The 72,089-nt window shown below is 42.3% G+C and overlaps 1 protein-coding gene across 1 annotated transcript; it reads left to right on the forward strand.

Annotated features, from left to right (window-relative positions):
- Positions 1–15,480: 15,480 nt before the first annotated feature.
- LOC119941757 (transcription factor p65-like) lies at positions 15,481–40,511 on the forward strand. Its single transcript, XM_038762234.1, has 5 exons — positions 15,481–16,168; positions 17,447–17,533; positions 38,424–38,499; positions 40,166–40,297; positions 40,487–40,511. The coding sequence occupies exons 1-5, from the start codon at positions 15,481–15,483 to the stop codon at positions 40,509–40,511; spliced, it is 1,008 nt and encodes a 335-aa protein (XP_038618162.1).
- Positions 40,512–72,089: the final 31,578 nt, after the last annotated feature.

Here is a 72,089-nt window from a genome sequence, read left to right on the forward strand (position 1 = left end):
CCTGAAGGCAGGAGGAGATGCAAGCCTGGAGAGAGGGGGAGAGAGCAGGGGCAGAGATGTAGATCTGGGTGTCATCAGCGTAGAGATGATAGTTGAAGCCATGGGAGCGAATGAGGTCACCAAGGGAGTGCGTGTAGATCGAGAACAGAAGGGGACCAAGCACTGAACCTTGGGGAACCCCCACAGTAAGAGGATGGGAGGGGGAGGAGGAGCCTGCAAAAGAGACTGAGAATGAACGACCAGAGAGGTAAGAGGAGAACCAGGAGAGGACGGAGTCTGTGAAGCCAAGGTCAGATAGCGTGTTGAGGAGAAGGGGGTGGTCCACAGTGTTGAAGGCAGCTGAGAGGTCGAGGTCTGAATAATAATTATGGTATTTGTTAAGTGCTTACTATGTGCCCAGCCCTGTACTAAACCCTGGGGTGGATACCCTCTAGATTGTAAACTCACTGTGGGCAGGGAATCTATTATAATGTTTTGTTAAACTCTTCCAAGTGCTTAGTACAGTGCTCTGCATAAAATAAGCACTCAGTAAATATGATTGATTGATTGATTTCCTTGCTTTCCTTTCCTGCTACTCTTATGAACACACAAAGAGCAGTGTGAAAACAAAACAATTTTTCCCCAAGACTTCTTCCTGCTGGGGCTGGCCTCAAATTTTGAACTGCAACTTCACCTGCCTCATTCTAGGGGATCTTTGGTTACAGATTTTTTTTTAATGTGAGCATTATTCAGGATTTTATATCCAGGGAAAATATTGGTTAACAGGCTTGGCTGGAGAATTGGGGAAACCTGTCAAGTGTTTGTTCAATTGCCTTTGTCTTTGTTCTTTTATGGATTCTTCCATATTGTTTAAGATCATCAGCTCCTAAAGACCCAGGTTAGTACCATGAAGCTAATCTGACTTTATGGCTAGCAACCCTCATGAATGGTGAATTCCCCAATACTGATTGTTTTGTAGGTGGATTTACTAAGCGGCTATTTCTTTCCTCAGCTCGACTATGGCTCTATTTCAGCATTATTAGTGAGGAGGGGTGGACTGTGTGGAGAAGGCAGGGTGGGAAGAATTCCTGTGCCCCCTCTGCCACAGTGCTGCTCCCCCTTCACCTCCTCAGAAACTACCAATTTGGCCTTCATTTTCATGGGAACAGGATCCTGCCCCCTTCTCAGCAGGACCACCCACACTGAGCACCCATTCACTTTAGACTGTAAGCTCCCCCTAGACTGTAAGCTCCCCCTAGACTGTAAGCTCATTGTGGGCAGGGAATATGTCTGTTTATTATTATATTGTACTCTCCCAAGAGCTTAGTACAGTGCTTTGCACACAACAAGCTCTCAATAAATACAGTATAAAGAATCTATTCCTAGTTCTCCTGGAGCTGGAAGCCTTGAAAGATTGCTAACCTTTCTCTATCCTGACCCTAGCAAGAAAGAAACCTGCAGGAATTATGTGGACGTTTTCAGGGAAGCAGTGAGGGGAGAGGGGGAAGTACCAGGAAGACTCTCCAAAGATCGCACTGGTTGGAAACAGAAATCCAGATCCTGGAAAACTAGGGGTAAATGGGTGGTCTCCATGTGAAATTGAGGAAAATGGGGAAGCAGGTCTGGACCCTAAGTCTTGAGTGAATGTAATTTGGTTCACACTCATCCTGCTGCCATGAGCAGCAGGATACGGATGGAGCTTGGAGCTTGGTGGTTTGAGGGGGACACTGTGAGAATGGTCATAAGAAAAAGGGGTGGAATAAGTGACCCCCATCCCCCCACCCCACCCCCACACCGCCTCCACTGCTCAAATGGAGAGCTTTGCCTCATGGGTGCAGAGAACTGAAAAAGCAAATTTCCCCACCAATTAGGTCCTGCCTGGGGAAACCAATCAGAGAAGAGAGTGGGAAGGGCCCGGAAGTCATTCGTTATTTAGAACATCACAGGTGAGCAAACCGCATCCCTATCATATTCCCAATGATGTTACAGGGATAACGCTGACTTGGACCTAACACTTGGCTAACTTTGAAGACAGGCAGTGGACAGGAAGAGTGTCTGTTTTAGTTAGTTGTCTCCTTCACAAATGAACCCAACTGAATGCTTTCTGTTTTTTTGTTGCAAGAATTGGCAGAAATCTAAACAGGTCAGGCTACATTATATTTGTGAAGTCCTGGCAGCCGGTTGTTAGTGGATTGTCTTATCAAACCAAAGGAAGTGCTGATTAGTGGTACGAGCAGGGTCTGGAAGCAAGGAGCTCTGAGTTCTACTCCAAGCTTCTTCACACTTGTCTGCTTTGTGACCTGGAACATGTCATTTCAGTGCTCTGGACTTCAGTTCCCTCATGTGTAAAATGAAGCCCCAGCTCTTCCTTGTTTCTTGGTCTTTCTGTCAGACAGGAATCTGATAATTTTGAATCCATTTCAGCAGTTAGCACTTAATAAATACCACTGTTACTATCATTACCTGAACAGATAAAGTGTATCGGCACTTTGATTTCTCATAACCAGGCAGCAATGAGCTCTTTGCTTTACTTCAGCCCACTCAGGCAATTGGTCTGAGAACAGAGATCCCCTGTGAAGAAAAGCAGCATGGTGTAGTGGAAATAGCCAGGCTTGGGAGACAGAAGACCTGGGCTCTAATCCCAGCTCTGCCACTTGTCTGCTCTGTGATCTTGGGCAAGTCACTTCACTTGTCTTTGCTGCAGTTCTCCTGTTTTCCCTCCTACTTAGACTGTCACCCCCATGTGGGACAGGGACTGTGTCCAACATAATTCACTTTTATCTACTCCAGCACACAGTAAGCGCTTAAAAAATACCATATAAAAAAGAAAGAATTAAAACACAGGGAATGAGAATGGTAGATGCGGCATTAAAACGCAGAGACAAGGCAGGGTACTGTGGGATTTATCCTGTCTCTATCATTTATTCTCAAGAAATTGCCCATGCCTTAGGGAAATTTAGGTGGAGACAAGGAGGAGAGATGTCTATTACATAAGATTTCAGAAAGATTCTAAGTGTTAAAGCACAATGGATCCCTGAGCCATTGAATTTCCAGGATAAGTTGTAAGTGTGTGACTTTGTAGTTGGGTTTCAGACTTTCCACAAAAACATTTCTTTGAAGGAAAATGTTCACAACTGAAAAAAATGGAGGCAAGCCAGGCACTTAGCTTATCTATGGCAGTTAGCAGTCGGAGAAGAGCAACTGCCGACTGATTTTCTGATTCAGTTAGAAATCAACAAATATTGTCTATGTACAGTGCACACACACAAGATTTTCTTTGAAATAAAGTTTCAGAAAAATAGAATGCACTCTTTACGAGTGGAGTGAAACCTTTTTTTCCCATAGAGGCTTAGCAAGTATTTTTCTAGGATATAGATCTGTTTTTTAAGAAGATGACACTAACGGTAGAGTGTTCACTGTAACCTTGGAATACACCTTCAGCACTCTGGGGAAAAGGTGATATTAATCTAATAAATAGCCATTTGCCCATTCTCACAGAGGGAGTATTAGTTCATCCCAGGTGAATAATAAAATACATGAATTTTGCCTTGAACCATGCACAGAGTCAATACTGCATCAGACTAATCAGTAAGTCAATCAATGGTATTTACTGAGCACATAGTATGCACAGAGCATTGTACTAAGTGCTTGGGTGAATACAATTCAGCAGAATTAGCAGAGATGTTCCCTGCCCATTACAAGGATATAGTCTAGAGCAGTTTTCTGTCTCCTACACAGACAATAAGGTGCTGGGAGGAATCATGTGAGATTGCCCTCTTCATTACTCATATCCCACCTTGACTCCTGCATCAGCTTCATCACTGGCTTCCCTGCCTCTTGCCTCTCCCCTTTCCAGTTCACTTTGCTGCCTGGATCATTTTCCTGAAAAACTGTTGAGTCCACATTATAATTATGGTATTTATTAAGTGCTTACTATGTGGCAGGCACTGTACTAAGTGCTGGGGTGGGTACAAGCAACTCGGGTTGGACACAGTCCCTGTCTCATGTGGGGCTCACAGTCTCAATCCGTATTTTACAGATTAGGTAACTGAGGCACAGAGAAGTGAAGTGACTTGTCCAAGGCCTCAGAGCAGACAAGTGGTGGAGCTGGAATTAGAACCCATGACTTTCGGACTTCATGACCTTCCAACCATGCTCTATTCAGCTGCTTCTCTAACTCCTCATTTCTCACAAACTTCCAGAGGTTGGCTATCCACTTCCACATCAAGCAGGAAGTCCTCACAATTGGCTTTAAGACACTCAATCAGCTTGCCCCTTCCTACCTTACCTTGTTAATCTCCTACTACAACCCAACTTGCACACTTTGCTCCTTTAACAACAATTTATTCACCGTACCTTGACCTTGTCTATCTCATAGCCAACCCCTTGCCCATATCTTCTCTCTGCCTGGAACTCTGTCAATCAGTGGTATTTATTGAGCACTTACTGTGTGCAGATCACTGTGTGTTTAGGAGAGTACAACAGAGTTGCTAGAAATGTTCCCTGCCCACATGAAATTTCAGTCTTGGCAGGAAGATGGACATTAATATAAAGACATGATTAATAGATGTATATGTAATCAATCAGTGGTATTAGTTGGGCACTTCTATATGCAGAGCACTGCACTAAGGTCTTTTAGGCATGTTTCCTGCCAACAATGAGTTTAAAGTCTAGAGGGAAGACAGTCATTAATACAAATAAAAAAAATTATAGATATGAACATAAGAATGGGGTGAATACCAAATTCCCTACTGGCACATAGTCAAGTGCATGGTTGATAGAGATGGAAGAGAGCTAGGGAAAAGAAGGCTTAATCACGAATGGCTTCTTTGAGGAGATGTGACTTTCCCCTTCATATCTGAAAGAACACCACTCCCCCCATCTTCAGAGCCCTCCTAAAGATCACATCTCCTCCAAGAGGCCTTCCCTAAGTCCTCATTTCCCCTATCTGCCCTCCCCTCTGCAACACCTATGCATTTACATCAACACCCTTTAAGTACTTAATATTAACCCCACCCTCAGTACCATCATACTAGTCATTCATTCATTCAATCAGTCATATTTACTGAGCACTTACTGTGTGCAGAGCACTGTACTAAAGCGCTTGGAAAGTACAATTCAGCAACAGATAGGGATAATCCTTACCCAATAATGGGCTCACAGTCTAGAAGGGGGCGACAGACAACAAAACAAAGCAAGTAGACAGACATCAATAGCATCAAAATAGATAAATAGAATTATAGGTATATGCACATAATTAATAAAATAAATAGAATAATAAATATTTACAAATATACATAAGTGCAGTGGGGCGGGGAAAGGAGTAGAGCAGGGGGCGGGGAGGAAGAGCAGAGGAAAAGGGGGGCCTTAGTCTGGGAAGGCCTCCTGGAGGAGGTGAGCTCTCAGTAGGGCTTTGAAGGGGGGAAGAGAGCTATTTTGGTGGATGAGAGGATAGAGGGCATTCCAGGCCAGAGGTAGGACTTGGACCAGGGGTCGACGGCAGGACAGGTGAGAACAAGGCACAGCGAGGAGGTTAGCAACAGAGGAGTGGAGTGTGCAGGCTGGGCTGTAGGAGAGATGGGAGGTGAGGTAGGAGGGGGCAAGGTGATAAATAATATATACATTATGTATGTAGCCTTATACTCTACCATTCCCCCATGTGTAATTTATTTTAATGTCAGTCAATCATATTTATTGAGAGCTTACCGTATACAGAGCACTGTGCAGAGTTTGGTAGAACACAATATAACAGACACATTCCCTGCTCACTGTGAGTTTACAGTCTAGTTCTCCCTTTAGATTGTAAGCTCCTTGTGGACAGAGATCATGCCTACCAACTGTATTGTATTGTACTATCTTGACTGCTTGGTACAGACCCCTGCACACAGTGAGTGCTCAACACACTATACCTTTTCTTTCTAATAAACCCCTAATAATCCAGTACAAATAATTCATTCATTGATTCATCAGTATTTATGAACCTACTGTGTGCAAAGTACTATTCTAACTGCAGGGAAAAAAAGACATGGAGGGACTCACAATATAAGAATAAGAGAGGGAGGATTGGATGGACACATAAAACAATAAAATGACATAAAAAACAAGGGAACAATGAGTATGGATAGGGATGTAGAACACTGTGGCTTGAAGGAGCAGTTTAAATTCTCCTCATTCCTCAAGTAGGGCTGTTTAGAGAAAAAAAAAAGTCACAACTGCCACAGCCACCCCAACTGTCTCAAAGTTCAGAAAGCATGATGCTGCTTTCTCCTCATCCCACTCCTTTGGAATTGTCCGGGAATTCATCCAAACTCTTCTGAAACCTACTGACTATTTGATCTATTCAACTTCTTGGAGTAACAGAACCCATATGCTTTCCATATGCCTTGGGAAGACGTATTCCCTTTGGATTCTCTGAACCTGCCACTTTCAAGGTTCAATGGGTGTCTCTCCCTTGTAGGCTTCATTAATTCATTCAATCGTATTTATTGAGCGCTTACTGTGTGTAAAGCACTGTATTAAGCACTTGGGAGGGTACAGTATGATAATAGACACATTCCCTGCCACTGCTGTGAGCAACCATTCTGTATTTGCCCTGCTGCTACATTGCAAATTTTGTCATCTTTATGTTATCGCCTCAATCTCATCTTTTCAGACTGAATAGTCATTTTTGATTTATTCCCAAATAGAAGTTATCTTTCTCCCTGATCATGTTGTTCACAGTCTGTGAGAGGGTTGGTTAACAAAGAAATGTGGATTGGTTAATTTCTGTACATATTTGCAATTCTGGATTTTCTTTTCCAGACTAAGTTGCTCCAGGATTCATGGAATAATGTACAGGCTACCCAAATTTCATGAATTTTCTTCAGGCAAAGCCCAGCTCTGGGCTGCCTCCAGTCACCTTAACTTGATACAGTTTGCAATGTCTTTGATCATCTTTTTCTTTTCATTTCCTCTTTGCCTAGATTTGCAGATCCTTTGATTAAATTGCTATTTGATACTAGACAAGCATGCTTATTAAGCCCCAGTTTAAGCACCAATGAGTTAAAATTTCCTGGAGATGAGGGAAAACAGACACAGATGTTACATTTGGAGAAAGCAAGGAAACCACCCTGAGTAGTTGTGTGGCCTAGTGGAAAGAACACGGTCCTGGAGGTCAGAGAGACTGGACTCTAATCCCAGCTCCACCACTTGTATGCTGTATGATCTTGGGCAAGTCACTTAACTTTTCTGTCCCTCAGTTACCGCATCTGGAAAATGGGGACTAAGACTATGAGCCCTACGTAGGGTGTGAATTGTGTCCAACCTGATTATCTTGTATCTACCTCAGTGCTTAGTACAGTGTCTGGCATATAATAAGCACTTTACAAATATCATCAAAACAAGTAAACCAAAGACACCCTTACATCTATTCAAGGAAGGTGAGAAAATGTTTGGAATGACTCCTTCTAAAGTCTACTTTCAGAGAGTCAAGTTTTTTATTTTTTTCTGACAAAAAAAAAAGGACTTAGGAAAAATCCCTGCTACCTTTTGTGTGGAGCAATGGTCACATCCAGTGGCCACTTAGGTTAATCACATACAGTGTGTGTATATTCCCCATGGATACCTGCCAGGCTATGCCCAGCATCATATTTCAGGTTTAGGAGGATGTCCAAGCTCCGTTTGGCCACTAGCAAGCAGTACCACAGAGTGAAATCAACACACACCACCTTGAACCTTTTTCTTTGTTCCCTAAATGTAATGCTTGGGTGGGGGAAAGTTCCACACCATTCCTGATGCTAACGATAGCAGCATTAGAAGTCATTGGACTCCCACAGTGTCTGTTATTCTTCAAATTAGGACCCAGGGTTATAATGAGATGGATTTTTACAGGAACATTTAAGGGCAGGCTGAAACAAAGAAGCATGACTTTTTTCTTATTTTAATTCAGTTTCTCTTCTTGGTGAATAACCTTAAACATTGTGAACACTGACTGCTCTTTTTCTCTCCTTTCTTTTTGGTGATGGGGGTGAGGGGTGGGCATTATCACATAATCTGGGGAAAAAAAGACCATTCTTTTAAAATGCAAATAAGTTCAAAAGTACCATTTATAAATTTTTAAAAGTATGTGTATAAACTCCAAACTGCAGCATCCTCCATTAGCATTACAATGACACCGTTGTTTTCTTTCTCTAAACAGAAATTGTTTGTCAGGGTCCCTGCTTTCAATTAGCAGCAGAGAATGACTCACTGGGAGAGAGAGAGAGAGAGAGAGAGAGAGAGAGAGAGAGAGAGAGAGAGAGAGAGAGAGAGAGAGAGAGAGAGAGAGAGAGAGAGAGAGAGAGAGAGAGAGAGAGAGAGAGAGAGAGCGTTTAGCGCCTGAGATTTAGGGTGAGGATGGTGTTGACTTCGGGGTGGAGGAGATAATTCTCTAAGGGGTAATTCACCACATCACTCCTTGGATATCACCTTTTATTTGCGTGTTTCCCTGGGCTGTCTGTGAATTATTTTTTCATGCCTGAAATCGTTTCTCTCAGGTTCTCATGAGGCTCTGTGCTTTTACACTGGCTCATGTATTTATTCATATTTTTCACCCCCAAACCCCTTGTCACTTAAGACTGTACCTCCCATCCACCATGCTTTCCTCTGTCCTTCCTCCTTATCATACCACTCATTTTCCATTCAGTGTAATTCCTTCCCAATTAAAAATAGTCATTTGAATTTTATTTCATCCCTGGGCCAGGACTTTGATTTCCCCTTCATTGCAGTATTTCCTGTGGGTCCTGCTGCTCGTCATGATCAATTGCCAAATACCATATATGTGGGTGGCACTGTGTGGGGTTTTGTAGTAATTGTTGTTTTTAAAGAAGAATCAGTTTCTACTCCAGTGCAGAAGACTATTTCAAAATTTATCTTCAAAAAGGGGATTTTGGGCCTTGAGCAACATTGAGAAAATGGATTATTTTATTACATACATTCATTTTCCTGGCAGAGTTGTTTATTAGTAAATATGTTTATTTTTTTCCCCTTTAATCCTCCAATAAACCCTTAGCTTGTCTCTTACAGAATCTTCCCCTATCTCACATTGTGTGGGAAAGTTAAGCACTTGGAGTTGGCAGTTGTTGCAATTCCATAGTGGGAACCTCATGGGGACCTTCAGACTGTAAACTCATTGTAGACAAGGAATGTGTTTGTTTATTGTTACTTTGTACTCTCCCAAGTGTTTAGGATGGTGCTCTGAACACAGTGAGTGCTCAATAAGTACGATTGAATGAATGAAGATTTAGGGAGCAAGGGACAGTAGGATATGAATGTCTCTAATTTATTTATTCTAATGTCTGTCTCCCACTCTATAATGGAAGCTTGTTGGGGGCAGGGAATGTGTCTACCAATTCTGTTGGATTATACTTTCCCAAAAGCTTAATTCAGTGCTCTGCACATAGTAAGCATTCAGTAAATATCATTCAATTCATTCAGTCGTATATGTTGAGCACTTCCTTTGTGCACAGCACTGTACTAAGCACTTGGGAAAGTACAGTATAACAGACACATTCCTGCCCACAATGAGCTCACAATCTAGAGGGGGAGACAGACATTAATATGAATAGACAAATAAATCAATTACAGATACATACAGATATATAAATATGTGCTGTGGCGATGGGAGTGAGGATGAATGAAGGAGCAAGTAAGAGCGGTGCAGAACAGAGTGGGAGAAGAGGAGAGGAGGGCTTAGTCAGGGAAGGCTTCTTGGAGAAGCTGTGCCTTCAAGCACTTAATGCAGTGTTCTGCTTATAGTAAGCACTCCATAAATACTAATGATTGATTGAGAGAGGGACTAAGGGCAGAAGAAGGGAGCCTAAAAGGCCTCTTCTGTTACAACTCACCCTGGCAATGCATTCCTGGAGAGGGGCATGATTTGAACAGAGTTTGAGCCACAGACAATTGGCAGTTTTGTTCTTCATATAGTAGTGATGGGTAGGAGCTCTGTCCAGATGGTCATGAACTCTAATGTGGATGGCCACTTGAGGATATTCACAGCAGGGGGCTCTTCCCTCTGGAAACCTGGGCTCTGGAGGACACGGGACCCCTGTCTACATCCTCCTCCTGTCCTGGAACTCCCTCCCCCATTATAGCCAACAGACCAACACTCTCCCCACCTTCAAAGCCCTACTGAAATCACATCTCCTCCAAGAGGCCTTCTTTGGGTAAATCTTCATTTCCTCAATGTATTTGCCTTCTCTTCTATGTCACCTATGTGCTTGAGTCTTAAGTACTAAATAGTCACCTCACCCTCAGCCCTGTACATATCCTTATTCTCTCCCATTTCCCTTATCTGTAATTTAATTTTGTCCCCTCCTCTAGGTTGTAAGCTTCTTGTGAGCAGAGATCATATCTACCAACTCTATTGTATTATACTCTCCCAAGCCTCAGTACAGCGCTCTGCACATTAAACACTCAGTAAATACCACTGATCAATTGATTCAAAGGTGGTAGTTAGGGAGAATCTCTGTTCTCCTTAATTATGGGAAGGTCATGTGCAGTTGGGAATCAAGGTTCTCACTTTGTGTCCTAACAAGGGTCAGTGACGAATGGTAAATTCTGAAGGTGCTCAGCCTTACCCAGTGAACATCAACTTGAGGATAGGAGCTCTATTGCCAAATATTTACTCTGAAGCAATTCATCTAGTGGATAGACTGACAGCTCAGTAAATTCTTAATAAACTTTAGCCAATCAATCAATCAATTAACAGTATTTTTGAGCACTTACTATGCACAAAAGCACTGTACTAAATGTTTGGGAGCGTACAATACAACAGACTAAGCAGACACATAATAATAATAATAGCATTTATTAAGCACTTACTATGTGCAAAGCACTGTTCTAAGCGCTAGGGAGGTTACAAGGTGATCAGGTTGTCCCACCGGGGGCTCCCAGTCTTCATCCCCATTTGACAGATGAGGTTACTGAGGCCCAGAGAAGTGAAGTGACTTGCCCAAAGTCACACAGCTGACAAGTGGTGGAGCCGGGATTTGAACCCATGACCTCTGACTCCAAAGCCTGGGCTCTTTCCACTGAGCCAAGCTGCTTCTCCGTTGTATGGACACATTCGCTGCCCATAATGAGTTTACAGTGTAGAGGATTGTGACAGTTCATGTCAGGAATAAGACTGTGGCAAAAGACTATTTAAAATAATCTTGATGTAGTAGAAAATTGTGTTTATTATGAATTTCTTTGAACATAAAATTTTGCTATAGACCTTTTTGGAATACCTCCAGAAATACTTCTCACTCTATTACAAAGTAAGACACAGCAGCGAAAAACATGGTCACGAGGAATGTGTGAAAGAGTCCCGATAAATTCAAGAACCTGCCCTTCCTTGAACCTTCCCAAACAGCTTTTTGAGGAACCCAGCTTTTTGGATGGTTATCATTCTGTACCACACATTTCAGTTACGGCAATTGGCCAGCCATTGGACTGAACTGCAAAAATATTTTGAGGAAGAAAGTCCTGATACTGTTCCAGCTTTTGTAGCAAGTTTAGACACCCTCACAGATTCTGTTTTTACCTCCAATCAGTCATTCAGTGGTATTAATTGAGTGCTTACTGGGTGAAGAGCACTGTACTAAGAGCTTGGGAGAGTACAATACAATGGAATTGGTAGACAACTTCCCTGCCCAAAACCAGCTTACAATCTAGAGAGGAAGATAGACATTTATATAAATCAATAATTTTTAATTTTTAATTTGTAGATGTGTACGTAAGTGTTGTGGAGCTGAGGGCAGAGCAAATACCAGATGGCCAATTGTCAGAGATCCAAGTGCACATCCAGAGATAAAGTCGCCATTCTGCTTCCTTATTTTACCTGACTTGCATTTATATCCCAAATGCATTTATGAAACCGAACTTTGGAATCTTTGAGCTCTTGAAGTCCCTCTCATCATCATCATCAGTGGTATTTACTGAATGCTTACTGTATGCAGAACACCATACTAAGTGCTTGGGAGAGTACAATTCAGGAGAATGGGTAGATACATTCCCTGCCCAAAATGAGGTCTCCTTGTAAATTTCTGTCAGAAATTCAAAATTGGATATTTCTGCGCCAGTGAGAAATGTCAAAAATGCAAAGGCAGTACCCTGCCCATGGTGAGAACTCAAATTGCCAACTTGTACTTCCCAAGCGGTTAGTACAGTGCTCTGCTCACAGTAAGCGCTCAATAAATACAATTGAATGAATGAATGAAAGAATGAATAAATAAATACCACTGACTGATTGATTGGTCTGGATGACTCCTTTGGATGGTGCAATAGTGATTTCTGTACAAGTAGGCTGAGTACTGAGTCTTATAGACTTCAATGGCTCTCATTGTCCAGCAGAAGAACCATAATAATTTTTTATGGGGCTTGTTAAGCACTATGTGACACTATTCTAAGTACTGGAAAAGGTACAAGTTAATTACTTCAGACAGAGTCCCTGTTACACATGGGGCTCACAATCTAAGTAGGAGGGAGAACAAGGATACCCATTTTAAAGTTAAGGAGATTGAGGCCCAGAGAAGTGAAGTGACTTGCTCAAGATCACACAACAAGCAATGGGCAGAGCCGGGATTAGAGCCTAGGTCCTCTGAGTCCCGTGCTCTCTCCACTATATCAGGATGCTTCTCAGAGCACTGAAACAATGCCTAGATATTTCCATTGAATTCTGCGGACTTAATGCCTTGTGGTATGATAATCCAAAATTATTCTCCCTAATCCAGCAGTGGTAAAGACAGAGTATGTATCTTTCTCAGTGAACCAAAGTTGTTTATTATTAAGACTGTTATACCCAAATTCAACTTTTTGAACTATACATATAATGCACAACACCAAGGCAACAACAAAGTATGGTTTTCATGAAATGTGAAATGATTTCACTGTATGATGACAGTTGACCTAGATGATTGATTTAACATCTGAGGGGTGAGAGGTCTCCAGTAAATGGAAGGGAATGGGAAGCTTGAAGGAGATAAGCCAAATTTCATGGCTGAAAAGTGTTCCCCAAAGGAATGTTAACCTTTTAAAGACAAAATATTCACATAAAAGAGGTACTTCCACATACTTTAGTGCCTACTCCACTTACTCATGGACTCTTTTCCTCTTATTTCATGTGTCCAACATACTAAAACGTTCAAATTAGGATCAGTTTCTAACCTGAGGTATGTTTCTGGAATCATCGGCTTTGCAGGTTTCAGACTAACATTTAAAGCCAAGGAGGTTTTGCTGGTTTCAAAGTCACATAGAGGGCTTAGAGGTGTATATCAATTAATTAATCAGTGATATTTATTGAGTGCTTACTGTGTTCAGAGTGCTGCACTAAGCATTTGGAAGAGTAAAATATAACGGAGTTGGTAGACATGTTCCCTGCCCACAAGGAGCTTACAGTCTAGAGCTGTATTTTTGACACAGGTTCCTCGGGCTTGTGGAAAAGCAGCTACCAAGGGTTTCCTATTAGCAGGAGAGAGAAAGAATCTAGTTACATCATTCCTGTAACCAACTTTGGGACAATCCCTCTCTCCTTGCCTTCCTCTAAAGCTAGTTGGCGAGTCTGTAAATCTCTGTTCTCAGCATCAAGCTGGGCTGGGAAGCCCTGGTGGGATTTTCTGGGGAACAAGGAGTGAAGTCTGGGGATTCACATATCTTTCCAGTGGACCTCGGGCAGAGGAAGGGAAGGAGGAGGATGATGCATGTTTCATAAGTAATGCGTTCAGGCTGCATCCTGTCTCGCCTGGACTCCCTGAGAGGCTCTCTGCTTAAATTCACAGAGCTTTGGCATCCCCTCTCTGACACAAGAACAGATGTTTCCTCAAAGAACAAAAGAATAGGGCAATGCTATTGACCTAATGGTTTGCTGCTAATAACATTCACTATGGAAGCAACAAGTTTTATGACAGTGTCCCCACAGGATCACAGAAACGATGCCAGAGAAGCAGAGCTTAAACTAAAGAACTGGCTGCTTGTTTTCGATTTTCATAAGCAGTATAGTCAATCAATTTTACCCCTTCTGATTAGTAGCAGTGAATTGCTCTTTTCTTTTTTGGCAGCTGTGTTGACCAAAGGGTTGAAACTATGAAATTAGGGATGGGTGGCGGAGCCTTGGAAGGATCTAAAAGCTGTATTCAGTTCAGTGAAATACCCATTCCCCATTGATGTCCAGTGAATTAGGCTTGGAAACTTAGAAAAAGACCATTTGGGAGGTTTAGCTTTGCTGAATTGGTGTCTGCTAATCAGACAGGAAACTAGAGGGTAGGTTGTCTCTCCAGGCCTGACTAAAACTTCAAAGCAGAGAACCCCCACACAAATGCGTGTGGCTCAGCCTTTCTGGGCCCTCTCCTAAAAAACTTCATTCACGTCTGTCATACTCGAAAGGATCCACCCAGTAACATCACAACATTACATATGGTTTCAGACCCATTTCTATTATTATCTCCAGCTTCTGAAAAATATCTCTTCTGGGCCGAAACTCTTTCATGTTAACTTCACCTCAAAGCCAAGGGCTTCTGGAATTTTGTTTTTACTGTAGCAGTGAGAAAATACTCATTATAATAGCTGCAATAGCAGAAATAATGCTTATTGTCTGCCCTAATGCAATGCTCTGTTCTAAGCAGGTCAACCTAGCACTTACCTAGCACTTTACTATTATTTTCACCTTTTCATTCAATCATATTTATTGAGTGCTTACTGTGTGCAGAGCACTGTACTAAGCACTTAGGAGAGTACAATACAACAATAATCGTACACATTCCCTGCCCACAGTGAGGTTAAACCTATTTTGTGCTTTTTCTCTATGCACTAGGTTTGGTAGTCATGCATACCTAAAGACCCCTCTGATGGTGGAATTCTCTTGTGAAAACACCAGTGTTTGGGATTTTCATGCTGAACAAACACTAAGGTTGTCCCTTATTGTGCTGCCATGCTTGTTACTTACAGTGCCTGGTATGATTTTCACCTTTGCCTCCTCTTAGAATCCACTTAGCTCTGGTAATTACCAAGACAGATGAATAATCAAAGTTTATATTGGTAAATCACGAGGAATTATAGCACCATGGACATTACAGATCACTAAAACTTCAGCAAGTGCTTTTGTATATGTTATTGTTGTTACAGTTTATAGCGCCTATTATAGTTCATTGAATGCAGTCATTGCTTGGTAAACATTAAGCAATGATGAGTTTTAAATGGTGGAGCTGGGAAATGGGGTAAAATTTAAAGTTACATTTCATAGCAAAGTAAAAAGGCTCTTTTTGTTCCTTTGAAAATATATTCAGCTATTAAATCCACCACCTTGTTCACCTAAGAACAATGAATCAATTGATCAATGGTATTTATTGAGTGCTTACTGTGTGCAGAACACTATACTAAGCATTTGTGTCTATTGTGTTGTTATAGTGTACTCTCCCAAGAGCTTAGTACACGAATGGCCGCAGTGTAGTGCACGCGCGTGCCCAGCTGCGACCCCGCCCCTTCCCCCCTTCGGGGACCCCGGCGATGGACGACATGTTCCCGTTGATCTTCGCCTCCGCGGAGCCGGCCCTGGCCCCGGGCCCGTCGGTGGAGATCATCAAGCAGCCCAAGCAGCGGGGGATGCGCTTCCACTACAAGTGCGAAGGCCGCTCGGTGGGCAGCATCCCCGGGGAGAGGAGCACCGACACCACCAAGACCCACCCCACCATCAAAATCAGCGGCTACGTGGGGCTGGGGAAAGTTCGCATCTCCCTGGTGACCAAGGAGCCCCCACACTGGCCTCACCCCCACGAGCTGGTGGGGAAGGACTGTTGGGACGGCTTCTACGAGGCCGACCTCTGCCCCGACCGCTGTATCCACAGCTTCCAGAACCTGGGCATCCAGTGCGTGAAGAAGCGCGATCTGGAACAGGCCAACACCCAGCGGATGCAGACCAACAACAACCCCTTTAATGTGCTGCTGGAGGAGCAGCGAGGAGACTACGACCTGAATGCCGTGCGGCTGTGCTTCCAGGTGACAGTGCAGGACTCGGCCGACCGGCCCCTGGCCCTGCCCCCGGTCCTCTCCCAGCCCATCTACGACAACCGGGCCCCCAACACAGCGGAGCTGAAGATCTGCCATGTGAACCGGAACTCGAGGAGCTGCCTCGGGGGCGATGAGATCTTCCTGCTGTGCGATAAGGTGCAGAAAAGCCACAGCTCTCCCCATCTTCGAAGCCTTCCTCAAATCCCACCTTCCTCCAGGAAGCCTTCCCTGGCCCAGCCCAGCACCCCCAAGTTGCCTCAACCCAGCGTGGCCTGGGCCTGGGAGTCAGAAGGACCTGGGTTCTAATCCTGGGCAGGGAATGTGTCTGTTTATTGTCATATTGTACTCTCCCAAGTGCTTAGTACAGTGCCCTGCACACACTAAGCGCTCAATCAATACAACTGAAAGAATGAATGAATAGGATTGGAGCCCCCTGTTGGGTAGGGACTGTCTCTATATGTTGCCAACTTGTACTTCCCAAGCGCTTAGTACAGTGCTCTGCACACAGTAAGCACTCAATAAATACAATTGATTGATTGATTAATTGCCCTACGCATGGTAAGTCCTCGATAAATACAATTGCTTAATTGATTGATTGGGATAGTACAGAACAACAGAGTTGGTAGACCTGTTCCCCACCCACAAAGAGCTTACAATCTAGAATCTGTAGTCTTCAGTAAGATGAAATTTTCCTAATATGGCCAACTTATTTTCACACCTGTCCACATGTTTTGTTTTGTTGTCTGTCTCCCCCTTCTAGACTGTAAGCCCGTTGTTGGGTAGGGGCGGTTTCTATATGTTGCTGACTTGTACTTCTACTTCTTCTACTTCTCTTGACCTCTCCCAAGCACTTAGTACGGTGCTCTGCACACAGTAAGCACTCAATAAATATGATTGAATGAATGAATGATGTATATTGCATTTATATATGAGTTACTCATCTTTTAGTCATCACAAAGTCATGTGCACCCTTGTATTTTTTAACTAGGAAATTTATCAGCTGACTGCTGTCTGCTAATTCTATTGTACTCTCCTAAGTGCTTAGTACAGTTCTCTGTGCACAGTAATTGCTCGAAAAATACTTTTTTTATTGATGGATGTACGAAAATGAGTAAATGAATAAAACACTGCAATAATGGCATATTGGGTAACATCAGAGAATTGAGTACTGTTTAAAAATCCCAAGAAACAGTGGGTTCCTACTCCCCTTCTGCATTGTGGGTAGCGACCTTCCCAGCTCAATCAGTCAGTCAGTGGACGTCATTGAGTACCTACTGTATGGAGGACATTGTACTAAGCACTTGGGAGAGGTCAAGAGAAGTAGAAGATGCAGTCCCCAATCTCAAAGTTAGAATCCCCTTCTGATGGGCAATAATTTTAGAGACTGCATTAAAATCTGGAAAACCAGACTGTGCTATATTGTCCTGCATTTTCCTAGAGGCTTTTTTTCTCTTTTTCCTGGCAGCAAAATTTCAAGATATGGTCAGCACCTCTCCTGTGAGTAGCACCTGGCTTGATACAAAGCTGAATAAAGCAAACTTGTGGTTTTTTTGTAATTCAAAAATTGACCTGTTAGAACAGCATGGCACTAATGATGGAATATCTATTCTTAGAAGAAATAATACTTTGAGATTCTGAGTATTCTCTTTTTTAACAACAAAGCATTGAAATTAGTAGCTTCAATGTAATTAACATTGGAATAGTAATTTTAATGGCTTTTGCATTTGAAACAATGGAGTTTATATGTGCACATAAAAAAATACTCTCCTTAACTTGAGATTTTCTTTATCATGGTTGGATCACAAGTGCTAATTAGTTTCTGATAGTGTTGAAATATATAGGCGCCCACTGTAGTTTCTAAGTCTAAATCCCTTAGCCAGTCTATGCACTGAGTGGTTGGTGTTTCTAAACCAAGTGATTCATGAAATGTGCTATGTATATTATTTGGCTACAAAATTCTGAAGTGGGAGAACGGCCAAAATAATTTATCTGCCATCATATCCTTCAGACACTGGCAGGCCCAAGTCACCAGAAAGCATCAAAGTGAGTTATTGATCCTTTTCCTTGAAGTCTTTCAACTGATTCTTTTTTTTCTTCAGTCGTTATCTTTGTTTCTTTTCTATTCCTAGGGCTGTCACCTAATAAAAGCAGTTTCCTCCAGGTGCCAGCAATGTGTCAGCTCCACATACCATTCACAATATGTGTTTCAGCCTCTCTCTGAAAGTCTTCTTTTCTAGGAAGATCCCTTTCTTGTTTTGCTTATGGTGTGCGGATCTGGCAAGTCTGACTGTTTTATTTATTTATTCAGTGGGTTGGATGGGCTGAATAAGAAATGAAGTCCCAGGCTGCATTTGAAAGCTATGGCATCCTTCACACCAATTTTGTCTCAATGTGGAAGCTATCAGGGCAATCTCGCCTTCTGCTTGCTTTTCTATAGGAAAGCTTATTCGATTAGTCAGGACCATTTAGATTACTAATTGCTTTCTCGACAGGAGTATATTTTGAATTTAGTCTTTGGAATTATGAGCCTCTTTTTGGCTGTCTCCCTTCCTAAATAGTGAGAAAGCTGCTAACCTACTGCTACCCTTCAGCAGGAGACTGCCCTCTTAGTTAAGACAAAAGAAATGCACCTCAGAAATGGAGTGGATGATTAAGGAACAGGGCAAGCAAGAAGCTTATGGTGACAATAAATCATGAAAATGTGCCTTGAACTTCAAAGTAGAATGGGGACAGTTTTAGAAAATTGGGTAAAAACAGCAGATAGTAATAACTCCTTTCCTTTGCAAAAGAACGGTTACATTTTAGTTTTCTAATGGGATTTGTTAAGTGCTTAGTATGTACCAGGCACTGTCCCAAGTGATGGGATAGATATAAGCTAATCAGGTTGTACACAGTCCATGTCCCACATGGGTCTCACAGGCTGAATCCCCATTTTACAGATGAGGTAAAAGGCACAGAGAAGTTAAGTGACTGTCTAAGTTCACACAGCTACAGATAAATTAAGTAACTTGCCCAAGGTCACAGAGCAGACAAGTGGCAGAGTTGGGATTAGATTACCTGGGTAGTTCAAGATTTCCCGAGCCCCTGCTTTTATCAGTCAGTCAACCCATAGTATTTACTGAACACTTACCAAATGAAGAGCACTGTTCTTAGTGCTTTGGAAAGTACAAGACAACAGAGTTGGTAGACACTTTTGTAAGAGATCTCCATATCCTACCTCTCTGCCACTCCTCTTCAGGCTGTGGATACCTGACATGATAGTATTAAAATCTTTACTGATCCTTTGGAGTTAAAAAAGTCAGCCCATTTGGGTGATTCTCTTAGTGCTCAGTGAGGTGTCTGGAAGGAGTGAGTTATTGGTGTCAAACCCAAATCCTTGCCAAGTGGGACAGGAAACCTGTCCAATGGTAATGCTGTGAAATTTGATAACTTCTATGCCTGGTGCTGTTTTCCTTTTTGTCTTTGGTGCTGTGGTCTTCTTGAAGCATCTGCTCTTAGTGAATGACCCTATTTTTCACTGCTCTATGCCAAGCTTGACTGCCTCCTTCCTACTCCCCAGCTGTTCGCAATAGTGTCACATCTTCTGAGGCTTGCTGGAAAACATTTCTTCTGAGTGCCTTGTTTAGAATCTCTTCACTTCAGTTTACCACACAGCAGCTGTTTGAGTTGTAATACTGTTGTCCCTTCTCACATGGCCCAGACAACATTGCTTTGATGTGGGTGAACTAAGCACCATTCTCCAAGACAATGGTTGTATGCTTTTGGAGGTCAGTTATGATAATGCCCCAAAAGACATTCAGATTACAAAAGCAGTGTTGCCTAGTGGAAAGATCACAGGCCTGGGAATCAGAGGACCTGAGTTCTAATTCCGGCTCTGCCACATGTCGGTTGTGTCACCTTGGGCAAGTCACTTCATTTCTCTGTGCCACAGTTACCTCATCTGTAAAATGGGGAGTGAATCCTACTCCCTCTTACTTAGAATGTAAGCTTCATGTGGGACAGGGGCTGTGTCTATCCTGATTATCTTGTATCTTCCCCAGTGCCAAGAACAGTGCTTCTCACATATGAAGCACTTAACAAGTACCATAATAATTATTATTAATTACTAGATGATTTTGAACCACTTTTCAGATTGTGAGCCAAGATTGGAACAGGGACTGCATTCGATCTGATGATCTTGTATCCCAGCTCCTGTCATATAGTAAGCATTTAATAGGTATTATTATTATTATTATTATCATTATTATTAGCAAAGCGAGATGGACCAAAAATTAGTCTGAAGAAGATTGAGTTATATATCAGCCGACACCAGGATGCCACATTCACAATTTTGGGTCTCTACTGTCAAGCCACAGGTAAATGCTCTCAATAAATGCTTCACTTGAAGCTGCAAATAGTCTGATGCACAAGGATATGCAACAGTGTGGAAAAATGAATCTATAGGGCTAGGATGTGGTTTGGGAGATAAATGAAGTGAAGCATTGAGTCTCGGACTAAACTGAAGGCCTACTATTCATGTAACCAAGTAACCATGAGACCTGAATTTACTTCATATGCCATATCTGACTTACTGATGAGATCAATCAATGGTATTTATTTAGTGCTTCTGTGTTTAGAGCACTGTACTGAGTACCTGGGAAAGTACAATACAGCTAAGTCAGTAACTGAAATGTAACATCATAATAAAATAATTTTACAAGTTTGAGAATCCAAATCAGGAAGCAGCATGGTCTAGTGTAGAGGGCACAGGCCTGGAAGTCAGAGTACCCAGCTTCTAATTCTAGCTCCCTGACTTGTTTGCGGTGAGTCCTTGGGCAAGTCACTTCACTTCTCTGTGCTTCAGTTTCCTCAAATATAAAACATTCATTCATTCAATTCAATTGTATTTATTGAGTGCTTACTGTGTGCAGAGCACTGTACTAAGCAGGGATTCAATACCTATTCTCCTTCCTATTTAGATGAGTCCTGTGTGGAACAGGGACTATATGCAACCTGATTAATCTTTATCTACCTCAGCACTTAGACTATGTGTTAAATACATATAATAATGCTTAAAAACACCATTTAAAAAAAAATAACAAACAACAGATTAAGGGGACAGTTGTCCCTTCATTTAGATGGTGAGAGGAGAAAGAGTCTAACATCAGCTGTGAATCCCATGTGGGATAAGGACTATTCCTGACCTGATTATCTTGTATCTACTTCAGTGCTTAATACAGTTCATGGCACATACTAAGGTTTTAACAAATGTTATTATCGTTGTTATTGTGCTTGTAATTATTATTATTCTTTTCCATATGTCGGGAGTTCTACTTTTCTACCTGTAGCTTGACTTGACATAGAGTATTGGACTTAGAACAATGGTCTCCACACACTAAGTGCTCAGTAAATGCCACTAATTGAAAGTTTGATGGTTATTTTAAATTTTGTTAAGTGTTCTCTACTGCAGAACTCACATCATGCAGCATCCAATATCTGCTTCCTTTTCTCTTTGTAGAGTGAACCAACCAGTCAGTCAATCAATCAATCTAATTTATTGAGTGCTTACTGTGTGCAAAGCACTGTATTAAGTGCTTGGGAAAGTACAGTAGAACAGGGTTGTTAGAACCAATCCCTGCCCACTATAAGCTCACAGTCTTGAAGGGGAGGCAGACATTAAAATAAACTATGGATATGCACATAAGTGCTGTGGGACTGAGGGAGGGGTGGAAAAAAGGGACCAAATCAGAGTGACAGAGAAGGAAGTGGGAAAAGGGGAAGTGAGGGCTTAGTCAGGGAAGGCCTCTTGGAGAAATTGTGCTTTCAATAAGGCTTTGAAAATGGAGAGAGTAATAGTCTCTTGGATATGAGGAGGGAAAGCGTTCCAGGCCAGAGGCAGGACAAGGGTGAGAAGTTGGCAGCAATATAGATGAGATGAGATTGAGGTACAGTGAATAAGTTGTCATTAGAGGAGTGAAGTGTGTGGGCTGGTTTGTAATAGGAGAACAGGAGGTAAGGTAAGAAGGGACAAGACGATTGAATGTTTTAAAATCAATGGTAAAGGGTTTCTGTTTGATGTGATAGTGGAGGGCAACCAATGGAGGGTCTTGAGTGGGGAAACATGGACTGAACATTTTTATAGAAAAATGATCCAGGCAACAGAGTGAAGTATGGACTGGTGTAGAGACAGGAAGCAGGTTAGCAAGGAGGCTGATACAGTAATAAAGGCAGGAATGGATAAAGGGGCTCCCAGACTGAGCCCCCTTTTTCCTCTCCTCTTCCCCATCCCCCCTCCGCTGTACCTCCTTCCCCTCCCCACAGCACCTGTATATATGTTTGTACAGATTTATTACTCTATTTTACTTGTACATATTTACCATTCTATTTATTTTGTTAATGATGTGCATTTAGCTTTAATTCTATTTGTTCTGATGACTTGACACCTGTCCACATGTTTTGTTTTGTTGTCTGTCTCCCCCTTCTAGACTGTGAGCCCGTTGTTGGGAATGGTCCATCTCTATATGATGCTAACTTGTACTTCCCAAGAGCTTAGTACAGTGCTCTGCACACAGTAAGTGCTCAATAAATATGATTGAATGAATGAATAAGTGCTTGGATTAATTGGGTAGCAGTTTGGTTGGAGGGGAAAGGGCAGATTTTATCCATGTTCTGAAGGTTGAACAGAAAGGATTTAGTAGTATATTAAATATGTGGGTTAAATGAGAGAAGATCAAGGAAAACACCAAGGTTACAGGCTTGAGAGACAGGGAGGATAGGATAGTGGTGCCGTCTACAGTGATGGGAAAATTAGGGGGAAAACAGGGTTGGGTGGGAATAGAAAGAATTCTGTTTTGAACATATTAAATTTGAGATGTCCTGAAGGCAGGAGGAAATGTGAGACAGCAGAAAGGGAAAGAGATCAGGGCTGGAGATGTAGATTTGGGAACCATCCACATAGAGGTGGTTGTTAAAACCGTGGGAGCAAATGAATCCTCCCCCGGGAGTGGGTGTAGATGGAGAATAGAAGGGGATCCAGAACTGAACCTTGAGGGTCTCCCACAGTTAGAGGATGAGAGGCAGAGGAGGAGCCCACGAAAGAAACTGAGAATGAGTAACCAGAGAGAGAGGACGAAAACCAGGAGAGGAGATTGCCAGTGAAGCCAAGGTTGGATAATATTTCCAGAAGAAGGGGTTGGTCAACAGTGTTGAAGGCAGCAGAGAGGTCAAGGAATTCAGGATGGAGTCAGGCCATTGGATTTGGCAAGAAAGAGATTAATTCATTCATTCAATCATATTTATTGAGTGTTTCCTATGGGCAGAGCACATACAGTGTAGAACACTTGAGAGAGTACCATATAACAATAATCAGACACAGTGTAGAGGTGGGAAGACAGACATCAATACAAATAACTTACAGATATGTACATAAGTGCTGTGGGGCTGGGAGGGAGGAAGAACTAAGGAAGAAAGTCAGGGTGCTGCAGAGGGAGTGGGAAAAGAGGAATGGGGGGCTTAGTCTGGGAAGGCCTCTTCGAAGAGATATACCTTCAATAATGTTTTGAACGGAGAGTAATTGTCAGATTTGAGGAGGGAGGGCGAACCAGGCCAGAGGCAGGATGTAAGCCAGAAGTTGGAGGTGAGATAGGTGAGACTGAGGCACAGTGAGAAGGTTAGGACTAGAGGAGTGAAGTGTGCGGGCTGGATTTTAGGAGAGTAGTGAGGTGAGGTAGTTGGTGGAGTGCTTAATCAATTAATCAATCGTATTTATTGAGTGCTTACTGTGTGGCGAGCACTGTACTAAGCGCTTGGGAAGTACAAGTTGGGAACATATAGAGACAGTTCCTACCCAACAGTGGGCTCACAGTCTAAAAGTCAATTAAGAGGAATTTTTGTTTGATGTGGAGGTGGATGGGCAACCACTGGAGTTTTGTGAGGAGCAGGGTGACGTCCTGAACGTTTTTATAGAAAGATAATCCGGGTAGCCTAGTGAAGTAGGACTGGACTTCCAGTCCAGTATGGACTGGAATGGGAAGAGACAAAAGGCTGGGAGGTCAGCATGGAGGCTGAGGCAGTAATCCAGGTGGGATAGGATGAGTGATTGTATTAACGTGGAAGCAGTTTGGATGGAGAGGGAAGAGAGGAGTTTAGTGATGTTAGGAAGGTGGGACCGAAGGGATCATTTTTGATCCTATGAAATCATTTCTGACCTTTAAGAGGGTGGCTTCTTTGGAGTGAAAGGGACAGAAACTAGATTGGAGAGGGCTAAGGAGAGAGCTGGAGGAGAGGAACTTGAGACACACATTTTCTTTTCATTTCAGGGCTCACTTTGAGGAGGTACATGACTGCAATAAGTGCAACTGCTTGATGTTGGATAAAATGGATCATAAAATGAAACTAGAAATTCTGTAATGTTAAACCTATAGACATATCTAATTAGCAAAGCATTCCAGATTTTCAGATATTGAACCAGTAACTTTTCCTCCTGGACATTAATGCTTACCATTTGCCTATGTCTCAAAAGTTTTTAGTAAAATATTGGAGTTAACCGGTTTCCTTTTTTAATGGCATTTGTTAAATGCTTACTACATGCTGGACAATGTACTAAGTGCAGGGGTACATGGCTTAGTGGAAAGAGCATGGACTTGGGAGTCAGAGGACGTGGGTTCTAATCCTGGCTCTGCCACTTAACTCCTGTGTTACCTCTGTGCCTCAGTTACCTCATCTGTAAAATGGGGATTAAAACTGTGAGCCCCTTGTGGTACAACCTGATTACCCTTTATCTACCCCAGCGCTTAGAGCAGTGCTTGGCACATGGTAAGCGCTTAACAAATACCATCATTATTATTACAAGATAGTCCCTGTCCAGCATGGGGCTCCCAGTCTTAACCCCTATTTTACAGATGAGGTGATTGAGGAACAGAGAAGATAAGTGATTTGCTCATGGTCACAAAGCAGACAAGTAACAGAACTAGGACTAAAGCCCTAGTCTTCTGACTCCCTGGCCTGTGCCCTTTTCATTAAGTCCAACTGCTTCTCAGATGCATTTTGCTTTTCTCAGATCAGTAAGAAGATAAGGCTATAAACTATATTATTTTCTTTGCCTTAAACCATGTGGTAACCTCCTGTGCAGTTATACGTTTCTTTCTCATTTAGCAAATAGCCAAGACCCAGTTCTCTGTGTCACTGAGGTGAGACTATGTGAAAAACACAGAAAATCCCAAACATCACTTTCACCTGCTCCTCAACCTGACGACTTTAAGAGATGCTAATGAGCAGCAACATTGGCTGGCAGGATTTTCACCTGTCTGCTTTTCCTTGCCTCTGCTAGAAGGACTAATGAGAGAAAACTAGAAGGGAAAAGGAGAGGAAGCTTCATGCATAATCATTCAAGTGGATAATCAAGAGTTTACTCTTCTTTAAAATATTTGTAATTAGAAGCAAAAGAATGTCTATAATTTCCACAGTGGAATTACGTTTACTTATGGCTAGAGCCAGACTCTATAAAAGAGATTAGTGACCACCAGTGGAATATATCAGCTGAGTACTAATAAAGTCTAAATCATGAGGTTATATTTGAAATGGAGTACTCAGTTGTGTTTCATAGTGTAAAGCCTGGGTTTTGATTGTTAATCTCATTGCTTTAGAGGCAAGGTGGAGGTAAAGAGGTGTAAAGTATAAGATTAGAAATAGGTGTTTTCTTGTTGGGAAATGGTCTCATGTTCCTTCTGGAATTTTTAAAGAACTAAAATTCCTCCAATAATGAAGGCTTACCATCAAAATATGTCACAGGTTTAAGACACCCAACTGCTTATTCATTTACCATTAGTTAGAACTAAGTATTTTAGGAACATCAAACAAGGCCCAGCTCCACAGGTTTCCCAGGCAGATATAAAAAGTGATGAAGTGTGGTCTAGTGGAAAGAGCATTAGGAGTTCTAATTCCTGCTCTGCAACTGATCTGGTCTGGCACTTATTCTCTCTCTGCCCCATTCACCTCTTGTGGGACAGGGATCTGAAAATCTTGTATTTATCTCAGCACCTAACTCTGGGTTTGGCACAAAAAGTTCATTTTAATAAATACAGTATTAATGATAATACTATAAACTGAAAGAGAAAGTTAGCATAGTCTTATGTCAAAGTGGTCCTTTGCTGATGCCATTTGATTTAAGGGAATCAATCAGCTCTCCCACTTCTACATAGTAGCCTCGCTTGTCTCCCACCTCAACCCAGCCTGCTTACTTCCTTCCTCTATCACCAACCGGTTTCCTGTAACTCGACCGCCTCTCTCTCAACATTGACCTCCTTGCTCATGTCCTCTCTCCAGCCTGGAATTCCCTCTCTCTTCATATCTAACAGACCCGCTCTACACATCTCATACAAGAAGCCTTCCCTGACTAACCTCTCATTCCATTATTATTATTATTCATTCATTCAATCGCATTTATTGAGCACTTATTGTGTGCAGAACACTGTACTGAGCACTTGGGAAGTACAAATCGGCAACATATAGAGATGGTCCTTACCCAACAACGGGCTCACAGTATATCTATAATTCTATTTATCTATTTTGATGCTATTGATGCCCGTCTACTTGTTTTGTCATGTTGTCTGTCTCCCCCCTTCTAGACTGTGAGCCCGTTGCTGGGTAGGGATTGTCTCTATCTGTTGCTGAATTGTACTTTCCAAACGCATAGTGCAGTGCTCTGCACAGACTAATACGATTGAATGAATAAATAGTGGATTGAGCACAGGCCTGGGAGTCAGAAGGTCACCCTGCTCCTCTGCCGCTCACCTCCTCACTGTGCCTCATTCTCTCCTGTCCCGCTGTTGACCAATGGCCCATGTCCTACCTCTGGCCTGGAATGCCCTCCCTCCTCACATCCGCCAAACTAGCTCACTTCGCCCCTTCGAGGCCCTACTGAGGGCTCACCTCCTGCAGGAGGCCATCCCAGACTGTGCCCCCCTCTTCCTCTGCTCCTCCTCTCCTTCCCAACGCTCCTATTCCCTCCCTCCCCGCCCTACAGCACTTGTGTATATAGGAACATATTTATTATACTATTTATTTTATTAATGATGTGCATATATCTATAATTCTATTTATTTATTTTGATGCTGTTGATGCCTGTCTACTTGTTTTGTTTTGTTGTCTGCCTTCCCCCTTCTAGACTGTGAGCCCGTTGCTGGGTAGGGATTGTCTTTATCTGTTGCCTAATTGTATTTTCCAAATGCTTAGTACAGTGCTCTGCACACAGCAAGCACTCAATAAATATGATTGAATGAATGAATGAATGAGCTCTGATCCCGGCTCTGCTCCTTGTCTGCTATGTGATCGTAGGGCAAATCGTCCCACCTCTCTGGGCACTGGTTACCTCATCTGGAAAATCGGGACCAAGATTGTGAGCCCCACGTGGGTCAGGGACTGCATCCAACCCGATTGGCTTGTATCCACCCCAGCGCTTAGGACAGTGCCTGGCACACAGGAAATGCTCAATAAATATCATTATAATTTTTATTACGATTATTCTTCTTCTCAAAGATTGGGGTTCTAATTCCGGCTGTGGCTCATGGATGCTTATTTGACCATAGGCAAATCACTTAACTTTTCAATTTCCTCATCTTTCAACTGTGGATTCCATACCTGTAAATTCCTTCTTAGATGGAGCACCCCCCCAAGCCCCACCCCGCCCCACTTTCCCCCACCTCTTTCTCCCTAATCTCCTCCTCCCCTTCCTCCACCTCCCCATCTCCTCCACCTCCTTCTCCCCCATCTCCTTCCTCCTCTACACTTAGCCCCTTCCTCCCAATTCTTCCTTGCCCCACCTCTGCCTCTCCATCTCCTTTCCATCCATGGAGAAGCAGCATGGCTCAGTGGAAAGAGCATGGGCTTTGGAGTCAGAGGTCAGGGGTTCAAATGCCAGCTCCACCAGTTGTCAGCTGTGTGACTTTGGGCAAGTCACTTCACTTCTCTGTGCCTCAGTTACCTTATCTGTAAAATGGGGATTAAGACTGTGAGGTCCCCCGTGGGACAACCTGATCATCTTTGTAACATCCCTTCAAGGCCCTACTGAGAGCTCACCTCCTCCAGGAGGCCTTCCCAGACTGAGCCCCCTCCTTCCTCTCCCCCTCCTCCCCCTCTTCATCCCCCGCACCTTACCTCCTTCCCTTCCCCACAGCACCTGTGTATATGTATATATGTTTGTACGTATTCATTACTCTATTTATTTATTTATTTTACTTATACATATCTATTCTATTTATTTTATTTTGTTAATATGTTTTGTTTTGTTCTCTGTCTCCCTCTTCTAGACTGTGAGCCCACTGTTGGGTAGGGACCATCTCCATATGTTGCTAACTTGTACTTCCCAAGCGCTTAATACAGTGCTCTGCACACAGTAAAAGCTCAATAAATATGATTGATTGATTGATTGTAACCACCCCAGCGCTTAGAACAGTGCTTTGCACATAGTAAGTGCTTAATAAATGCCATCATTATTATTATTATTCCCCACTCTACTTACCTTCCCTATGAATCGCCTAGGCACTTGGGTCTGTACCCTTTAAGCACTTTATAACTCACCCATCCCCAGCCCCACAGGACTTATGTACTTGTCCTTACACTCTTGCAGCTTTTCCTAGCTATAGTTTATTTTAATGTCTGTTTACCCCAGTAGATTGTAAACTCCTTGAAGGCAGGGATCATCACCATTAACTCCATTGTATTGTACTCTCCCAAGCACTTAGCACAGTGCTCTGCACACAATGAATGCTAAAGAGTCTTTGAACTCATAGACACATTGAAAGGAACTTTCCTTGTGCTTTGATAACTGGGTGAGGTTTGTGAATTTGGGGGTTTTACACTAAACTCACTGGACACTCTTAAATAGACTTCTGGCTGCTTCCCAATGCCATCGATTAGTTTGGGAGCTCCCTCAAGTCAGGGACATCTTCTATTTCTGTTGAATTTTACTCAAGGGCCTAGTATGGTGTTCGTTACACAGTATCAACTCACTAAATGCTATTATTGATTATTTCATTTCCTCTTTTAAGCTCTTTTAAGATAAATTGCTATCCACCTCTGTTTCTTTTCCATCCTTTATGCTCTCAGGAATATTATGAAACTATTATATTATAGTTATAGTTATTTATATACAGATATTTTTCTTATGAAAATGGCCAACTTTTAGGTCTGTGTCCACTATTACAAGATAATTAGACTCTCCACTAATTTTGTTATTGGAAATCAGAATTAGGGTGTTTAGATTCGCATATGACCGTTGGAGGGGCAGGATGATTCTTATACCAAAACAACCGACTCCACATGTTTCTTCCTGACCTAATGGCTTTCATCTCTATTCTTAATTGTTGACTACTTATTGAGAAACTGATCTGTATTTTTTCTCCTGCCAATATGCCATTAAAAGAGACTCTATTTTGCTCAACTTTTGTGTTGTAGCTATTCCCGGTTTCTCAGTCCTCCCACTCTATCTCTTCCCCCTCCATTTCCTGTACTATCTGAAATGGTTTGTAATCATCAAATAACTTCTTCTTGTGTGGTGACTCAAGAGCACAGTCAGCAGAAAAAGAAGAGAGTGTATGTGTATATATATAGCAGCGTGGTTTAGTGGAAAGAGCCCGGGTTTGGGAGTCAGAGATTATGGGTTCGAATTCCAGCTCTGCCGCTTGTCAGCTGTGTGACTTTGGGCAAGTCACTTAACTTCTCTGGACCTCAGTTACTTCATCTGTAAAATGGGGATTAAGACTGTGAGCCCCACGTGGGACAACCTGATCATCTTGTATCCTCCCCAGCACTTAGACCAGTGCTTTGCACATAGTAAGCACTTAACAAATGCCATCATTAATATTATTATATATAGATATAGAGACATCCATTGATTTAGAGAGGAGAGACTTATTTCAGGACGTTTTATATGTGTTTGAGATATACAGGTCAAAGATAGGCTCCTTTGCCATAGCTAATTAATAGCAACAAACCTGAACTGGAACACTGAGACTGTGATAGAAATGAGATGCTAATTAGCCTAAATTAGTAACAAAAGCATGGAAATATTTTTAAGATGAATAATGCTTAATTTTGTATGTGGAAGGAGAGAAATTGCTAATCTGTGGGCAAAACTGGAGAAGTATGCACTCTTGAAATCAATTGATCGTACTTATTGAGCTTCTCACTATGTGCAGAGCACTGTACTAAGGTGAGAAATAAAGACGTGCAATATAATTTGGATTCTACAATTATATAGTTTTCTGAATTAAAATTGAGCAAGGGAAATGAGTAAATCGATGAGTTAGAACAAGAGGGAACTTGGGCCTAGTTACAAAAAACTCAGAGGAAGCAGCATGGCTCAATGGAAAGAGCCCGGGCTTTGGAGTCAGAGGTCATGGGTTCAAATCCCGGCTCTGCCACTTGTCAGTTGTGTGACTTTGGGCAAGTCACTTCACTTCTCTGTGCCTCAGTGACATCATCTGTAAAATGGGGATGAAGACTGTGAGCCCCTCGTGGGACAACCTGATCACCTTGTAACCTCCCCAGCGCTTAGAACAGTGCTTTGTACATAGTAAGCACTTAATAAATGCCAGCATTATTATTATTACTCATTAGAGATTTTATCTTTGGCATATGGACAAATTTATTGCAACCTTAAATTTGTTGGAAAATCTTGGCACTTTGACGGAAGAGATGAATATTCACCATTATCCCTTCTCTCAAGGCCTTCTTACCCGGACACTATCATTATTAGTATAGAATGGCTTTGGGAGAGATTTTCCCTAAAGCCTCCTGCCCACTTGCTGGTCTCGGGCATGGAGAAAACCCTGTACTAGTCTGTGGTTTGGACTTGCAAAGAAAAACAGAACTGTCTCATGTGGGTTTAGTATAAAAGTGAAAAACTCACAAACCAATTTGGAGTTACAATGACCCTTGGATATTGGGAAGCAGCAGGGCCTAGTGGATAGGCCTTTTAGACTGTGAGCCCACTGTTGGGTAGGGACTGTCTCTATATGTTGCCAACTTGTACTTCCCAAGCGCTTAGTACAGTGCTCTGCACACAGTAAGTGCTCAATAAATACGATTGATTGATTGATTGGCTAGAGCATAGGCATGGGAGTCAGAAGAGCCTGGGTTCTAATCCTGACTCTGCTACTAGTCTGTTGTGTGACTTTAGGCAAGTCATTTCACTTCTCATGTTACTTCATCTATAAAATGGGAATTAAGACTGTGAGCCCCATGTGAGACAGAGACTGTGTGTCCAACCTGAAAATTTGCTTGTCTCCACCACACCCTTAATAAACAGCCTGGTATGTAGTAAGTGCTTAACAAATATCACAGTTATTATTATTATTGCTGTAGAAGTAGTTTAACCCTTCAGGCTTTAGTGAGGAGTCCTTGTCTTTGGGTCCCATATAAATAGAGGGTAATCATTCATTCAATCATATTTATTGAGCGCTTACTGTGTGCAGAGCACTGTACTAAGCACTTGGGAAGTACAAGTTGGCAACGTATAGAGACGGTCCCTACCCAACAGCAGGCTCACAGTCTAGAAGGGGGAGACAGACAACAAAACAAAACATATTAACAAAATAAAATAGAATAGTAAATATGTACAAGGAAAATAAATAGAGTAATAAATATGTACAAACATATATACAGGTGCTGTGGGAAGGGGAAGGAGGTAGGGCGGGAGGAATGGGGAGGGGGAGGAAGGGGAGAGGAAGGAGGGGGCTCAGTCTGAGAAGGCCTCCTGGAGGAGGTGAGCTCTCAGTAGGGCTCTGAAGGGAGGAACAGAGCTAGTTTGGTGGATGTGCAGAGGGAGGGCATTCCAGGTCATGGGGAGGCCATGGGCAGGGGGTCGATGGTGGGACAGGTGAGAACGAGGCACAGTGAGGAGGTTAGCGGCCAAGGAGCGGAGGGTGCGGGCTGAGCTGTAGAAGGAAAGAAGGGAGGTGAGGTAGGAGGGGGCGAGGTGATGGAGAGCCTTGAAGCTGAGAGTGAGGAGTTTTTGCCTGATGCATAGGTTGATTGGTAGCTACTGGAGATTTTTGAGGAGGGGAGTAACATGCCCAGAGCGTCTCTGCACAAATATGATCCGGGCAGCAGCGTGAAGTATAGATTGAAGTGGGGAGAGACAGGAGGATGGGAGATCAGAGAGGAGGCTGATGCAGTAATCCAGTCAGGATAGGATGGGAGATTGAACCAGCAGGGTAGCGGTTTGGATGGAGAGGAAAGGGTGGATCCTGGCGATGTTGTGGAGGTGAGACTGGCAGTTTTTGGTGACAGATTGAATGTGAGGGGTGAACGAGAGAGCGGAGTCGAGGATGACACCAAGGTTGTGGGTTTGTGAGACGGGAAGGATGGTAGTGTCATCAACAGTGATGGGAATGTCAGGGAGAGGGCAGGGTTTGGGAGGGAAGATAAGGAGTTCAGTCTTGGACATACTGAGTTTTAGATGGCGGGGAGACATATGGAGATGTCTTGAAGGCAGGAGGAGACACGAGCCTGAAGGGAGGGAGAGAGAGCAGGGGCAGAGATGTAGATTTGGGTGTCATCAGCCAAATTATCAGCCAATTATCCTCAATTTTGAAGGGTCTGAAACTGGTTGAAAATGGATGAATGGAATAGCTTGGGACACAGGTGCTGTAAACATACAAATTCTAGATTTTGCCCCATGTGACTCCATTACTTTGAACTCTACATTCCTTTTGAAGGTCGAGTCTTTTCTCTTATCATGTTTAGGGCTATACTGGTTGAACTGAAAGGAAAAGTTGTCACCATTTGCCCTAGAATTGTTGCTTTGACCCTCCATACTGAGTGGAGTACCTGGTTTTACTACAGCACTAGGTTTCTGATGGGAAAGAAGTCAATTGGAGGCACTTCCTCTTTTGCTGGAAGTAGAAAATAAAGGAGGAGATTCTCCAGAAACTGTACAAGAGGGAAGCTGGTAATGAGAAAGCAGCTTTCTGCTGAAAAGGAATATTTTCAGGAGGAACATTTCTTTGTAGTTCATACACAGAGTACTGGGTCAGAGAAGTCAAAATGTTTTCTAAGGTGATACTTGTGCCAGAATTCCCGCTCTTGCTGAAATGACTGGAAAGTGACACGTTTAAAATTTGGCATATCTCCCAAAGCACACCAAATGCAAAAGGACCTTCCATCTTAAAAGTATAAGATGGCCATAAAAGAATCAAATTGCTTGGGGGGCTTAGAGAAGAAAGGTCAGTGTGGCAGGGGAAAGGGCATAAGGTCTTGCACATTAAGCCTAGGGCTTATAAGAAGGTAAAGAGACTAACAGGATAGCAATTATTATCTGTCAGGGGAGTTCAGCACTGTGCTTTAAGAGTTATGGAGAGGAAGAGCAGAAGGCAAATTTAGTACCTGATAAATGGTGATGACATTATCATCATTAACAACTGTCTTGTTGCCTTAAAACCTTGGTGTAAATGGTCTAGAGTAAGACTGCATTAGTAGTTTGAATCAAAAGCTCACCTTTTCATTTCATCATAGGATACAAACTTCTAACGGAAGGCAGTCTATCTTTACATCATCCCACCTAAAATCACAGCTAAGGGAAGGAAAAAAATAGCATAGAAATTGAGAGAGCGAAGAAGCTATATTAGGTGATTCATTGACAGAAGAGAAGGTTTATGATTGCTACAAGTGCCCAAGAAATATGATTACATTAGAATTTTCATATACCATAATAATTGGGGAAATAATCATTTAAGATATTCACTGAGCATGAATCTCCCCATCTCTACTTAAGGGGTAGAGGATACCTGATGTAACCAGGCATTCTCAGAGGCAGGGTAGGCGCAGTTCATATAATTGGTTAGGATTGTTGCACGAATAATGAAAGTGAGACTGTTGTCAGCTGTAATTCACTGAAACATCATGGTTAAAATTGGACTGTCTTTTGATGAGTCAGTCCTCTAGACTGTAAGCTTGTTGTGTGAAGGGAACGTGTCTAGCAGCTCTTAGTACAGTACTCTGCACACAGTAAGAGTTCAATAAATGCCATTGATTGATGAGGGCAAAATCACCCTTAACTGTTTGGCTGAAAAGAATCCTTTGGGAAGAGTCAGCATTCTCCTTTTTTACCCTGTCTTCCCCTACTCAGTTAATCACTGGAATTTATTTAGCACTTACTGGGTGCAGAGCACTATAAAGCACTTGGGAGAGCATAATAAAACAGAATTATTAGACACATTCTGTTCCCACAAGGAGCTTACAGTCTAGAGGGGGAGACAGACACTAAAATAAATTTAGAGTATTAATTAATTTATTCATTCATTCAATCATATTTGTTGACCGCTTACTGTGTGCAGAGCACTGTACTAAGTGTTTGGGAAGTACAAGTTGGCAACATATAGAGATGGCCCCTACCCAACAACGGGCTCACAATCTAGAAGGGGGAGACAGACAACAAAACAAAACATGTGGACAGATGTCAAGTCATCAGAATAAATAGAAGTAAAGGTAGATGCACATCTTTAACAAAATAAGTAGAATAGTAAATATGTACAAGTAAAATAGAGTAATACATCTGTACAAACATATGTACAGGTGCTGTGGGGAGGGAAAGGGAGGTAGGGTGGGGGGGATGGGGAGGGGGAGAGGAAAAAGGGGGCTCAGTCTGGGAAGGCCTCCTGGAGGAGGTGAGCTCTCAGTATGGCTTTGAAGGGAGGAAGAGAGCTAGCTTGGCAGATGTGCAGAGGGAGGGTATTCCAGGCCAGGGGGAGGTCGTGGGCCGGGGGTCGACAGCGGGACAGGCGAGAATGAGGCACAGTGAGGAGGTTAGTGGCAGAGTGGAGGGTGCGGGTTGGGCCGTAGAAGGAAAGAAGGGAGGTGAGGTATGAGGGGGCGAGGTGATGGAGAGCCTTGAAGCTGAGAGTGAGGAGTTTTTGCCTAATCCTCCTCGACCTCTCAGCTGCCTTCAACACTGTGGACCACCCACTTCTCCTCAACACGCTATCCAACCTTGGCTTCACCGACTCCGTCCTCTCCTGGTTTTCCTCTTATCTCTCCGGTCGTTCATTCTCAGTCTCTTTTGCAGGCTCCTCCTCCCCCTCCCATCTCCTTACTGTGGGGGTTCCCCAAGGTTCAGTTCTTGGTCCCCTTCTGTTCTCGATCTACACTCACTCCCTTGGTGACCTCATTTGCTCACACGGCTTCAACTATCATCTCTACGCTGATGACACCCAAATCTACATCTCTGCCCCTGCTCTCTCCCCCTCCCTCCAGGCTCGCATCTCCTCCTGCCTTCAGGACATCTCCATCTGGATGTCTGCCTGCCACCTAAAACTCAACATGTCCAAGACTGAACTCCTTGGCTTCCCTTCCAAGCCCTGCTCTCTCCCTGACTTTCCCATCACTGTTGACGACACTACCATCCTTCCCATCTCACAAGCCCGCAACCTTGGTGTCATCCTCGACTCCGCTCTCTCGTTCACCCCTCACATCCAAGCTGTCACCAAAACCTGCCGGTCTCACCTCCGCAACATTGCCAAGAGCAGCCCTTTCCTCTCCATCCAAACTGCTACCCTGCTCATTCAAGCTCTCATCCTATCCCGTCTGGATTACTGTATCAGCCTCCTCTCTGATCTACCATCCTCCTGTCTCTCCCCTCTTCAATCCATACTTCACACCACTGCCCTGATTGTCTTTGTCCAGAAATGCTCTGGGCATGTTACTCCCCTCCTAAAAAATCTCCAGTGGCTACCAATCAACCTATGCATCAGGCAGAAACTCCTCATCCCCGGCTTCAAGGCTCTCCATCACCTCGCCCCCTCCTACCTCACCTCCCTTCTCTTCTTCCACAGCCCAGCCCGCACCCTCCGCTCCTCTGCCGCTAATCTCCTCACTGTGCCTCGTTCTCGCCTGTCCCGCTGTCGACCCCCGGCCCACGTCATCCCTCTGGCCTGGAATGCCCTCCCTCTGCCCATCCGCCAAGCTAGCTCTCTTCCTCCCTTCAAGGCCCTACTGAGAGCTCACCTACTCCAGGAGGCCTTCCCAGAGTGAGCCCCCTCCTTCCTCTTCCCCTCCTCTTCTCCATCCCCCCGCTTTACCTCCTTCCCCTCCCCACAGCACCTGTATATATATTTGTATGTGTTTATTACTCTATTTATTTTATTTGTACATATTTATTCTATTTATTTTATTTTGTTAATATGTTTTGTTTTGTTCTCTGTCTCCCGCTTCTAGACTGTGAGCCCACTGTTGGGTAGGGACCATCTCTATACGTTGCCAACTTGTACTTCCCAAGCGCTTAGTACAGTGCTCTGCACAAAGTAAGTGCTCAATGAATACGATTGAATGAATGAATGAATGAAGGAGTAGTCGACCCCCGGCCCACGTCCTCCCCCTGGCCTGGAATGCCCTCCCTCCACACATCCGCCAAGCTAGCTCTCTTCCTCCCTTCAAAGCCCTACTGAGAGCTCATCTCCTCCAGGAGGCCTTCCCAGACTGAGCCCCCTCCTTCCTCTCCCCCTCCTCCCCCCGCCTTACCTCCTTCCCCTCCCTACAGCACCTGTATATATGTATATATGTTTGTACATATTCAGTACTCTACTTATTTTACTTGTACATATTTATTCTATTTATTTTATTTTGTTAATATGTTTTGTTTTGTTGTCTGTCTCTCCCTTCTAAACTGTGAGCCCACTGTTGGGTAGGGACCATCTCTGTATGTTGCCAAGTTGTACTTCCCAAGTGCTTAGTACAGTGCTCTGCACACAGTAAGCGCTCAATGAATATGATTGAATGAATGTATATATATTCATATATATATATATATATATATATATATATATATATATATATATATGGTATAAATGAGATGGTTTGAATAAAGAAGCCTACCAGAGAAGCAGTGTGGCCCAGTGGAAAGAGCACGGGCTTTAGAGTCGGAGGTCATGGGTTCAAATCCCAGCCCTACCAATTGTCAGCTGTGTGACTTTGGGCAAGTCACTTAACTTCTCTGGGCCTCAGTTCCCTTATCTGTAAAATGGGGATTAAGACTGTGAGCCCCCTGTGGGATAACCTGATCACCTTGTACCTCCCCAGTGCTTAGAATAGTGCTTTGCACATAGGAAGCACTTAATAAATGCCATCATCATTATCATTATTATTATTAAAAATCACCCCACAAGAAAAAATGCAGATGATCAGGATGCCATTTTCAGAATTAGCCAAATTCTAGGAACTGACGAAGGCCTGAAGAAGACTTAGCCTGAGAATAACTGGACTAAATTTAAAACAGGGACCTCAGAAATTTCATACTTCTAATTAAATATAGAAGGGAAAGGAGCTATCTCACCATTTAATACTTTGAATATGTTTACAAGATAGGATGAAATCAATCAGTCCATCAGTCCTAAATGCTTGGGAGAATACTGTAGGAGAAGTAGACATGCTTATACTCTAGACTATAAGCTCGTTGTGGGCAGGTAATGTGTCTATTTATTGTTGTAGCATACTCATCCAAGCCCCTAGTATAGTGTTTTGCAAACAGGGAGTGCTCAATATATACGATTGAATGAATGAATGAATGAATGAATGAATGAATGAACATGATTCCCACCCTCCAGAAATTTACAATCTAGTTGTGGAGCGAGACACTAAATTAAATTGCAAGTAGCAAGGAGCAATAGCATATAAACAGATGTATGTAGTGTGAGGGTGCTTAGGTGACACATACATGTTGAAGTGGCAGTTGTAGGAGGAGAAGTAGAGATGACGGAGTGAGAAATTGTTCAAGGAAGGCTTCCTGGAGGAAAGAGCTATGAAGATGGGGTGGGCTAGATGTGAAGGGGAAGGGGACTCCAGGCAGAAGGGAGGAGTGTGAGCAAGAGGTTGGCAGCAGGCAAAATGACTGATGAGGCACAGTGAGTAGGTTGGCTTGAGAGGAATGAAGTGTGCGAATGGAGAATTTGACATTGAAATCAAACAAGTATGTAAATATATAGTTTTTAAATTATGGAAATCAGAGAATGTGGAATATTTTTCAGTTTTCCTATTGTTCTTCAGTCATGAATTACGAATAATGAATGGGTGACTGGAGTGCTTCTCACAGTTAATTAGGTCGTGATGTCTTAGGTATAGAGAAATGAAATGGTACCAGGAGATATTTTGAATTGGCCATAAGTGAATACATATTTAAAGAAAACTTGGAAATCTTGTGAAATGTGCAACATATCCATCAAATTATAGATCAGGAAATACCCAGACTTTGTTCGATAGTGGGGATTGTTTTACTTGTATAAGATGGCTTATGTTTTAATTAATGCCGGCTATTCTAACCTTCCAGAAACAGCAGAACCTAATAGGACCACATCAAATAAAATAATTTAAATTAAGTCTATCTTCGAAAAACTTTATACCGTCTAAGGATCATACAGCAGCCCTAAGTTTTAGAAATTTGCATTGAAGTATGATTTGTTGCATTTTGTTTCCAGCCCGAGATATCCTTTACTCATTGATCATACTCAGTGGATTAGTCAAAAATAGCAATCCAAATGATCAAGACTACTTGTGAGAGCAAAGAGTGAGGAGAGAACCCTGACACAACATTGTTAAATGACTGAACTGCTCTTTTGCAACACCAGTGGTGCTATTATTTGGATGGAAAGTCAGAACTAGACTGCCAACAAATTTGGAAATGAAATTTGAGAAGCAGAATGGCCTAAGGGGCCCAGTGGTCAGATGATCTGGATTCTAATTTTGGCTCTGCCACTGTCTGCTGTGTGACCTTGGGCAAGTAACTTAACTTCCTTGTGCTTCATCTATAAAATGGGGATTAAAACTGTGAGCCACATGAGGGAAAGGGACTATACCCAACCTGATAATCTTGTTTCTACCCCAGCACTTTGTATAGTGTGTGACACAGACTAAGCCCTTAACAAGTACCATTAAAAAACAGAATAAAACCAGTGAGAGAAGACAACACTTTATGGATACTGAATGTTAAGAAAATGGAAAGAAAAACTGCCATTTGAAAGGCAGTTTCTAACAGCAGGACAAGAGGTAGTTGAATGTAAAATGTTGTGAGGATTATGGTATTAATCTATGAGAAGAGCTACCAAATTCACAGAAGGGTAAAATGAGAACGAGAGATCTAAAGAACGAATGGGAAACGTTTTCACTTATGTTGAGAAGAATAAAATAAATGACTTGCACAGTGAGGTTCTGCGAGAAACTAAACTAAAATAAGATGAACTAGATATCCCAAACAAGGCTGGAATTGGGTGCTGACCATGCCTCACAGCTATTTAGAAAGATGCACATGATGTAACATGAATTAAGCTATAAACATGCAGCATGATGTAATAGTTATAATTAATGATCATGGTGTTAAGTGCTTATCATGTGTCAAGCACTGTTCTAAGCCCTAGGGTAGACAGAAGTTAATAGGTTGGACTCAGTCCCGGTTCCACATGAGTCTCACATTCTAACTAGGAGGGAGAACAAGTATTGAATCCCCATTTTTACATCGGAGGAAACTGAGGTATAGAAAATCAATCAATCACTTAGTGAGTGTTTAATGTATACAAAGCACTGTTCTAAGCACTTGGGAGAGTACAGAATAACAGAGTTGGTACACATGTTCCCTGCCCACAAGGAGTTTAAATTAAGTGACTTGCCCAAGGACTCCTCTGCAAGTGGCAGGGCTGGGATGAGACAGCAGTTCTTCTGATACTTGAGTCTGTCCTTTTTACACTAGACTACACTACTCCTGTCCCTCAACACTCCAGTCAACACTTCGCTCTGTTTCTTGGGTACACTTTTCTACAAAAACACTCAGGCCATGTTTCTCCACTCCTCAAGAACCTCCAGTGGTTGCCCATCCACCTCCGCATCAAACAGAAACTCCTAACCATTGGCTTTAGAGCACTCAATTACCTACTCTGTTCCTACCTCACTTAGCTACTCTCCAACTACAATCCAGCCCGCACACTTTGCTCCTCTAATGCTAACCATCTCACTGTACTTTGATCTCACTTATCTCACCACTCACTGTACTTTGATCTCACTTATCTCACCCCGGGCCTCTTGCCCATAATCTTCCTCTGGCCTGGAAGGCCTTCCCTCCTCCTATCCTACCATGAGAAAGAGCATGAGAAACAGTTTATTTGGCAGGGGTAAGGAGGTAGCACATGGCCCCATGGCTCGTTTCAAAGCCTTCATATTCCCCTCCAAGTTCATGCTTGAACACGGACACCATCAAACAGTTCCACCAGCTGTGGAAAGCTGTGGTGCAAACCACAGCAGAGGGAAACCTGGACCCTGAAAATAGAAGTACCAGATGGAAAGATGGCTGGGCTTTATCAGGGTAAGGGAAAGACCAGCTGAAAGCCAGACTGTTTGGAATGGAAATGGAAGAACAGCCATCCAAGTTGATCAGCTAGAGTGAGATGATTAATTGAAAGTTAATTGATTAATTGAAGTTCTGTCAGTATTAAATAGTTAATTGAGAAGGGTTCCATATTTTTTTTTGTGATTTCTGTTGTGTAATGTTTAGCGCCAAGTGGAAGATGTTGGGATAGTGTGATATACCTTTAAGAGTTAGGAAAGTTCCAGAAAAAGAGGCAGGAAGCCCCCCTGACAGAGGGTAGAGAGCAGAATAGCAGCACAAGCAGAAATAGGAGGATGAGATGGGTCTCTTGTCAGTAGGTAAACCGTGAAACAAACAAATTATTTATTTGATAAAACAAGCAGCAATTAGTTTGCTTTTCACAGCAAACACATTTGGAAATGTATAAGGTCCCTTAACTTTGTAGTTGAGAAAAATATGCCCACAAAGATGGAAGAGAAGGACTAAAAGCTCTAACTCAAGTGTTGTAGCGACAAGCCTGTTGTGTTCAATAGCATCAAATATAGAGTTAAGGTCCAAGAATACAAGCAGGGAAAACAAGCCCTAACTGGCAACAAATAAAAGAGTTTTTAACCACATGGAGCAAATCAGTCTCTTGGTTCTGCCAAGATGGAAACTGGAAAGAATACAATTATGGAGATTATGACTAGAGAGATGATTAGAGACTTGGAGAATGCCTTTTCAAGGACTTGCTAAGGAAATGGGAATGTAATTAGAAAGGGAAGTGGTATGAAAATTTTTTTTAAGGTGAACTGGGAAGCTCAGTTAAACACATAGTAAGAAACTTTTAAGATTCTAAATCAGGAGAAAAATATTTCATCCCCTAAAATCATTGATCATAATTCAAAAGCAAATGACCACATTTGAATATCCAAGCCCTTCACCTACCTGCCAAGCATTCTATTTAGGGTTTCAGAAATTTTAGGCTATATCCCGAAAAGCCAGAGAAACCAAAATTGGGAAAAAAATTAGGGCAGTTTAGGAGCTCAAAAAGAAGAAAACAAGAACAAAGATGAATACAACAGTTTAGTTGAAATTTTATTATTGACAGTCTTATTTTGATGAGTTCTGTCATTTCTTTTCAAATTTTTCATTATGAGTCATGCTTACATATTTTGATAAATTTTGGAGACATTGTTTTTAACCTTTGAGGAATAAGAGAAAGTAGAAATGACATCAGATGATTTGGAGAAAAAGTGGAGAGAACAGAAAAATATATTCTATAGGTTTGCTGCTGAAATAGTTTTGAAGGTTTTCTGTAATTTTTTTTTTCTGAGCACAAAAGGTACTGAATTGACATATTTGAAAATGCAAAACTTTCCATTGCTAGGCTACTTGAGTTTAAACTACTCTGTTTTGCAGGGAAATAGAAAAGCAGCTTGCCTAATGGAAAGAGCATGGCCCTGGGAATCAGAAGGGCATGGCTTCTAATCCTGACTCCTCTACTGGTTTGCTGTGTGACCTTGGGCAAGTCGCTTGACTTCTGTGTGCCTCAGTTACCTCACCCATAAAACGGGGGTGAATACTGTGAGCCCAACGTGGGACATTCACTGTGGCAAACCTGTTAGCTTGAGTCTACCCTAGTACTTAGAGAAGTGCCTGGCACACAGTAAGCACTTAACAAGTGCCATTTTAAAAAAAATCTCAAAGTGAAGAGAAAATTTAACTGCCGATTTCTCAAAACTTGGTCTCGTCATGAAGTCTACTCAATGAAGAAGAAGTTTTGCATGTTTACCATTGTCTGTCCTATGGAAAGATTGTGATCGCTGACTGTGCTTGTAGTTGTTTATTAATGGATGTCACACAATCTTGTCTTCACTGGGGACCTATAAAACACTTTCTTTCATTTTGTGGCTGCACTCACTATTTGCAATGCTTTGCACTGAATGGTTCATTTCAGATATTCAACTATAGTGTTGTTGGATTGTAATCCGGCCTGATTTGAGACCAGTGATTTAAAAATCAATCTTCATTGCCTACCACCATTTTCCATTATCATTACCAATTTCCTGAGACATCTGGCTCCTCACATTTGCTGTGTTTCCAGGTGGAAGATAATGCGTTGTAAAATATGAGATGGTCTGAAAACCTTCTGCAGGTACTTCACACAGTACCAGGTGCCATTTCCACTGCAAAAATATTAACTAGGCTAATTATGAGGAATCTACTTGCAATTCAAGAACTCCTTTCCCTCTGACTTTTACTAGGGACACTTTAATTGAAGGACTCAGTTGTGTTCACACATTGTCTAATTAATCGTTGAGCGTGGTCGGTGAGACTAGTGGTTAATAAGCATCATCTCTGTTTTACAGATGAAGAAATGGAGACAGAGAGATTGAGACAATGCCAAAGTTGCTTGGAGACTGAATCCACAAGTTGGAAAAGTTGGTAATTCTTATGTTTCTCAAGACCCCTTAACAAATCTGCCTTGTCAGTCATCTAACCCCCTTACTGTGGGGGTTCCCCAAGGTTCAGTGTTTGGTCCCCTTCTGTTCTCAATCTACACTCACTCCCTTGGTGACCTCATTTGCTCCCACGGCTTCAACTATCATCTCTACGCTGATGACACCCAGATCTACATCTCTGCCCCTTCTCTCTCCCCCTCTCTCCAGGCTTGCATCTCTTCCTGGCTTCAGGACATCTCCATCTGGATGTCTGCCCGCCACCTAAAACTCAACATGTCCAAGACTGAACTCCTTGTCTTCCCTCCCAAACCCTGCCCTCTCCCTGACTTTCCCATCTCTGTTGACGGCACTACCATCCTTCCCGTCTCACAAGCCCGCAAACTTGGTGTCATCCTCGACTCCGCTCTCTCATTCACCCCTCACATCCAAGCCGTCACCAAAACCTGCCGGTCTCAGCTCCGCAACATTGCCAAGATCCTCCCTTTCCTCTCCATCCAAACTGCTACCCTGCTCGTTCAAGCTCTCATCCTATCCCGTCTGGACTACTGCACCAGCCTTCTCTCTGATCTCCCATCCTCATGTCTCTCCCCACTTCAATCCATACTTCATGCTGCTGCCCGGATTGTCTTTGTCCAGAAACGCTCTGGGCATGTTACTCCCCTCCTCAAAAATCTCCAGTGGCTACCAATCAATCTGCGCATCAGGCAGAAACTCCTCACCCTGGGCTTCAAGGCTCTCCATCACCTCGCCCCCTCCTACCTCACCTCCCTTCTCTGCTTCTACAGCCCAGTCCGCACCCTCCGCTCCTCTGCCACTAATCTCCTCACTGTGCCTCGTTCTCGCCTGTCCCGCCATTGAGCCCCAGCCCACGTCATCCCCCGGGCCTGGAATGCCCTCCCTCTGCTCATCCGCCAAGCTAGCTCTCTTCCTCCCTTCCAGGCCCTACTGAGAGCTCACCTCCTCCAGGAGGCCTTCCCAGAGTGAGCCCCTTCCTTCCTCTCCACCTCATCCCCCCTCCATCCCCCTCATCTTACCTCCTTCCCTTCCCCACAGCACCTGTATATATGTATATATCTTTGTACATATTTATTACTCTATTTATTTATTTTACTTGTGCATATCTATTCCATTTATTTTATTTTTTTAGTATGTTTGGTTTTGTTCTCTGTCTCCCCCTTTTACACTGTGAGCCCACTGTTGGGTAGGGACTGTCTCTATATGTTGCCAACTTGTACTTCCCAAGTGCTTAGTACAGTGCTCTGCACACAGTAAGCGCTCAATAAATATGGTTGATTGATTGATTGATTGATCTAACACTAAGGGGAGATTTTGGGTTGCAGTTTAGGGTTGTTGAGCGTTTCCCATGAGAACAAGAGAAAACTCTCTTTCCTGCCACTGTGGTGTTTTTCAGGATCAAGAATCTGTGTGAAGGAACTGGTAGTAGTGATAGTGGTTTGCTCGCTAGCAATCAGTAATATCTATTGAGTGTCTATGTGCAGTGTAGTAATCATAATTACAACACTGATATTGATACTTCTAATAATGATAACAATGACTACTATTACCATTATTATTGTTACTGTTATTACTGTATTTAAGTGTTTACTGTTTGTCAAGCACTGTTCTAAGCACTGGAGTAGATACAAGTTAATCAGGATGGACACAGTCCCTGCCCTACTTGGGGATCACAGTTTGGGTAGGACCGAGAACAGTGAAGTTAATACCAAGGTCACCCAGCAAGCAATTGGCAGAGCCTGGATTAGAACCCAGGTCCTTTGTCTCCCTGGTCCGTGCCCTTTCCACTAAGTAATGCTGCTTCTCATTTGTTACAAGCTTTCTATGTGCCAATGACTCTACTAAGCCCTGGGGTTGATATACCTACAAAGGTTCAGTAGAATTATACAATAGAATTAGTAGACCTGATCTCTTTCCCAGTTGATTTCTAATATCCTCACTTTATATTCCCTAACCACCATTTCAGTTCATCCATGTAAGCTAACCACTTGGGTAACTCACACTCTTCCAAAGCGTTTTGTACTTATCTTTAAACTGTATTACTTCCTCCTACCTGTAATTGCTGTAGTGTCTATTTCCCCTACAAGATTCCAGTTTCATTGTTGTTAGGGAACATGAGTGAAAGTCCATAGTATTTTTTCAATCCAACATACTTCTTCTCTGGGAAGGAGATGTGCTGCAGTGTCTGAGTCTGTTCTGATTAGATCAGACTTTAAATAATAATAATAATATTTGTTAAGTGCTTGCTATGTGCCAGTTACTGTTCTAAGCACTGGGTGGATAAAAGCAAATTGGGTTGGAAGCAGTCCCTGCCCCACGTGGGGCTCACAGTCTCAATCTCCATTTTACAGATGAGGTAACTGAGGTACAGAGAAGTGAAGTGACTTGCCCAAGGTCATGCAGCAGACAAGTGGCAGAGCTGGCATTAGAACCCAGGAACTTCTGACTCTCAGGCCCATGCTCTATCCACTACATCATGCTATTTCTCCCTCTCTCACAAGTACCTTCCTTAACTCTGCCTTAGTGGACCTTGGAACCTGCATTTCTTGAGAGGAGGAAGGCTCCATTGAGGGCCTTGCTCTCTGGTGTTGAGGTGGCTGTTGTGATCCACACTGACAAGTTGCGTATGAACAAAGGTTTAGTGGCACAAAGGATGATGGCCCCATCAGCAATCTTGAGAATAAGAATGACCTTTTCTTCCATGTGGGTTATTTATGAGTTTGCTTATAACTCACAAGGTCAACAAAGAGGGGGGTAACATCTGTTTTGCCATCAGGCAAAAACTCCTCACCCTCGGCTTCAAGGCTCTCCATCACCTCGCCCCCCTCCTACCTCACCTCCCTTCTCTCCTTCTACAGCCCAGCCCGCACCCTCCGCTCCTCTGCCGCAAATCTCCTCACCTTGCCTCATTCTCGCCTGTCCTGCCGTCGACCCCCAGCCCACGTCATCCCCCTGGCCTGGAATGCCCTCCCTCCGCACATCCGCCAAGCTAGCTCTCTTCCTCCCTTCAAGGCCCTACTGAGAGCTCACCTCCTCCAGGAGGCCTTCCCAGAGTGAGCCCCCTCCTTCCTCTCCCCCTCCTCCCCCTCCCCATCCCCCCGCCTTACCTCCTTCCCCTCCCCACAGCACCTGTATATATGTTTGTATGTATTTATTACTCTATTTATTTATTTATTTTATTTGTACATATTTATTCTATTTATTTATTTTGTTAATACATTTTGTTTTGTTCTCTGTCTCCCCCTTCTAGACTGTGAGCCCACTGTTGCGTAGGAACCGTCTCTATATGTTGCCACCTTGTACTTCCCAAGCGTTTACTGTGTTCTGCACATAGTAAGCACTCAATAAATATGATTGAATGAATGAATGAATGAATGAATGAATCTGTTGCAATATGGACATTTATTCAAGCTGTCTAGACTGTAAACTCATTGTGGGCAGGGAATGTGTCTGTTTATTGTTATATTGTATTATCCCAAGAGCTTAGTACAGTGCTCTGCACACAGTAAGCTCCCAATAGATGTGACTGAATGAATGAATGAAACTGTTGGATAGACTGCCCCCTCGCCTTTTCTCTTTTAATAATAATAATAATAATAATGGTACTTGATAAACACTTATTATGTGCCAAGCTCTGTACTTAGTGCTAGGGTAGTTATAATAACAATAATAATCATAATTGTAGTCTTCCTTAAGCACTTACTATGTTCCAAGCACTGTAGTAAACATTGGAGTAGATACAAGAAAATCAGATTGGACACAGTCCCTGTCCCATATGGGGCTCACAGGCTTAATCCCCATTTTACATATGGAAAAACTAAGGCACAGAGAAGTGAAGGGTCATGCCTAAAGTCACATACAGGCAAGTGGCAGTTGCTCTATCCAGTAGACCATGTGGTTTCTCAGATGAAGTGGAACTGGACAGTCCCTGTCCCACATGGAGATCACATGCTAGTGTAAGGTTTCAAAAATCAGAAATCACTGCATAAAAATTATTTCCCAAAATTACATTTATGTCACTCTTTTTAAAATTCACATGAGAGCATCTTTAAAATGTTTTCTGTTCCTCTTAGGCATAACATATGACTTAATTGGAAGTACAGCTAACCTTTGGGATCCTGGGATTAAATATTCTGGCCACATGCACAGTCCACTGGAAGCAGCATGGTTTAGTGGAAAGAGCACAGGATTTAGAGTCAGAGGACATGAGTTCTAATCCTGACTCCACCACTTGTCTGCTGTGTGACCTTGGGCTAGCCACTTACCTTCTCTGTGCTTCAGTTACCTCATCTGTAAAATGGGGATTAAGACTGTGAGCCCCATGTGGGACAACCTGATTATCTTGTATCTATCCCAGCACTTAGAACAGTGCTTGGCACATAGTAAATGCTTAACAAATACCATAATAATAATAATGATTATTATAATTAGTAGTAACAGTATTTAAATTTATTGCACACTTACTGCCAAGTGATCTACGAAGTACTGCGAAAGAATATGCAGGTGGATAGTGTGTTTGGCAATAGTTGCCTCAATCCTCATAATGCTCTAGTAAGTATAGTAGTAATAGTATTTACTACTCCATTTACTGCATTTAGATCTCTACCCTTTGTGTACTTGATTTTCACCCTGCTCTCAACCCCACAGTACTTACATACCTATCTGTAATTTATTTATATTAACATCTGTCCCCTGTCTAGACTGTAATCTCACTGTGACTAGGGAAAGTGTCTACTAACTCTTGTTATATTGTACTTTTCCAAGTGCTTAGTACAGTACTTGGCATACAATAAGTGCTCAATAAATACCATTTATTGATTGGTCGATTGATTAAATATGTGCTGTTTGCCGATCACTGTACCAACTACTGAGAAAGAATACACAGGTAAAAATTTGGTATTTGGTAATAATTGCCTTGGTCCTCATAGTAAACAAGTATATGTAGCACTAATAGTATTTACTAAACACTGGGTGTTTTGGTAAACACTGTACCAAGCACTGGGAAAAATTACACAGATGTGACTTAGGTTTTCAGCGATAATTGACTTGATCCTCATAGTGTCCCCATTAGTGGATTTGTCTTCTCTCTCTCTCTCTCTCTCTCTCTCTCTCTCCCTCTCTCTTTTTGTTAAAGGTATTAGTTGAGCGCTATGTACCAAGCACTGTACTAATAATAATAATGATGGCATTTGTTAAGCGCTTACCATGTTCCAAGCACTGGGGAGGAATACAAGGTGATCAAGTTGTCTCACATGGGGCTCACAGTCTTAATCCCCATTTTACAGATGACGTAACTGAGGCTCAGAGAAGTTAAGTGACTTGCCCAAGGTCACACAGCAAACGTGGCAGAGTCAGGATTTGAACTCACGACCTCTGACTCCAAAGTCTGTGCTCTTTCCACTGAGCCACGCTACTACACACTGGATGGACACAAGATAATCAGGTTGGACATGGTCCATGTCAATCAATAAATCATATTTATTCAGAGCTTCCTGTGTGCCAGGCACTGGGAGAGTACAGTAGAAAAATAGAACAGACACATTCCCTGACCAAAGTGAATTTACAGTCTAAAGGGGGAGTCCCGCATGGAGCTCACAGTCTTAATCCTCATTTTACAGATGAGGTAACAGAGGCACAGAGAAGTTAAGTGATTTGTCCAGCATCACACAGTATACAAGTTGTGGAGCAGGGACTAGAACTCGGAATTTTAAACAGGCAGCTTTGATGGAAAATTTTCCAGGAATGTAAGATGTCTTTTGTTCAGTATCATTGTCTTATAGTAACTTGGAGGTCACGGATACTTAGTAAACATAAGGTTGTTTTCAGCTTTGTCACAGTTCTCAAGTACTGGTTTCTTCTGGCTTCTCAAATCTGAACTTGTGCCTATGAGGAAGATGGGTGATCATCTTCTCCATCCATGTTAGCTACCTGCTAAAGATGACTTTATGGGTAGGAGGAATGATATATGTATACATATATATTCATGGTGACATCCCATATATATATATCCTCTGGGATGTCACCATGAACTTAAGGTTCTTTTTGTTTTGGTTTATGGCATTTGTGAAGCACTTACTATGGTCCAGGCACTGTTCTAAGTGCTGTGGTAGATATAAGGTAATTAGGCTGGACACAGTCCATGTCCCACATGAGGCTCACAATCTTAATCCCCATTTTACAGATGAGGTAACTGAGGCCCAGAGAAGTTAAATAATTTGCCTAGGGTCACACAACAGACAAGTGGCAGGGTCAGAATTAGAACCCAAATCCTTCTGACTCCCAGGCCCATGCTTTTTCCACCAGGCCACATTGCTAATCAAGTTTTTTTTATGGTATTTATTAAGCACTTACTGTCTGCCAGGCACTGTACTAAGCACTGGGGTGGATACACGCTTGGACATGGTCTGTGTCCCACATGGGGCTCACAGTTTTAATTCCTGTTTTGCAGATGAGGTAACTGAGGCATGGAGAAGTTAAGTAATTTACCCAGGGTCACACAGCAGACAAGTGGTGGAACCAGAATTAGAGCCCAGGTCCTAAGCCTGTGCTCTATCCACTAGGCAACACTGCTTCTCCAATTAGTGGTTTGAGTATTTTTGATTGGCATAACCTCCCCTGTGCAAGCAGGAGAACCTATGGGAGTCAGAATGGTTCATTCACTCATTCATTCATTCATTCATTCATTCAATCGTATTTATTGAGCACTTACTGTGTGCAGAGCACTGTACTAAGCGCTTGGGAAGTACAAGTTGGCAACATATAGAGACGGTCCCTACGTTCACTCAAGGAGAGAGCAGGTACTGATGTCTTCTCATTCATTTATTCATTCAATCACATTTATTGAGTGCTTACTGCATGCACAGCACTGTACTAAGCTCTTGGGAGAGCACAATATAACAATAAACAGACACATTCTCTTCCCACGACAAGCTTACGGTCTAGAGGGGGAGACAGACATAATTTAAATAAATTGATAATGATAATAATAATAACTATGGAATTTGTTAAATGCTTACTGTTTGCCAGGCACTATACTAAGTGCTGGAGTGGATTCAAACCAATTGGGTTGTTAGTAATAATAATAATGGTGATAGTATTTATAATAATAATAATAATAATATGTTATGTTATATGTTATGTTGCCAACTTGTACTTCCCAAGTGGTTAGTACACTGCTTTGCACAAAGTAAGCGCTCAATAAATACGATTGAATGAATACTAATAATGATGGCATTTATTAAGCACTTACTATGTGCAAAGCACTGTTATAAGCACTGGGGAGGTTACAAGGTGATCAGGTTGTCTCACGGGGGAGCTCACAGTCTTCATCCCCATTTTACAGATGAGGTAACTGAGGTACAGAGAAGTTGTGACTTGCCCAAAGTCACACAGCTGACAAGTGGCGGAGCCGGGATTTGTTAAACACTTACTATGTGCCAAGCACTGTTGCACACAGTCCATGTCCCACATGGGGCTCACAGTCTCAATCCCCATTTTACAGATGAGGTAACTGAATCATAGAGAAGTGAAGTGATTTGCCCAAGTTCATACAGCAGACAACAGGCAGAGTAGGGATTAGAACCCATGACTTTTTGACTCCCAGGCTGTGCTCTATCCACTATGCCATGCTGCTTATGTAAAAATCTGTACATCAGTACTGTGGGACTGGGAGAGGGGATGAATTCTATAATTCTATTTATTCTGATGGTACTGACACCTGTCTACTTGTTTTGTTGTCTGTCTCCCCCTTCTAGACTGTGAGCCCATTGTTGGGTAGAGACCGTCTCTGTATGTTGCCGATTTGTAGTTCCCAAGTGCTTAGTAAAGTGCTCTGCACACAGTAAATGCTCAATAAATACGATTGAATGAATGAATGAATGAATGAATGAATGAATGAATGCATGAATGATGATTAAAAGGAGCAAGTCAAGGTGATGCACTGGGGAGTGGGAGAAGAGCAAAGGGAAGATTTTAGTCAGGGAAGACCTCTTGGAGGAGATGTGCCTTCAATAAGGCTTTGAAGTGGGGGAGTCTGTCAAATCTGAGAAGGGAGGGCATTCCAGACCAGAGGAAGCACATGGACAAGGGGTCGGCGGTGAGACAGGTGAAATGGAGGTATAGTAAGCAGGTTAGCATTAGAAGAGTGAAGTGAGTTGAAGTAGGAGAGTAATCAATGATGGATTAGGTGGGTGAATGTATTGTCTTTGGTATAACTGTTAAATGGACTGGTAGCTGCGTCATCATTTATTTGATTAGATCCCCCTATACTGTAAGCCCGTTATGGGGAGAACATGTCTACCAACTCCTATCAACTCTGTTATATTGTACACTCCCATGCATTTAATACAGTGCCCTGCCCGCAGTAAGCATTCAGTAAATATGATTGACTGATTGATTGATCATTAGTTGTAGAGAATGAGAGGTCAGATTATGGTGGCAAGCACTCCAGTCAATACACACAACTCCCCACCTGCAGTTACTTCAGTTAGTATGTATCAAATCAAATAAGGAAAATTATTTCCCTACTTGGAAATGGCATTTTTTTGCCAGTCTGGCCAGCTGTTGAGTTTCCTGTGTTTTCCTCTTTGTCTTTTCGTTCAAGATCAACAATATTAATAATACTAATAATAATGGTATTTGCTAAGTGCTTACTATGTGCCAGGCATTTTATTAAGCCCTGGGATGGAAACAAGCAAACTGGGTTGGAGCCAGTCTCAATTCCCATTTTACAGTTGTGATAACTGAGGCACAGAGAAGTGAAGTGACTTGCCCAAGGTCACACAGCTGACAAGTGGCAGATCAGGGATTAGAACCCAGGCCCTTCTGTCTCCCAGGCCCATGCTTTATCCACTAGATCATGCTACTCCCAATACATGAAAGGATTCCTATGAGTCTATTGCAGGGAATTGGGAGTGGAATGGTTAATTATCCAACATTAGAACTGGTTGACCCATGAGAAGCCTACATGGGTTGGGAATCCAGTGCCTGCTGGAGTGCTGGCCCATGTCAGGTTCTGGATCACAATGTCAAACCAGGTTAGCATCCAAGACACATCCAAAGTGATCCCAGATCCAACTGGGGGAACTACTGCCCCATGAGGGTGGGCTGATATAGTTGTTCCAGCAGCCCAGTGGAGTTCATTCATGGGCTGATACTTGGCAAATGGCATGTTGACCTAGTAGAAAGAGCATGGCCCTTGGAGTCAGAGGATCTGGGTTCTAATCCTGTCTTGACCACTTAACTTACCTGCTGTGTGACATTGGGTAAGTAACTTAACATATCTGTACTTCAGTTACCTCACCTGTAAAATGGGGATGCAATACCTGTTCTCCCTCTTATTTAGACTGGGAGCCCCACGTGAGACAGGGACTCTGTTTAACCTGAATATTTCATATCTATCCCAGCACTTAGCATAGTGCTTGGCATACAAGTGTTTTAACACATACCACAACTATTATCATGTAATCATAATTCGCCATGACTTTTTTTTTTAATGGTGTTTTTTGAGAGCTTACTATGTGTCTATAAGGGCTGGGGTAGATCAAGTTAATCAGACTACACACAGTCCATATCCCACATAGAGCTCACAGTCAAGAAGGAGGGAGAACAGATATTGAATCCTCATGTTTCAGGTGAGGAAACTGAGGCACAGAAAAGTTAAGTAACTTGCCCAAGTTCACAGAGCAGGCGAGTGGTGAAGCTGTCATTACAACCAAGTCCTCTATTTCTCAGGCCTGTGCTCTCTTTAGTAGGCCATCTGCTTCCCATCCAACCATCATTCTACTTTGCTATTTCTTAAGCATCATAAGCACTATGCTTTATTGTTATAGTCAGTGAGGATGAGAAAGTGTTGGGAAAGTAATGACACTTGCAAGCTCTATCCTTGGTTAGCATACCTTTAATTGTAGTCTCCTTGGAATTGACACAGCCCAATCCATAAATGGAACTTTTAAAATAATGAAGGAGTCTTGGAAGCATCTCTTGCAGTATTTCAGATTACCAAATATTTTCATATTAAATTAAGGAGATGGAGAACACTCTGCTAATGATATGCCAAAATCCAGAATTTTGATAATAGATTTCTGCCTATTGTGAACTCAATATGGCTGCAGAATCTCTTCATAAAGCAAAAGTGTGAATGTTCTCCTTGTTGACACAATGCCCACCAATAAATAAATAAAAAGCCTGCCAAACATTTAGAGGCTCTTTGCCTAGTGGGGAGCTCTTTGGACATCATGGTAATGATTTTCTGGACATCTGAATATAGAGCACTTTCCTTTCATTAAGAGAAGGACATCCCAACCCCACCTCCCAATGACAGCTGGGAGTCCCCCTCTCATAATAATGCCACTACTGGAATAATGTTTTTTATGGTATTTGTTAAGTGTTTAGTATATTCCAGGCACTGTACTAAGTGCTGGGGTAGACGCAAGCTAATCAGGTTGGACACTGTCCATGTCCCACATGAGGCTCACAGTCATAATCCCCACTTTACAGATGAGGTAACTGAGGCACAAAGAAATTAAGTGACATTTCCAAGGTCACACAGCAGACAAGAGGTGAAACTGAGATTAGAATCCCGGTGCTTCTGACTCCCATTCATTCCTTCCTTCCTTCATTCAGTCAGTCATATTTATTGAGTGCTTACTGTGTACAGAGAACTGTACTAGGTGCTAAGGAGAGTACAATACAACAATAAGCAGACATCTTCCCTACCCACAGTGAATGCTACTGATGCCCCCAGTTGAGATAGGGGAAGCACAGTCATTCAATTAGAGGTATTTAATGAGCACTTCTGTGCACAGAGCAGTGTATTAAGAGCTTGGGAGAGTACATTATAACTGGATTGGTAGACACATTCCCAGCCCACAGTGAATTTTCAGTCCTTGAGGGGGAGAAGCGCAGAAGCCTCTGTGACCCCAAAACTACATGATGGGATAACTGAGTCACTTCCTGGGGTGAGGGCAGGCTTTGGCCATTGTGGTGTGGGCACTTGAGGGTGTCCTGTTCCTCTCTTTCCAACACTGTTGGGGATTAATACAGGATATGTTAAAGTTTATACCATATGCCTTGATGTCCCCTGTGCAATTAGGGAATTTTGGTCAGATCAGTGGTTATTTGGGACATAAGTGCCTTTTTATTATTATTATCATTATTACTATTGCTTAGTGGATAAAGTGTTGGCCTGGGAGTTAGACCTGGGTTCTAATCCAGGCTCCTCTACTTGTCTGCTCTGTAATCCAGGGCAAGTCACTTAACTTCTCTGGGCCTCAGTTCCCTCATCAGTAAAATGGGAATTAGGAATGGATGCCCTGTATAGAACAGGGACTGTGTCCAAACCTGATTATCTTGTATCCACCCTGGTTCTTAGAAAGTGTCTGTCACATAGTATGTGCTTAACAAATACCAGAATTATTATCATTATTATTATTATTATATTTGTTAGGTGCTCACTATGTGCCAAGCACTGTACTAAGCACTGGAGTAGATACAAGGTAATCAGGTTGACCACAGTCCCTGTCCCACATGGGGGTCACAATCTAAGTAGGAAGGAGAGCAGGTGTGGAATCCCTACTTTACAGATAAGGAAACTGAGGCACTGAGATGTTAAGTGACTTACCTATTCCTGCCAGTTTGACCTCTTAAGCCAAAGGATGTGGCATAGGGGTGAGAGGCAGGGATTCTGAGCTGGAGTAGAAGATGGGGGATAGAGGTGGGGGTGGGAGAGGGGAGGAGGCGATTAAGGAATGGCAGGGCCCAAAGACACTGGGTGGGAATGAGGTGGGATCAGGGGGGTTATAGAGGAGGAGGTAGAGCTCTGAGGTGCTGATGGGATAGCCATCTGATGGGATACTTGGCTAACAGACCAGCAGGGTCAATGGCTGCTGCAGACAGAAAACTAATAGTGGCTGTGAAAAGGGAGGTGGTAGTTAAGGAAAATGGAGTAATTGCCCTGAAAGATGTAGGAGCAGAGGGAAAAGAGGGAGAAATTTGGGGAACATTAGTATGAAAGAGAAAGAGGAACAGTGCCCTGGGAATCAGAGAACCTGGGTTATAATATAGCTTCTGCCTCTTGCCGGCTGTGTGACCCTGGGTAAGTCACTTAAATTCTCTCTTCATCAGTTTCCTCATCTGAAAAATGGGAACTAAATGCCTGTTCTCCCTCCTACGTCTACTGTGAATCCCATGTGGGGCAGGGACTGTGTCCAACTTGATTATCTTCTGTCTGCCAACAGGCTTAGAACAGGGCTTAACACATAATAAGCACTGAACAAATACCATAATTACTATTACTAGGAGGAAGAGGAACTGAGAATCTAATCCCCTTTACAGTGGCTGATAAAAATTCTCTAAAAAAACCCCGCCCAGAAGTAGAGATGCAGTTTTTCCCCCTCAAGTTACAGCAAATGTTAAAAATGGCTCCGATATGCTTGTAGATATCATCTACACATCTTATCTTGTTTACAGTCACACACCAGTACAGTCAGAGAGATGTTCCTGATGAAATGTGTGATTGCTTCTTGGTTCAAGGAGAGCTTGAGGATTGTCTTCATAGACAGCACCTTTTAGTGCTCTCCACAGATAAAAATCAGGGGGTGTACAATCTGCTGACCTTGGCAGTTAAATAACCTTTGAAACATTTTGTCTCTGGAAATAGATGTAGTAGTTACATGAAGACATAAGTTTGTGTGCTGCAGTGTCATGAAATTGGAAGTAATCCGGTGAAGGAAATGGTAAAGAATCAGTTTACAATAACGTAGTGAATTTATAGTGCTCTTGAAGAATATGGGGGTGATTTAGCATTTATAATAATTGGTATTTGTTAAGTGCTTACAGTATGCTAAGGACTGGGCTAGATACAAGATAATCAGGTCCCATGCGGGGCTCACATTCTAAGTAGGAGGAAAAACCTATATTGAATCTCCAGTTTGTAGATGAGGGAGCTGGGGCAGAGAATCAATCAATCAAGACAAGTGTAAGTGACTTGCCCAAGGTCACACAGCAGGTAAGAAATGGAGCTGGGATTAGAACCCAGGTTCTCTCACTCCCAAGCCCATGCTCTTTCCACTAGGGTATGCTGCTTTATATGATAAGGTGGATCACTAACCAACATCCTGATTATGTAGTATAATTTCTTTAATATCAGTCATTGGTATTTATGGAGTGCCTACTGAGAGTTGAACACTGTCTTCCATGCTTGAAAGAGCACAGTAGAGCAAGTGGATATGATCCTTGCCTTCAAGGACCTTACAATCTGGTAGGGAAGACAGGCACTGTCATAGAGAAGCAGCATGGCCTCGTGGAGAGAGTATGGGCCTGGGACTAAGAAGGACCTGGGTGCAAGTCCCACTTCTGCCATTAGTCTGCTGTGTGATTCTGGGCCAGTCACTTCATTTCTCTGTGCCTCAGTTACCTCATATGTCAAATGGGGATTAAGGCTGTGAGCCCTATGAGGGACAGGGACGGTGTCCAACCTGATTATTTTATTTCAACTCCAGTGCTTAGAACAGTCTGACACAGTAAATCCTGAACAATTTTTATTATTATTATTAAGTTCCAAAGAGGAGGATGTAACAGAGACTAGCAATATGGCCATAAACACTACTGGGGATTGCAAATACCTAAATGAGAGAGAAGCATCATGGCCTCATAGAAAGAGCATGGGCTTGGGAGTCGGAGGACATGGGTTCTAATCCTAGCTCCGCCACTTATCAGCTATGTGACCTTGGGCAAATCAGTTAACTTGTCTGTGCCTTAGTTGCCTCATCTGTAAAATGGGGATGAAGACTGTGAAACCCATGTGGCACAGCCTGATTACCTTGTATCTACCCCACGGCTGCGGGGGTTGACAGAACCTCCCCAATTTTTGAAAAGCGGAGAAGAAGAGGCCGGAGGCCGGTCCCGCCTCGCCTGCCATGGCCACCTTTGCCCCCGAGCTGCAGCCTCCTCCCTCAGGAGCCGAGCCGATGATGCTAGGTTCACCCACCTCGCCGAAGCCGGGAGCAAGCGCCCAGTTTTTATCTGGATTTTTAATGGGAGATTTGCCGGCCCCGACCACCCCACAACCGCGCTCTTTCAGCGTTCCTTCAGTAGGCGTGATGGAAATGAGGTCTCCTCTGCTTGCCGGTGGATCCCCACCCCAGCCCGTCATGCCGGCCACCAAGGACAAAAGCGGTGCCCCGCCGGTGAGGAGCATCTACGACGAGCTGTTGGGCCCCGGCCTCTGATCCATGCCTCTGACTTCCAGGAGACAAGGGGTAACAGCGATGGGTCACAGGGCTTAGGAATGGAGTCCTGGGGACCCCAGAAGTAACCCACGTCCTCATTAGGGAAGTGGCGCGGCTCAGTGGAAAGAGCATGGACTTTGGAGTCAGAGGTCATGGGTTCGATTCCTGCCTCTGCCACTTGTCAGCTGGGTGACTTTGGGCAAGTCACTTCACTTCTCTGGGCCTCAGTTCCCTTATCTGGAAAATGGGGATGAAGACTGTGAGCCCCCTGTGGGACAACCTGATCACCTTGTATATCTCCAGCGCTTAGAACAGTGCCTTGCACATAGTAAGCACTTAATAAATGCCATTATTATTATTATTATTACCCCAGTGCTTAGAACAGTGCTTGGCACATAGAAAATGCTTAACAAATACCATCATCATTATCATTAGGGCTATGGATGTGCTGAAAATGGCAGTTATGGCAATATTTTGAGGTGATTGGAAACTAACTGGGGAAGGTCTCCTGGAAGTGGCATGATTTCAGAAGGGCCTTGAAGATGGGGAAAACGGGAGGGAGTTTCAGACTCAGGAAGGGGTCAGGAGCAAGAGGTCAACAGTGGCAGAGATGAGCACGAGGTACAGGAAGTAGGTTAGCTTGAGAGAAATGAAGAATGTTGGAGCGTGCAACTAATAAGGAAGTTACAGATACAGAGAGAAGTAAAATATAGAAGATATGTCCTTAAATATTGGGGGTGGTAAGAAATTAACTGTTTAATTGCTTAGGGAGGGATGAAGGGGCAGTTAGAGAATACAAAATGGAGAAATTAGAAACAAATCAGGGAAGGTACACTCTACCTGACTCTCATCTATCCCACTAATAGCCCTTTGCCCTCTTCCTTCCTCTGGCCTGAAGCTCCCTCCCTCTTATCCTACAGACCACCACACTTCCACCTTCAAAACCCTACTCAAATCACACCTGCAAGAGTCCTTCCCTTACTAAGGTCTCATTTCCCCTATCTACCTTCCCCTCTGCATCGACTATGCATATGATGTAATGAGGAAGCAGCATGGTGTAGTGATAGAGCATGGGCCTGGGAATCAGAATGACCTGGGTTCTAGGCCTGGCTTTCCACTTGCCTGGTGTGTGGCCTTCGACAAGTCACTTCACTTCTCTGTGCCTCAGTTACCTCATCTATAAAATGGGGATTGAGACTGTGAGCCCCACGTGGGACAGAGACTGTGTCCAACCCAATTTTCTTGCATCCACCCCAGTGCTTAGTACAGTGCCTGGCACAAATATCACAATTATTATCACCCCTTAAGCATTTGGATACTTACCACAGCCCACAGTACTTGTACTTACGTATCTTTCTATTCTAATATTTCCTCTTTTTGTAATTTATTTTAATGTCTGTCTTCCCCTGTAGACCTGTAAGCTCCTCCTAATTCAATTTTATTATACTTTCCCAAGCATTTAGTTCAGTGCCCTGCATTCAAGAAACACTCAATAAAGATAATTGAATGATTTCAGAATGAATTTGAAAATGGGGAGAGCTATTCTCTGTTGGATGTGAAGTAGGAGAAAATTCCAGGAAGTGGGGGAGGATGTGAACAGAAGGTGGGAAGCTAGAAGGACACAAATGAAATACAGGGTGGTGTAGTGAGAGATAAACACTTAGTACAGTGCTCTGCACACAGTAAGCGCTCAACAAATACGATTGAATGAATGGAGTACATATGTTAGTGAGAGGGAGAGAGCTGTTTAAGTGTCCTAAAGCTATTAGTTTTCAGTTTCTGCTTGATTCAGAGAGAAATAGGCAAACACTGGAGGTTTTTGAGGAATGGAGAGATGTGTGCAGACTGTAGTTTGTGAAAAAAGATCAGGGCAGCAGACTGAGGTATTGCGTGGAGAGGAGAGAAACTGCAGATAGGGAGGTCAGTGAGGAGGCTGATCTCAATAATCAAAACAGGATATGGCAAGGCCCTGAAGCAGAATGTTTGCTTCATGAATGGAGAGGAAAGATGGAAATATTGTGGAGAACCAACAGAACCAACAGAATTTTGTCACAGACTGAATATGGAGTTCGAAAGAGAGGGAGGAGTTGTTTTGTATATTAACCAGTGATTTTAGTAAATTATGTGATGGCCACTGGCAGTAATGAAGTCTGTTAGCCACCAGTAGTGCTGCACATACTTGACCTTGGCCCTTTCTTTGAATTCAGGCAGCGATGTTGTCTTAATGGATGCCTCTTAACAGCTCACTATTGCATTGTTATAGGATTTAGCTATATGATCAAACTGTGAATGGTTTGTGAGACTTCGCAGTCAGCATTCCAGAAGAACTCAGAAGTTTCTTACTTTTCAGATAAACAGGTCTTGCCATGTCCTGAATGACCAAATTTCATGAATTTTGGCAGTTAGCTGCCATGTGGTGATGCAATATGATGAGTGTGGGAAAACTTTTTCACAAACTTCCCCTTAATATCCTATGAATACTCATGTTTTTGGGGGGATATTTGTTAAGCACTTACTATGTGCCAGGCACTGTTCTAAGCGCTGGGGTAGATGCAAGGAAATCAGGTTGGGCACAGACCATGTCCCACATGAGGCTCACAGTCATAATCCCTATTTTATAGATGAGGTAACTGAGGCACAGAGAAGCAAAGCAACTTTCCCAAGGCCACACACCAAGGAAGGGGACAGAGCTGGGACTAGAACCCTGGTCCTTCCGATTCCCAGGCCTGGGCTCTATCTACCTGGCCATGCTTACTATGGAAATACCTGTTCCTCCAAAACACTTACAGCACAATCACCAGTTTTCACTTGCAAAGCCCTTTCTGACTGAACTTCCTTAAACTAACATTAGAATAATGCTCCTTGAGGAAATTTTGAGAGAAGCACCATGGTCTATTGGAAAGAGTATGGGCCTGGAAGTCCGAGGACCTGATTTCAAGACCTGGCTCTACCATTTGTCTATTGTGTGAACTTGGGTAAGTCACTTGACTTTCTGTGCCTCAGTTTAGTCATCTGTAAAATGGAGATTCAATTCCTGTTCTCCCTCCTATTTAGACTGTGAGACCCATGTGGAACAGGGACTATGTCCAAACCTGATTAACTTGTATCTACCCAAGCATTTAGTACAGTGCTTGGCATGAAGTAAAGGGTTAATAGATACCATAAAAAATTGTCAAGATCACTTTATGGTTCAAAAATCATTTAAGCCATTTACATCATTTGTTGCAGTTCACAGAATGACATTTTTACTTTTTGTCTTTTGTTGTCTAGGAATTTTTTATTTTGAAATTGTCTGTGACTCAAACTGAGTCCACAGGAACTTTTGAAATATCCTGTTGGAAGGAGAGAAAAGAGAAGCAGTATGGCCTAATAGAAAGAACAAGGGCTGGGAGTCAGAGGAGCTGGGTTCTAATGCCAGCTCTGCTACTTCCACTTCCCCGAGTCTTAGTTTCTTCATCTGTAAAATAGGTATTAAATACCTGTTTTCACTCCCCCTTAGAATGAGAGCCACATGAGGGACAGAGACTGTGCCTGACCTTATTATGTTGTTTACTTGAACAGTTAGTGCTGTGCTTAGCATTAATTCATTCAATCATATTTATTGAGAGCTTACTGTGCACTTAGCATACAGTAAGCACGTAAATAAAATTATTAAGGGTGGGTAACATGGAAAGAGAGCAAAGGGATAAGGAGAAATAGGACATGGGGAAAAACTGGGGATCTGATGAGGGATATCATAGTATACAATAAGCCAACCTGGAAGAGCTGAATGTGGTGAGAGACAGAGGGCCATCTGATTGTATTGTTGTACCTACTCCAGCACTTAGCACCATGCTTTGCCCATAGTAAGTGCTTAGCAAATATGATAATGATATTTAATTATTTTTATAATAATAATAATGGTAATTGTTAAATGCTTACTATGGGCCAAGTACGGTGCTAAGAGCTTGGGTAGATATAAGTTAATCAGGTTGACACAGTCCCTGTCCCACCTGGGCTCACACTCTTAATCCCCATTTTACAGATGAGGTAACTGAGGCACAGTGAAGTGACTTGCCGAAGGTCACACAGCAGACACTCAGTGGAGCTGAGATTAGAACCCAGGTCCTTCTAACTCCCAGGCCCATGCTCTATCTACTAAAGCAGGCTGACCAAGGAGAAATAGTGAAGAAACTGGAAGACTAGGAATTTGCACAGAAGAGAATGCTGAGCAAGGTGTTTCAAATTAAGATAAATGCTGCTTACAGCATTTATACATTTATACCTTATTTCAGTTTTGCAACACATCAATTTTCACTTTTCAATGACCGGTTTCCTTTATGGTGCTGTTTTAGGACATGGGCTATGGTAGGGAAGGGAGAAAGCCATGGGAAAAGGGGGAAACAATTTTAAATGTCTCAATGGCTAATGATGGAAAAAGTTTAAAGAGGGAAGGAGGGGTCCAGTGGGAGAGGTTGGGAGAGCGGGGAGGGAGAATTGGTGGGGCAGGATTATCTAATTGCAAAGTGGCATCACCAGGTAAATTCTATTGGTCTATTTTACTGGAATCTCTCTAACTCACTCTGCATATATTAATGTAGCTCTGTTATTCAATGCAAGCTGATAGAGTATGCCATTCTGGTAGTTTGGGTATAAACTGTATCTTACCATGGTTCATGAACCAATCCCTCATTTAGAGCACTGTAGCATTCAATCAATCAATCATATTTATTGAACACTTACTGTGTGTAGAGCACTGTACTAAGCGCTTGGGAGAGTACAATATAACAATAAAACAGACAGTGAGCTTACAGTCTGGTGGGGGAGGCAAACATGAATATAAATTAATAAATTACGGATATGTAAGTAAGTTCTGTGAGGCTAAGGGAAGGGTGAGTAAGGGGAGCAAATCAGGACAGCGCAGAAGGGAGTGGGAGAAAAGGAAATGAGGGCTTAGTCAGGGAAGGCCTCTTGGAGGAGATGTGCCTTCAATAAGGCTTTGAAGGTGGGGAGACAGTTAGATATGCCTGTCAGATATGAAGAGGGAGGATGTTCCAGGCCAGAGGCAGGATGTGGGCAAGAGGTTGATGGTGAAATAGAAGAGAATGAGGCACAATTACGAGGTAGAGAAGCAGCATGGCTCAATGGAAAGAGCCCAGGCTTTAGAGTCAGAGGTCGTGGGTTCAAATCCCAGCTCTGCCAATTGTCAGCTATGTAACTTTGGGCAAGTCACTTAACTTTTCTGTGCCTCAGTTACATCATCTGTAAAATGGGGATTAAGACTGTGAGCCCCCCACGGGACAACCTGATCACCTTGTAACCTCCCCAGCACTTAGAACAGTGCTTTGCACATAGTAAGTGCTTAATAAATGCCATTATTATTATTATTATTATTATTATTACAATGTTCCTATTCAAACATTGGTTTCTTACAAAGCTTCAGTGCAAAACACAATTTTCAGGAACTAATTATGTCACAAGTCTGAGAACTGGCTGTATTTTCTGGATCCCAGCTAATATCCATAATATTTTTTTATAATCCTGTTATAAACATGGGAATATGACAGGCATGTAAGTTAATAAAAATTTTTTTTTTAGATTTTCCATTTATAACATTCAGGCTAAAGTTAACAAGCACTGAGGGGAAAAAACAGCAAACAAGCTTGAATCCTTAGGAGAAATCAAATTGACACATTTTTTTAAGGATTAAAAAAAAATCTGGTCTTCAGATACTTGTTAATGTTGTCGTGTGTGATGAAATGATCCGGACTTACTTAAGAAAAAACTTAATCAATCAATCAATGGTATCTATTGAGCATTTACCATGTTCAGAGCATTACACAAAGTGTTTGGAAGAATACTGTACAACCGAGTTGGTAGACATGTTCCCTCCCACAGCAAACTTACAGTCTAGAGGGATAAGCTTTTAATGACGACAACATTTGGTATCAGAAGTGCTATCTCATTAATTTCATTAATAATTTTCAGTGAAGGCCCTAGAAGTTGGTTAGTGTTATAGCCATTTTTTCAGATCAGAAACTGAGACACAACACGAACATGTTGATGTGACACTTTGGGGCTAGCAAACTAACAAAACCACCAGTGCTCTCACTCAGAGACAAGTCATCCTGTTCTCTTTCTTCTTATTCATAATTTATCTGTTTTCAAATTTTAACAAGCAGCAGTTTTAGTGATAATTATTGCATTTCTATATTTATAGCATGCTGGCACATATGGAGGTGGAATAGCACAATTTGATATTTTCTCATGTGCCAGATTTTTAAAATAAATATAGAAATCCTATAGTTATGAAAACTATTTGTTAAAATTAAACATATATGTTAGTGGGCATCTGTCCCTATAGCTCAACTTGTCCAGAGAATCAGTTTTTTCTGTTGTGGTTGAGGGGCTGCTAGTGTTCGTTGGGAAGCTGTCCAATTTGAGAATTTAGACCACTCCAGGTCTAAAATATTACACAAAACTCTACTTGCCATCAGGTAATGAAATAAGGTCTATGCAGGCTGTCCTAGTTCAAGTTCTCTTTGGATTTTCTAGGTAACTCAAAAGTACTTTTGTAATGGAAAGTTATTTTGGAGACAATCTCTTCTCAGCAAAAAGACTATCATGTATTTTTTTAATGGCATTTGCCAAGTGCTTAATTATGTGCCAGGGACTGTACTAAGTACAGTGGGATAGATACAAGCTAATCAGGTTGGACACAGTCCATGTCCCACATGAGGTTCAGAGTTTTAATACCTATTTTGCAGATGAGTTAACTGAGTCACTTGCCTAAGGTCGCAGAGCAGATTAGTGGCAGAGCTTGGATTTGAACCCAAGTCCTTCTGACTCCCAGGCCTGTGCTCTTTCCAATAGGCCATGCTGATGTTTGTTAACCTGTGCATTTCAGAAGTATTGTGTGAAATGCATAAGTCTCTGCCTTTTCAATTGAATCCCAAAGATCATGTCATATTTATCATCCTTCCAAAAATTGAGTAGTCCCAGAATACATGATGATACCAAAAGGGTAGTAAGGGCTCTCTTGAAGTTTTCTTTTTTTTTTAAGTAAAATGAGGGGCAGGTTTGAAGCTAAAGCTAACAGCCTAATACATAACCTATTATATAAGAGAATGGCATTTTGTAGAGAGGTTGGGTGCTTCTGGAGCCACAAGATATTTCTGATTAAGTGCTCAGTACAGTGCTCTTGCACCCATAAATAAATACCATTGATTGAATGAGTGGTTACAGACCTAGCCTAGGAACCCTCTAGCCAGTGTCTCCAATTCTCACTTTCCCATTCCTTAACTCCGTGTCCTCACCTGTTGATTGGCCTCAGTAGCATCCAGACAATCATGGAGTTCAGAGAGGCTGGGCTATCATCCCCATTTAGACATAGCCCACCCCTTGTAGAACAAGGAGCATGGCTTAGTGGATAAAGCCCACCGCTTGTAGAAAAAGGAGCATGGCTTAGTGGATAGAGCCCAGGCCTGGGAGGACCTGGATTCTAATCCTGGCTCTGCCACTTTTTCCAGTTCTGCCACTTGTCTGCTGTAAAGACCCTGTGCAAGTCACTTCACTTTTCTGTGCCTCAGTCAGCTCCCCTGTTAAATGGGGAATGAGACTGTGCACCCCACATGGGACAGGGACTGTGTCCAACCCAATTTGTTTGTTTCCACTCCAGCACTTAGTACAGTGCCTGACACATAGTAAGCACTAATCAAATACTACAATTATCATTATTATTATTATTAATAACATAAATTAGCTTGAATCTACCCCAGAGTTTAATACAGTTAAGTTCTAGAGTAGGTATATGTTAAGCACTTATTATGTGCCAGGCACTGTACTAAGAGCTGGGGCAGATTCAAGATAATCAGGTTGGACACAGTCCATAAAGTCTGGAGCACCTCACATTGAAATACCACAATTTGATGGTATGGTATCTAAAATGTCTGGAACATCTCACACTGAGATGACATGGTTTTCTGGTAAATTATCTATTATATCTAAAATGCCTCACATTGAATTGATATGGTGTGATGATATGTAGCATAGTGGATGTCTAATTTCAATTGGACATAATGTGATTCATAGATGTTGCCAATTTTTTCCTTTCATTGGTCAAGCTCCTGTGGACTGTAACCAGGTATCAAGTGACTCCCTAAAATCCAATCAACTTAACAAGTGTTGTATTTTTGATCTGCCTTCCTAATAAATCTGTTTAGATCATATATTGCACCTTTTATCTTGAATAAAGCCATGAATAATGGCATAATTCGATAATAAAAGCATAATCATTAGTAGGTTGTATAATAATGGAAATTTCTAGGACATACTGGGGCACTTTTTAATCATTCAAGTACATATTTCAGTTAAGGAAAGGAGTGTGGCCTCCTGGATAGAGCATAGCCCTGGGAGTCAGAAGGACCTGGGTTCTAATTCTGGCTCTGTCACTTATCTGCTGTTTGACCATGGGCAAATCACTTGACTTCTCTGTGCCTCCGTTACCTCATCTGTAAAAGAGGATCAAGACTGTGAGCCCACTGTGGTACATAAACTCTGTCCAACCTGCTTAGATTGTATTTACCTCATTGCTTTGAACAGTGTGTGACACATCACAGTAAGCACTTAACAAATACTAAAAAAAGAGTCATCTCCGCTTTCAATGAATGCCAACATTTAATTTTCTAGCTTTGAATCCAGGTTTACTTTCGTATTGTCCAAGCGTTCCTTATACAAGTTAGGTTACCCTGACTGTGATAAGGATACTGCTTGACATTAACACAATCCATTTTTTGAGAGGAGGTGACAAATGAGTTGATGGATGAATTCATACTGAGAGGACCACAGAGGGAGTCTTTGAGACTAAATACCAGGATCAAAGGGGGCATGATACTCAGATGGCTTTTACAGCCAGTATCCTTGAGTAAATTGGACAAAATGGACTGGCAGCTTCTCCAGCACAAATATGATTTAGATTTCATTCTGAGGGTAACTACTAGGTGCCAAATAAACTTCACTGCATGACTTGAAAAAAAGATGTCCATGATTTCAGTGTATGAGTTTAGGCAGACTGAATGAGTTTGGGAACACTGGAGATGTCGATGTTAAAAAATACAATTATTAGGTTGGTTACCCCACCAAAAGAAAACAGATACCTGATTTTTCTCTTTTTCTGTACCTGTGAACATTCATTTCTGCTTTTCAGTTCCCTGCACCCATCATAAGCAAGACCAAATCTGACACTGTCTGGTCCAATCTGATATAAATGCAGATGCATTTAAATGTAGGTGGAGTAAACAGTAGACAGCACCAACATCCTCCCTAACTCACAAGCTCATAATTTTGGTATTATCCTTGACTCCTCTCTCTCAGTGCTCAAACGGTTAGAGCCAAGTGCATAGGAACACAGAATGGGGAGGGAGGATTAATTTGGAGAAGGCCTCTTGGAAGAGAAAATTTCAGTAAGGTTTTGAAGGTGTGAAGAGTAGTTGTCTTTCATATATGAAGGGTGAGGGAGTTCCAGACCAGTAGGAGGATGTGGGCAAGGTGCTCCATTGTGAGATACAGGAGATCAAGATACAGGCTGTTTTTGCGGGAAACTCTATCTTTCAATGAAGTTTAGTATTTGACAGCAAGGAATTTAAAACAATAAATGGCTTGAAGTTCGTAATCCAGGAGATAGAGTTACGGAAGCATTCAGTTGGGTTTGCTTTATGCTTTTTGCTTCATATGAATTAGGTTAATTCTTAAAATTGTGATTTTTATGAGGTAAAAGAAATATTCTCTTCCAGCAATTGGATGCGCTACCTCAGGAGCTGAGGATAAAAATAGCAGTTTAGTCATGCAACGTCAGAAGAAACGAGTGAAGATTTTGAAATTGTCAGGCTGTGCAAAATCAGAACCGTGGAAAAAAGAGGTAAAAAGAAGAAAAAATTGTTGCATTAGAGAATGAGTAGAAACGGAATCTGATGAAATAATATTCAAATTCATTTGCTGGATATTGTAGGCTTGAGCTTTAATATGCTTAAGGGTAATTTCTTTTCACATGACAGGAATCCCAGAGGTGCTCTGATGGGAGACTTCCTCAAATTCCCAGACTTACCCTTCCCAATGGGAGTAACATTATCCAGAGAATCCAAAAGACACCAAGTCTTTTTTGTAAGTGGGCAAGAGAGAATCATTTTGAAGACTTTGATTATGTTATGCACTAACTTGCAATTTATAAACAATTTGAAAGTGTTCAAAATGCTGGGCATGAGAGAGAGCTTGATATAGTATCAAAAGAACCCCAAAAGGCACAGTTTGCAGAGAAACAATTGATAGTGCCTAGCACTTTGGGCAAATCAACATGAAAACAGAGGCTGTTAGAACCCCTTCTAAAGGAACACATGTTAAGTGTTCTTCCTCTAGCTCAGCTGGCCTATTATCCCTCTGAAGACTGAAGCTCACAATCCTTCTCTTCCCTTCAATTTTAGAAGTGTCAGAAAGGACAGACAGTGCCAGGGAAAACCCTTATGCCGATCTCTTGTTAGCTAACTGTGATGTTTTGTTACCTGTCTGCACAGGCCGTCATTGTGTCAGTCATAATTACCACCTGTTCACTGACTCCCTTCAGGTTTCATCACCTCTGCAGCATTAGCAGCCAGCTGCAGGAAGCAGCATCAATTGCCCTGGATCTGCAACTGTCTGTCTCTACACTTTGGAGTATAATTGCTGCCTGGGTGCAAACAGCCCTCTCCTCTCCTCCTAGAAAAGAAAAAAAAGGACATCATCCTTTGTATTAAAAGAAGACACCACTGAAGGTGAAGTTAATAATAATAATAATATTTGGGGTATCTGTTAAGTGCTTGCTGTGTGCCAGGAAATGTACTAAGTGCTGGAATAGATACAAGGAAATTAGGATGGACACAGGTCCTGTCCCACAAAGGGCTTACAGTCTAATTCCCATTTTACAGATGAATTGACTTGCCCAAGGTCAAACAGCAGACCAGTGAAAGAGGCAGAATTAGAACCCAGGTCCTTCTGACTCCCAGTCAAGGGCTCTGTCCACCACACCATTATGTTTCACTTATGAACGTGTTTATGGTCATAAAAGCCGTCATGGGAACCACAGTCCTGGCCACATTGTGCACAAAAAAAGGCCATCCCTTTTTGTGTTGCCACACTTAAAGTTTGCAGTGCCTGGGATTGTTTTCTCAATTGTCTCCTCATCTCTCGTACCTTCATAAGCTTTTGCTCAAAGTGTTGTTTCTCTCTTCATGGCAGTGTGCCATGTTGACCTCTCTTCAGCAGCTGGTTCCCAGTTTTCAGCTGGGATGCTGCACTCTCTGAGATTTTGCCTTGAAACATTTCTTCTGCCCTCCTTAATTATGGTACTTGTTGAGTGCTTATTTAAGTGTCAAGCACTGTTCTAAGAGCTGGGATATATACAAAATAATCAGGTTGGATGTACTTCCTGTCCCACCAGGGGCTTCCCATTCTAAGTAGGAGGGAGAATAAATATTTAATCCCCATTTTACAGGTGAGGAAAGTAAGGCACAGAGAAGTGAAGTGACTTGTCCATGGTCACACAGCAGACAAAGGGTGGAGCTAGAATTAGAACCCAGGTCCTTTGACTCCCAGTTCTGTGCCCTTTCCACTAGTCCACCCTGCTTCCTTGCTTTCAGATTCCCCAGTTTCACCTTTCCATACAGCAGTTGTTTGGAGATCCTGAGGAAGTTCTTTATCCTCATGAGTCCCACCCATCACAACTGTGTTAAGTGAGCAAAACTTCGATGTAAAAAGAAAAAAAAGGAAAAAAATAAATACCTTATCTCATTCATTCATTCATTCATTCATTCAATTGTATTTATTGAGAGCTTACTGTGTGCAGAGCACTGTACTAAGCGCTTGGGAAGTACCAGTTGGCAACATATAGAGATGGTCCCTACCCAACAGTGGGCTCACAGTCTAGAAGGGGGAGACAGAGAACAAAACAAAATATATTAATAAAATAAATAGAATAAATATGTACAAATAAAATAAATGAATAGAGTAATAAATACGTACAAACATATATACATATATACAGGTGCTGTGGGAAGGGGAAGGAGATAAGGGGGGGATGGGGAGGGGAGGAGGGGGAGAGGAAGGAGGGGGCTCAGTCTGGGAAGGCCTCCTGGAGGAGGTGAGCTCTCAGTAGGGCACTCACAGGCATCTTTCTGGGCAAGGGAATTCGTAGTCAGCATGGCCTATTGGAAAGAGCACAGCCTGGGAGACAGAGGATGTGCGTTCTAATATCGGTTCTGCCACATTCATTCAAACGTATTTATTGAGCGCTTACTGTGTGCAGAGCGCTGTACTAAAAGCTTGGAAAGGATAATTCAGCAACAAAGAGAGAAAATTCCTGCCCACAACAGGCTCACATGTCTGCTGTGTGACCTTGGGCAAGTCATTTAACTTCTTTGTGCCTGTTATTTTATCCATACAGTGGGGATCAAGACTGTGAACCCCATGTGTGACAGGGACTGTGTCAAACCTAATTACCTTGTACCCACCCCAGTGTTCAGTACAGTGACTGGCACATTGTAAGTGCTTAACAAATGCCATTATTATTATTTCTAGGTCACTTCTCAACTTGTACACAAAAGCATGTCTTTCTGTGCAAACTATGATTTCTCTCTGCATTTTATGATTCTGTTCCAAAACATTCTTGAAAGAGGCTTTCATTCAGCTTATGGATACAAAAGTAGCACTTGGGGCTTGATTTCTTTCCAGGAAATAATTTTTATTTCTTAACTATCTTGGCCATTGAGAAGCAGCATGGCCTAAATCAATGGAACATGGGCTTGGGAGTCAGAAAGACCTAGGTTCTAACCCCAGTTTTGACTTCTTGGTGCCTTAGTTCCCTCATTTGTAAAATGAGGATTGAGACTATGAGTCCCATGTGGAACATGAACTGTGTCCAACTTTGTATCTACCCCAGCACTTAGTATGTATGTGTTGCCAACTTGTACTTCCCAAGTGCTTAGTACAGTGCTCTGCACACAGTAAGTGCTCAATAAATACGATTGATTGATTGATTGGCACATAGTAAGCACTTAAAAATATCACAATTTTCTTTTCTAAATCCTGCATTATTCTCCTTGTCATCTTCTTCTGGCCTTGGTCTAGAGAGAAAAAATGGCTTAAAGACTAGAAGCTCTGCTCCCTAACACTGTTTAAAGGGAAGAAGCTCTATTGTCTCCTGCCAAAAATAGGCTTTGACAAAATAGGTGCTTCTCTTGTTTCATAGGGTTATGTTGAATCATCTTATCAATAAGATGAGAAGCAATATGACATAGTTGGAAGACACTGGTCCTGGGAATCACCGGTCCTGGATTCTAATCCCAGCTCAGCCAATTGCCTGATGGGAGATCTTGGGCAAGTCACTTGACTTCTATGGGACTTGGTTTTCTCATCTGTAAAATGGAGATTCAGTGCTTGTTTTCTCTCCTCCTAAGACTCTGAACCCCAGGTGAGAGAGGGACTATGTCTGACCTGATTATCTTGTATCTATCTCAGTGCTTAGAACAAAGCTTGGCTCATAGAAAGTGCTCAACAAATAGCAGAATTATTGTTTATTTTAATAAATATTTGTATGCCTATGGTGCATATGGCACTGTGTACAATTCTACTTATGAATCAGAAGTATAGGATTTCTGAATATTTTGGATTTGTGTGCACCATTTCTGCCCTGTATTATATCACACCATGATTATATTATGTTGGGATGATTTGTTGAGGACCATGGTAGAACCTTGCTGACTATACAAGATGTGACTCTGAGGGAGTGTGAAAGACATTTTATGGAAAGAAGGATGAGGCAAATAAAAAGGAAACATGATATGAATTCCCTGATAATTTTTTATGGCAGTAAGATTTTAGCTAGTGAAATGGTGGTTTCCCAGGAAGAGGATTATTTTGGGTGATCAGAGTTTATGAAACGTTTGATTCAAGATCATGAGGCTTTGTCTCTGAACTTTGTGCCCTTGATTCAGGGGATTTGAGGATAACCAATGAAAGTTATTCATTATGAAAAATTTCAGAAAATTTCAATTCACTGCCAAATCAATCAAACTAATTTTAGTCCTGTCAGTGGGGTCAAGCTTATGAGACGCCTTTTTGTGTAAGGCCTTTAGCTGTGGCTGAAATCAGAAAGAGGAAAAATGTGTGGGCACTAAATGGAAAAACTTCAAAAACCTTTAAATAAGACAGTCTCACTGCAGGCTAAATGTGAGGTAAGATTGTAAATTTTCGGTAGGACAATTTTAATCTGATCTAGTTTGCCGCTTTCTATTCACAATGCTGTAGTAATGTGATTTGAACTCCACCTAATCCTGAGTCAGACTGAACCACAAGACACTCTGAAGGTTTTACACTATATCACTTCTAATGCTCTTCGGCAAAATGGCGCATGTTTAAAATTGGAGAAGTCCAGAAAGAGAAGTGTAGAACTAAACATCACAGAAGATAATTACATTTTTTGCTGCTTTTCCAAACGTAGGTTTTGTGTAGGCGAAGGATATTTGATTATAAAAATATCCAGTTTCTTCCAATTTTTTTAGAGGGAAAACTCTTCATTAATTATCATGAAGAAAATGGAGCATCTGCTACTCTTTGTCAACAGATTTTAATAATACTAAGAATTTCTAATTGGGTAGAACCGAAATACTGTACTCAGTGTGTTAAATTTGGATGATTTCATCTGGAACTTTCATCCACCAAACTTTTTGGAACTGGGGTCATTTTTCAGTGTCATTCCTAACATCAATATGCTTGCCAGCCATTTTAGATTTTATTTTTTTATGATATTTGCTAAAGGCTTACTATGTGCCAAGCACTCCTCTAAGCTCTGGGTTAGATACAAGTTAATCAGCCCTGTCCTACATGGGGCTCACAGTCTAAATGGGAGGGAGAATTACATAAGGAAATGTTATTATTATGTTTGTATGTATATGTATGTTTAGGTAGCTTGTCCCTTGGATTTGAAGGTGATAACCGAGTGGTGAGAATATATTAGCATATGAAGGTGCAGTTGGTTTAACCAGTATGTGATTGACAACCCCTTCTGTATCATGAGCAGGTGATACTGATGTATTTGTT

The sequence above is a fragment of the Tachyglossus aculeatus genome, chromosome 2, assembly GCF_015852505.1.
Source record: "Tachyglossus aculeatus isolate mTacAcu1 chromosome 2, mTacAcu1.pri, whole genome shotgun sequence".
Classification (NCBI taxonomy): domain Eukaryota; kingdom Metazoa; phylum Chordata; class Mammalia; order Monotremata; family Tachyglossidae; genus Tachyglossus; species Tachyglossus aculeatus.

Bases quoted from the DNA above. Each gene is read 5' to 3' on its own strand.
- LOC119941757 (XM_038762234.1), top strand. From the start codon at position 15,481: ATGGACGACATGTTCCCGTTGATCTTCGCCTCCGCGGAGCCGGCCCTG. The intron at 16,169-17,446 runs GAAGCCTTCCTC...TTTTCCTGGCAG, and splicing joins CCACAGCTCTCCCCATCTTC to CAAAATTTCAAGATATGGTC. The intron at 17,534-38,423 runs GTAATTCAAAAA...TTTTGTTTCCAG, and splicing joins AGCAAACTTGTGGTTTTTTT to CCCGAGATATCCTTTACTCA.